The sequence below is a fragment of the Trichoderma evansii genome (assembly GCF_050947405.1).
Source record: "Trichoderma evansii strain SZMC 28006 chromosome Unknown GGI43scaffold_16, whole genome shotgun sequence".
In the NCBI taxonomy this organism is placed as follows: Eukaryota; Fungi; Ascomycota; class Sordariomycetes; order Hypocreales; family Hypocreaceae; genus Trichoderma; species Trichoderma evansii.
The window spans coordinates 1-60,498 of record NW_028145190.1 but is presented as its reverse complement, the minus strand read 5'-3'; the positions used below and the strand labels follow the sequence as shown (position 1 = coordinate 60,498).

The 60,498-nt window shown below is 49.5% G+C and overlaps 17 protein-coding genes across 17 annotated transcripts; 8 read left to right on the top strand and 9 right to left on the bottom strand.

Annotated features, from left to right (window-relative positions):
- Positions 1–3,225: 3,225 nt before the first annotated feature.
- GGI43DRAFT_101586 (uncharacterized protein) lies at positions 3,226–8,262 on the top strand. Its single transcript, XM_083198800.1, has 3 exons — positions 3,226–3,963; positions 4,050–7,240; positions 7,297–8,262. Exons 1-3 carry the CDS (start codon positions 3,457–3,459, stop codon positions 8,216–8,218), a joined length of 4,620 nt encoding a protein of 1,539 aa, XP_083058473.1. The 5' UTR covers positions 3,226–3,456; the 3' UTR covers positions 8,219–8,262.
- A 1,219-nt stretch (positions 8,263–9,481) lies between these two features.
- Positions 9,482–11,821, top strand: GGI43DRAFT_409824 (meiotic recombination directing protein). Its single transcript, XM_083206562.1, has 2 exons — positions 9,482–9,718; positions 9,787–11,821. Exons 1-2 carry the CDS (start codon positions 9,645–9,647, stop codon positions 11,555–11,557), a joined length of 1,845 nt encoding a protein of 614 aa, XP_083058472.1. The 5' UTR covers positions 9,482–9,644; the 3' UTR covers positions 11,558–11,821.
- Positions 11,822–11,830: 9 nt separating this feature from the next.
- Positions 11,831–14,608, bottom strand: GGI43DRAFT_101579 (P-loop containing nucleoside triphosphate hydrolase protein). The gene is made up of 6 exons (XM_083198799.1): positions 14,511–14,608; positions 13,844–14,144; positions 13,603–13,796; positions 13,108–13,545; positions 12,546–13,037; positions 11,831–12,469 (listed from the first exon to the last, which is right to left on the bottom strand). The coding sequence occupies exons 2-6, from the start codon at positions 14,098–14,100 to the stop codon at positions 12,027–12,029; spliced, it is 1,824 nt and encodes a 607-aa protein (XP_083058471.1). The 5' UTR covers positions 14,101–14,144; positions 14,511–14,608; the 3' UTR covers positions 11,831–12,026.
- A 1,136-nt stretch (positions 14,609–15,744) lies between these two features.
- Positions 15,745–17,254, bottom strand: GGI43DRAFT_101388 (Rix1 complex component). The gene is made up of 3 exons (XM_083198798.1): positions 16,945–17,254; positions 16,815–16,887; positions 15,745–16,757 (listed from the first exon to the last, which is right to left on the bottom strand). The coding sequence occupies exons 1-3, from the start codon at positions 16,990–16,992 to the stop codon at positions 15,850–15,852; spliced, it is 1,029 nt and encodes a 342-aa protein (XP_083058470.1). The 5' UTR covers positions 16,993–17,254; the 3' UTR covers positions 15,745–15,849.
- Positions 17,255–17,361: 107 nt separating this feature from the next.
- GGI43DRAFT_385599 (roadblock/LC7 domain-containing protein) lies at positions 17,362–17,937 on the top strand (the record flags this gene model as incomplete). Its single annotated transcript, XM_083203672.1, has 3 exons — positions 17,362–17,379; positions 17,449–17,736; positions 17,833–17,937. The coding sequence occupies 3 exons, from the start codon at positions 17,362–17,364 to the stop codon at positions 17,935–17,937; spliced, it is 411 nt and encodes a 136-aa protein (XP_083058469.1).
- Positions 17,938–20,286: 2,349 nt separating this feature from the next.
- Positions 20,287–23,729, top strand: GGI43DRAFT_101368 (uncharacterized protein). The gene is made up of 3 exons (XM_083198797.1): positions 20,287–22,274; positions 22,331–22,831; positions 22,891–23,729. Exons 1-3 carry the CDS (start codon positions 20,504–20,506, stop codon positions 23,310–23,312), a joined length of 2,694 nt encoding a protein of 897 aa, XP_083058468.1. The 5' UTR covers positions 20,287–20,503; the 3' UTR covers positions 23,313–23,729.
- Positions 23,730–23,865: 136 nt separating this feature from the next.
- GGI43DRAFT_409811 (uncharacterized protein) lies at positions 23,866–24,930 on the top strand. The gene is made up of 4 exons (XM_083206561.1): positions 23,866–23,987; positions 24,154–24,265; positions 24,364–24,461; positions 24,533–24,930. Exons 1-4 carry the CDS (start codon positions 23,948–23,950, stop codon positions 24,619–24,621), a joined length of 339 nt encoding a protein of 112 aa, XP_083058467.1. The 5' UTR covers positions 23,866–23,947; the 3' UTR covers positions 24,622–24,930.
- A 477-nt stretch (positions 24,931–25,407) lies between these two features.
- On the top strand, positions 25,408–25,676 carry GGI43DRAFT_385596 (uncharacterized protein; the record flags this gene model as incomplete). The annotated part of the gene is made up of 2 exons (XM_083203671.1): positions 25,408–25,556; positions 25,661–25,676. 2 exons carry the CDS (start codon positions 25,408–25,410, stop codon positions 25,674–25,676), a joined length of 165 nt encoding a protein of 54 aa, XP_083058466.1.
- A 1,272-nt stretch (positions 25,677–26,948) lies between these two features.
- On the bottom strand, positions 26,949–28,590 carry GGI43DRAFT_385595 (uncharacterized protein; the record flags this gene model as incomplete). The annotated part of the gene is made up of 2 exons (XM_083203670.1): positions 26,949–28,221; positions 28,277–28,590. 2 exons carry the CDS (start codon positions 28,588–28,590, stop codon positions 26,949–26,951), a joined length of 1,587 nt encoding a protein of 528 aa, XP_083058465.1.
- Positions 28,591–29,880: 1,290 nt separating this feature from the next.
- GGI43DRAFT_409806 (uncharacterized protein) lies at positions 29,881–30,419 on the bottom strand. Its single transcript, XM_083206560.1, has one exon. The coding sequence runs from the start codon at positions 30,249–30,251 to the stop codon at positions 30,027–30,029; it is 225 nt and encodes a 74-aa protein (XP_083058464.1). The 5' UTR covers positions 30,252–30,419; the 3' UTR covers positions 29,881–30,026.
- Positions 30,420–31,804: 1,385 nt separating this feature from the next.
- GGI43DRAFT_409804 (phospholipase C/P1 nuclease domain-containing protein) lies at positions 31,805–33,897 on the bottom strand. Its single transcript, XM_083206559.1, has 3 exons — positions 33,448–33,897; positions 32,717–33,376; positions 31,805–32,655 (listed from the first exon to the last, which is right to left on the bottom strand). The coding sequence occupies exons 1-3, from the start codon at positions 33,509–33,511 to the stop codon at positions 32,414–32,416; spliced, it is 966 nt and encodes a 321-aa protein (XP_083058463.1). The 5' UTR covers positions 33,512–33,897; the 3' UTR covers positions 31,805–32,413.
- An 831-nt stretch (positions 33,898–34,728) lies between these two features.
- GGI43DRAFT_101283 (PQ loop repeat-domain-containing protein) lies at positions 34,729–36,446 on the top strand. Its single transcript, XM_083198796.1, has 5 exons — positions 34,729–35,131; positions 35,200–35,299; positions 35,414–35,858; positions 35,921–35,970; positions 36,028–36,446. The coding sequence occupies exons 1-5, from the start codon at positions 35,018–35,020 to the stop codon at positions 36,228–36,230; spliced, it is 912 nt and encodes a 303-aa protein (XP_083058462.1). The 5' UTR covers positions 34,729–35,017; the 3' UTR covers positions 36,231–36,446.
- A 329-nt stretch (positions 36,447–36,775) lies between these two features.
- Positions 36,776–38,122, bottom strand: GGI43DRAFT_385592 (aspartate-semialdehyde dehydrogenase; the record flags this gene model as incomplete). Its single annotated transcript, XM_083203669.1, has 4 exons — positions 36,776–36,843; positions 36,964–37,698; positions 37,769–38,023; positions 38,092–38,122. The coding sequence occupies 4 exons, from the start codon at positions 38,120–38,122 to the stop codon at positions 36,776–36,778; spliced, it is 1,089 nt and encodes a 362-aa protein (XP_083058461.1).
- Positions 38,123–39,422: 1,300 nt separating this feature from the next.
- Positions 39,423–42,553, bottom strand: GGI43DRAFT_101238 (uncharacterized protein). Its single transcript, XM_083198794.1, has 2 exons — positions 39,967–42,553; positions 39,423–39,915 (listed from the first exon to the last, which is right to left on the bottom strand). Exons 1-2 carry the CDS (start codon positions 42,090–42,092, stop codon positions 39,582–39,584), a joined length of 2,460 nt encoding a protein of 819 aa, XP_083058460.1. The 5' UTR covers positions 42,093–42,553; the 3' UTR covers positions 39,423–39,581.
- Positions 42,554–44,063: 1,510 nt separating this feature from the next.
- GGI43DRAFT_385590 (uncharacterized protein) lies at positions 44,064–45,271 on the bottom strand (the record flags this gene model as incomplete). The annotated part of the gene is made up of 2 exons (XM_083203668.1): positions 44,064–45,102; positions 45,153–45,271. 2 exons carry the CDS (start codon positions 45,269–45,271, stop codon positions 44,064–44,066), a joined length of 1,158 nt encoding a protein of 385 aa, XP_083058459.1.
- Positions 45,206–46,678, top strand: GGI43DRAFT_101242 (uncharacterized protein). The gene has a single exon (XM_083198795.1). It carries the CDS (start codon positions 45,597–45,599, stop codon positions 46,443–46,445), a length of 849 nt encoding a protein of 282 aa, XP_083058458.1. The 5' UTR covers positions 45,206–45,596; the 3' UTR covers positions 46,446–46,678.
- Positions 46,679–55,901: 9,223 nt separating this feature from the next.
- GGI43DRAFT_409790 (uncharacterized protein) lies at positions 55,902–58,215 on the bottom strand. The gene is made up of 3 exons (XM_083206558.1): positions 57,463–58,215; positions 57,313–57,410; positions 55,902–57,254 (listed from the first exon to the last, which is right to left on the bottom strand). Exons 1-3 carry the CDS (start codon positions 57,694–57,696, stop codon positions 56,501–56,503), a joined length of 1,086 nt encoding a protein of 361 aa, XP_083058457.1. The 5' UTR covers positions 57,697–58,215; the 3' UTR covers positions 55,902–56,500.
- Positions 58,216–60,498: the final 2,283 nt, after the last annotated feature.

Below are 60,498 nucleotides of genomic sequence, written 5' to 3'. Positions count from 1 at the left end.
CCCGAAATTGACAACTCCAACGGCGGTTGCAAGTGCATCCAGTTTATTAGCATGAGCAGGCTTGGCTCAAGGCCAAGCATTAATACTAGAAGTAGTACGGAGCACTAGCACCGCTACATACCAGGCTGCTATGCAGTTCAACCGCTGGATCCTTTGCAGAGGAGTGACTTGCATTGCTCAAACCCCTGGTTAAAGCAATGACTTTCCGTGGAACTCACCCCTGAAAGGACCCTCTTGGCGCCATCGCCAAATTTCCCTTCCGTACAAATCAGGTCGGCACGAAGCGGACGAGCCAGGTTCAGTCTGGCGTGGAAAAGAGGGCTCTCGAAGGAGCGGAGCGAAAAGGCTTGGCCCTCGTTCCTGGGAGGCTGATGCTATTCACGATGCATGTGAGTCGAGCCAGTAAGGAGCTTTGGATGCAGAGCGGCCGCAGCTCTCCAATAGGGGGTTCTTGCGGCATGGCCACCAATAGTTTCTGAGGCCTCGTTCGGGTCAGATCCCATGTTACGATTTTTATGTGCTAATGCAGAACTTGCTGCCAACCTGCATTCGCGAGGGCACTTTATTGAGACTCCAGAGCTGCAGGTGGACAATGTCCTAACCTGGCAATAGCCGATGGAGAATACGGTGCTTGGCATAATACAAACGAGCATTCCGTGGGACGAAAAAAGCGTGGCATTAGCTTGGTGAGAATGTTTGGAATCGGCGTCAAATACAAATGCCCACGTGTCCGCAGCATTGTTTGATGCTTCAATTGGTCTCTATTAGTGGTATATCAAAGCCTCCAGCGGGGAGCATGTCGTGCACGCGACGAGTAACAGCTGCAGTAGCACTATTCACGAAGCTCTGAGAGTGGTCGTAGCCCCTCCAAAAATAAACAAGGGTCCTCTATTACGCGCGGACTATTGCGAGCCCATCTCACAACGGCACTCGTTCGTATCGTATCGTGATGGACCAGGGCCACGACAGGCAATTTGCTGGTGCAGGTGTGAATTGTCGCCCTGGCCAGTAGCAGCACTGCAAGTAAAGGTACTTGGCGCTGGACGAGCACCGCAGAGCACACCCCCACCCGTAATCCCCTGGGAGGAATCCGCTGTCTCAGCAGTGGACGAGCCCCCTATTCCACACGAATTGCTGCAGGCGCTTGAAGATTGTTCGCGGTGGCCAGCGACGCAAAGACACGTACCTGCGCGGGTACTCGTACATGCATTTGCGTGGCGATGGCCTCAAAGCGTAGCGCCAGCCTCTGCCGAAAACTCTGTCAGGCGCCTCTCGGCATCGACTCAGTGACAGCGCAGACAAAAAAGTATATGGAATCAGCTAGTGCCGCTTATTTGACGATAACTAAGTGCGCCCGTCAGTCAAATGCTGCCACAAAGCGCTGACACATCCACGTTGCGGCAGCTTGTGTAAGCAAAGCCACACTGGCAGCCTCGATGACGGAGCCTCGTATTTACGGCACTTTGCGTCCCTCCTAGCCTTGATTTTACCCGCTGCTTCGCTGCTTCAGAGGCCCCGATGGTGGTGCAGACACTGCCTCTTCCGCCGGGCTCTTAATTAGGCTGTGCGGAGCGCCTCATGACAAGTTGGGCTTATCGTACACTCCGTAGTCGATCAGGAGGCGTCGACGCCACAGTTTAAAAAACATGGAGGCCCGACAATGACAAACACATCAATGAGGCTAAAATGGAAAAAAAAAAAAAAAAAAAAAGAAAATTTTAAAAATTTCTTTAATGTCTAAATTTGCTAGCGCAAGTCTGTCTTGCACTCCGCGGACAGGCTTACCAAACAGAGCAGCCCGCCTTTGAGCGTTGCAGATGGATGCATCTCGTGTTGCGTGCATGTAACGAATAGTTGTAATAGGAACGTGGCAGTACCTGTAGCGGAGGCTGAGGACATCCCTGTCAGTGGCTGGTTCGGTACCTCTAGCCCGTTGGCCATCCGGTGCTTCAGGCAAGTCAAGAGCCAGAAACCAGGGGCTCAAGTCCGTATTCCGCGCAGCTTGTCCATACGGCCCTGGAAGTACCTCGCTGGGCGCTATACTTTTCAGCGCGCTGCCGGACATAAAGCGCTGCTGTATACTCCGTGCACAGTGGGCGCCTTATTCCGGGGAGGGGCCCGCACTCCACCGCCCGACAAAGCAATGCTACAAGCAGCGGTTTGCGTGAACAGTACACGCAGCGATTGGCGAAAGAATTGAGGCCCTGCATTACTCGTGGGACAAGGGCCAGGAACAGTGGTTATTAGGTGGTACAAATATAGGCACGCTTCAAGGGGTCAGGGCGATCTAGCCTCTGGATCGCTGTCTTAGCAATCGCCCGTGCTCCGTGCCGTTGACGTAGAGTCGCAATGCCCGCGGAAGGACAAGGCCGTGGCCGAGGTAGAGGAGCAATTGAAGGAAAAGAAGATGCATATAGAAGGAAAACCAAAAAGGCCACGGGGCCAGATCTGCTGCTACTGCACACTGACGTACGTTTGCTCGTTCAGAGCGAGATATTGCCTACAGTAGAGTAGTGTGAGCAGAGGCTGCTGCTACAACCGGGGCACGGCATTAGGCGCGATGACGACGTTGCGCTGATGCACCGATTTAGAAGGCCCAGCAGCATGGATTACACACAGCACACACAGCCGGCCGTCACTTGTGCAAGTACTGGCCACTAGGAAATACCTTGGGGAACGGTGCGGACTCATCGGCGAGCAAGTCCCCATGCTGACCAATTTCGAGTCCATGCACATTCTCGCAGCTCCAGGTATGGACTGCAGTGCAGAGGCAGAGACACGGCCAGAGACAGAAGAAGCGCCAACCCCCCCCAGCATGCGCTAAACCCGCTGCACCCTCTTCCTCTCCTTCGCATTCCCCTTCTGATACTCTTCTTCGCTTTTTTACGACATCCTCGCGTGTGGGGTTCGAAATATCGTCGTGTTTGCGCCATCGGATTCGGTCGGTCGGATGGTCCGGGAACTAAGCCAGTCCAGCGCCGTAACCTCCGCTAAAGGCTACATGTACTTTTTTTTCCCGTCACCCAGCCCACGTTACAGGCGATAGTAGATCCATCTAGGTATACCCTTTCACTCTTCCTTCCTGCTCCTACACTGTTCTCCGCCTCCCTCAACCTTCAACTTCATTGTCGCCCGCGACGACACGTGCATCATCGACGTTCTTTGTCGAGCCCCCGGTGCGCTTCAGCCTCTGCACCTCAAAGGGTCCCTTCTCCTGTCTCGCGACTTTCCTCTCCCGCAAACACTCGCTCGCTGCTCGCCACGAAGCGTGCCCTCGACCCTGGGCCGTGTCTGTTCCCCCCCGACCGTGTTCGTAGAACCTCCTAATATCGATTACCTCGAAGCGACTATTCCATCGTTGAGTCCGTCACTCGTTTTGACGCCGAATCCTCCAATCCCCGACCTGGCTGGCCATTCACGGCTGAACGGGCGATTGCCCGCGACATCGCAGCCACAATGAGCGACTCAGTACCGCCGCCGCCCCCCCCTCCAGCGGAAGGCAGCAGCAGCCCCAAATCGAAGCTGGCCAAGACGCAGAGGGCCAGATGGGCTACCCGCAAGATGACGGTCAAGAGCAGCGCCACGAAACGCAAGTCGCTGCTCGACCGCATGCACAACAGGACGACTTCCAGCGCCAGTGAGAAGCGCCGCAGCGTACGAGGCGGTGCTCCAGAGCAGAACCCTGGCGGTGATGATGGTCGAGACGACCAGGACATCAAGCCCACTGGAGATGCCACCGCCCAATCCGACGACGGCTCTGAGGACGACAAGGATAATCGCCAACTGTACTTCAACTTGCCGCTCCCCAATGACATGCTGGAAGAGGGCCACCCCATTACCGAGTACCCTCGAAACAAGATCCGAACTGCCAAGTATACTCCTCTCTCGTTCGTTCCAAAGAACTTGTGGTTTCAATTTCACAACATTGCCAACATCTTCTTCTTGTTCTTGATTATCTTAGGTGTAAGTACATCTGTCAAACCTTTAATTCGCCCTAGTTTCGCCCTCGCCCCTATCTACTTTAAACCTTGTGTTAAACTCTTATATAGGCCTTCTCTATTTTCGGTACTGTTAACCCAGGATTGAACGCTGTTCCCCTTATTGTCATCGTCGCCCTTACCTCCATCAAGGATGCCGTCGAAGATTACCGAAGAACGGTGCTCGACAACGAGCTGAACAATGCCCCTGTTCATCGTCTTCATAACTGGACCAACGTCAATGTCGAAGAGGACAATGTTTCCACCTGGAGAAGATTTAAGAAAGCTAATTCGAGATTTTTTGGGCGCATGTGGCGTGCTGTTCAGAGCACATGGTCCAAGAAGGCTCGCGCTGAGCGCCAGAAACGCAAAATGCCCGTCATCGAAGACGAACCCCGAGCCTCGATTGAATCTGTCCGCACTAGAGCTCACCGTGAATCCATGGCATCGCCGTTCGAACGCCGTGAGTCCTACGTCTCTAACCCGGATGACATTCAGATGACGCCTGTTTCTTCGCCTACTCCCAACGCCCTCCAGTTTGAAGAACACGAGGAAGAGGACGTGAAACGAGCCTCGGCCCTTGCTATCATGAAGTCGGATCTGATCAACTACGATATCGAACCCAAGGGTGCCCGCTTTGGAAAGGATACCTGGAAAAACTTGACGGTTGGAGATTTCGTGCGTATTTACAAGGACGATGAGATCCCTGCTGATGTCATCATCCTATCCACCTCCGACCCCGACGGTGCTTGCTACGTTGAAACGAAAAACCTAGACGGCGAAACCAACCTCAAGGTTCGACAGGCTCTCCGCTGCGGCCGTGGCATCAAACATGCCCGTGACTGCGAGCGTGCCCAGTTCCGCATCGAGAGCGAGGCTCCCCAGCCCAATTTGTACAAGTACAACGGCGCTATCAGATGGCAGCAAAAGATCCCCGGATATCTGGACGAAGAGCCCGAAGAGATGACCGAGGCCATTACCATTGACAACCTGATGCTGCGTGGCTGCAACCTGCGAAACACTGAATGGATCTTGGGCGTCGTCGTCTTCACCGGACATGACACCAAAATTATGATGAACGCTGGCATCACACCAAGCAAGCGACCGCGCATTGCTCGTGACATGAACTGGAACGTTATTGTCAACTTTGTCATCCTCTCCATCATGTGCTTGATTGCCGCTATTATCAACGGTGTGGCCTGGGCCAGGACAGATTCTTCTGCATTTTTCTTTGACTTTGGCTCCATTGGCGGAAGTTCTAGTGTCACTGGTTTCGTCACCTTTTGGGCAGCCATCATCGTCTTCCAGAACTTGATCCCCATTTCTCTGTATATTACACTGGAAATTGTTCGAACCTTGCAGGCAGTCTTTATCTACAGCGACGTGCAAATGTATTACGAGCCGATCGACCAACCCTGTGTCCCCAAAACTTGGAACATCTCCGATGATGTTGGTCAGATTGAGTACATCTTCTCGGACAAGACGGGAACTCTTACCCAAAACGTCATGGAGTTCAAGAAAGCTACAATCAACGGACAGCCATACGGTGAAGCTTGGACCGAAGCCCAAGCCGGTATGCAGAAGCGCCTTGGTGTCGATATCGAAAAGGAATCTGAGAGGATTCTTGGCGAGATCGCTGAAGCTAAAGTGCAAGCGCTCATTGGCCTCCGCAAAATCCATGACAACCCTTACCTTCACGACGAAGCTGTTACCTTTATTGCCCCCGACTTTGTTGCCGATTTAGCTGGTCACCACGGATCCGAACAGCAGCAGGCCAATGAAAACTTCATGCTTGCTTTGGCTCTTTGCCACACTGTTATGGCTGAACGCACTCCTGGTGATCCACCAACCATGGCCTTCAAGGCGCAATCTCCCGATGAAGAAGCTTTGGTTGCCACTGCTCGCGATATGGGTTTCACTGTACTGGGTAACAATTCGGATGGCATAAATCTCAATGTTATGGGCGAGGAACGTCACTACCCGCTTCTCAACACCATCGAGTTTAACTCCACCAGAAAGCGAATGAGTACCATTATCCGTATGCCTGACGGTCGAATTATTCTGTTCTGCAAGGGTGCCGACTCCGTCATCTACGCTCGGCTCAAGAGGGGCGAGCAAAAGGAACTGCGACAGGTCACTGCCGAACACTTGGAAATGTTTGCTCGCGAGGGTCTGCGTACCTTGTGTATCGCCCAAAAGGAGCTCACCGAACAGGAATACCGTGCATGGAAAAAGGAACACGATATCGCTGCCGCCGCTCTTGAAGACCGTGAGGAGAAGCTTGAAGAGGTTGCCGAGCTTATTGAGCAGGATCTTATGCTTCTTGGTGGTACTGCTATTGAAGATCGTCTCCAAGATGGCGTTCCCGACGCTATTCAGCTGCTGGGCGAGGCTGGTATCAAGCTCTGGGTTTTGACTGGCGACAAGGTTGAGACTGCTATCAACATTGGTTTCTCCTGTAACTTGCTTAACAACGACATGGAACTGCTTCACATCAAGGTCGAAGAGGACGCTGCTGAAGGCGAAGGTGCGGAAGAGGTCTTCATTGGTCTCATCGAAAAGGTTCTGGATGAGCATCTGCGAACATTTGGATTGACTGGTAGCGATGAAGACCTTGCTGCTGCTATGAAGAACCACGAGCCTCCGCCTCCCACGCATGGATTGGTCATTGATGGTTTCACCCTTAGATGGGCCTTGAATGAGCGCCTCATGCAAAAGTTCCTTCTTGTCTGCAAGCAGTGCCGCTCTGTTCTGTGCTGCCGTGTTAGTCCCGCGCAAAAAGCCGCTGTCGTCTCCATGGTCAAGAACGGTCTGGACGTCATGACCCTATCCATCGGTGACGGCGCCAACGATGTCGCCATGATTCAAGAGGCTGATGTCGGTGTCGGTATTGCTGGTGTCGAAGGTCGACAGGCTGCCATGTCTTCTGATTATGCTATTGCGCAGTTCCGGTTCTTGCAGCGCCTGGTACTTGTTCATGGACGTTGGTCGTACCGTCGTTTGGGAGAGTCTATTCCTAACTTCTTCTACAAGAACATGGTCTGGACTTTCGGTATCTTCTGGTTCTCCATCTACACCAACTTTGATATGACGTACCTCTTTGACTACACCTATATTCTGATGTTTAACCTGTTCTTTACTTCGATACCAGTTGCCGTCATGGGTATTCTCGACCAGGACGTCTCGGATTCCGTCTCGTTGGCCGTGCCGCAATTGTATCGCCGTGGTATTGAACGCTTGGAATGGACACAGAAGAAGTTTTGGTTAGTTTTTTCATCCTCCTCAATGCACAAGGTATTTTTTACTGACAACTCAATAGGCTATACATGCTTGACGGTATTTATCAGTCCATCATGGTTTTCTTCATCCCGTACTTGCTATTCATGCCTGCACGACCTGTGACCGAAAACGGATTGGTTATTGATGACAGATTCCGCCTTGGTGTTTACATCGCGCACCCCGCCGTTCTAACGATCAACGCTTACATCTTATTGAACACCTATCGATGGGATTGGCTCATGTTGCTCATTGTTTTCCTCAGTGACATCTTCATCTTCTTCTGGACAGGCATTTACACATCATTTACTTCATCTGACCAGTTTTACGGAGCGGCCAAGGAAATTTATGGAGAGGCCACTTTCTGGGCCGTCTTTGTGCTTGTCCCTGTCATCTGCCTCTTCCCTCGATTTGCCATCAAGTCTCTACAGAAGGTCTTCTTCCCTTACGACGTCGACATTATTCGAGAGCAGGAGAGGATGGGCGCCTTTGCTCATCTGGACACAGAGATCAAATCGATTGATGCAGTCAGCGACGAAAAGAGCCAGAAGTCGTCTGGCAGCTCACGGGGAAATCACAATCAATATGCTAGCGTCGATGAGGATCTGCGCCCGATTTACCCCCCATCAACAGTGACGCGAACGACCACGCAAATCGGCCACAGCCAGACTGGTAGCGATAGCACAAATTACACTGGCAACCGCTACTCTATGGAAGTGCCACCCACTACTACTCGCTACTCTCTTGACGTGCCAGCCGCTACGCGGCCAAGCATGGATCGGGCAAGACCATCATATGATCGTGTGCGACAGTCTATGGACCGCATACGATATAGCTACGAGGCCAGCAACGACTTTACCTCTGCTGCAAGGCTTTCTCGTATCGAATCAAGCCATTCACATGCAGCCGCAGGTCTGGGTGCAAGATTGCGTGGACTGTCATTAACCAAGAGCGCCAATGTATAGACACGGAACTGGAGTGCTTCAGGAAAATCCCCTTCGTTGTATATTTGCATTACGACCAGTCTCCTTATCCCCTGCTTCTCCGTTTGTTCTATATTGTTTTTAAGATGTTCCCGCTGCCCGGTCCTTGACATTCAAGTATCTGCATTGAGGCATTCATGCTTTTGATGATTTGCATGAGCGATCTATGAATTGCACCCCTATTACCACCTCTGTTAATGACACTCTGCGTTTTCAGGCGCGCATTGAGACGCCCAGTTGCTTTTCTATCGCGATGCATCTCAATGCTGCAACGCCTGCAAACAATTATGAAGCCTGCCCATGGTGGTAGGAGGAGAAGAAAGAAAGATGAAAAGATGAAAAGAAAGGAGAAAGGGGAGCTGAAAGAGATGTGGTTGCCTGGACCTTCTTTATAAAGAGAGGAGGCTTGATATTGCATGGCGTTTGAAAAGGAAACGGGAGATTATGGGACTGTTTTACCTCTTTTTTTTTTTTTTTTTTTTTTTGCTTTCTGCCCTTTCTTTTTTTGGTTGAAAGATGCATTATATTTCTTTTTCATTCTGCTTTCACTGCTTTTTCTTCATTCTATCTTCCTTCGATCCTGAATTTCCAAACTGTTTTTCGCTTCCTTCATTTCTGGTTTTTTTCTGCATTCTAGAGATGAGTAGCGACGCAAACCCTCCCATTCCCTCAAAGAGTATATTTCCCCCCTTTATCATTACTATTATAACAACATATTGTGCTTTCGATTGCTCAGACGGAGTAAGAGACGGGAAAGAGCGAAGAGGTTGAAGAGAGACAGTCCCTTTATTTATTCTTTTTTTTGGTTGTTGTTTTTTTCTTGAATGTTTTGAAAGTGTTTAAAGAAGAGCAAATGCACACAAAGCTGCTTTTGCTTTGGAAGGGGGGCTTGGCGTTGGGAAAGGTGGCCCGAGAGAAAGATTGGCCCCGAATAAAGCCTGGATATGATGTTGTGCGTGGTGGTTGCGGCATGGATTTTAGTTATAAGTAACAAGTAGTAGCTTTTGTTTCCTTTGCGAGGTGGAAATTGAAGAAGCTTTTTATATATACACAATATGCATTTCATGATGGCTTTGCATTATTATCTTTCTCCGTTTTGAATTTTGTATTATATTTGACACTGTTGCCTTGACCTTGAAAATGCATTTGATTGAGACTCGTCGTACTAGGTAGCAAAAATACACAGTTGAAGCACTGCAGTCTTATTGGACAATGCCTCTTGACAGGGTGCCTGACTAAACTAAAAACCCCACCTTTTTACAGCTCAATTCAGACGACTTTCCAGCAGCGAATCGTCCGATTCTCCTTTAGACCACCTCATCCGCTCTCTTCTGTCTCGCCCTTTCCTCTCCTCTTCTTCCGTATCTATTTCCCATCTGTAGGAGGTGGTTTATACGGATGCGAGGCAATGGAGCGTCTCGTGGAGCAGTTGGCTTCGCTTGTAGGGCCAAATAGCAGCCTGGGCTCTCAGCTTGATATTTCGTGCGTATCTCTCTTATACAACCATTGACTGAGGAAAACAAAAACTAACTTGTCTTTTTTCTCCCCAGATCTGTTTCCTTCCAAGCCTCCTTCGCCGTCCTTGCTACACTCATCTGCGGTCTCATCGTCCGAGCTGGCGTCTCCTTCGCTCATGCGTCCTTGGATTTCGGTCCTCGATGGATCCGCGCATTTCCCCCAACGCTGCCCGAGAAGAAAACGATTGTCAAACAGACCAGCATAAGGATCCCCGGAAGTTCAGCCATCCAATGCTACGCGCCCGCTACGGGACAGTTCCTCGGCACCGTCGAACCCACCACCGAAGAAGGCATCGACGAGGCAATTGCCGAAGCAGCACAATGGCAAAAGAAATGGGCCAATACAACCTTTGACCAGCGCAAAGCAGTCCTGCGGTCGCTCATGAAGTACATTCTGGACAATGCTGAGCAGATTTGCAAGATTGCCTGCCTAGACAGCGGCAAGACCATGGTGGACGCCCAGCTGGGCGAGATCCTCGTCACCGTCGAGAAGATCAAGTGGACGCTCGCACACGGCGAGAAGGCCCTTCAGCCGTCGCGCAGACCAACGAACCTTCTCATGGCATATAAACGCAACACGGTGCACTACGAGCCTCTCGGCGTGGTGGCCGCGCTGGTTAGCTGGAACTATCCCTTCCACAACCTGATGGGCCCCATCATCAGCGCTATATTCAGCGGCAACGGCATTGTGGTCAAGGTGTCAGAGCAGACCGCCTGGTCGAGCAAGTACTTCCTCGACATCGCGCGCGGCGCCCTCGCCGCCCATGGCTATCATCCGGATCTTGTTCAGATGGTGGCCTGCTGGCCGGAGACTGCTGGCCACTTGACGTCCCACCCGGGCATCAGCCACATCACCTTCATCGGTTCTCAGTCCGTCGCCCACCATGTTGCCGCCAGCGCTGCCAAGAGTCTCACGCCCGTCGTCGCTGAACTGGGAGGCAAGGATCCCTTCATCGTACTCGAATCTGCCGGCGGCCGGAAAGATGGTGATCTCCCTCGTATCCGCGACATTATCCTCAGAGGCACCTTTCAAGCCGCCGGCCAGAATTGCATCGGTATCGAACGTGTCATCTCCTCAGGCGCCGCCTACGATCGTCTCATCGAAATGCTGGAGCCTCGCGTCAAGGCCATCCGCCTCGGCCCAGACGCAGACATGGGCGCCATGATCTCCGACGCCTCCTTCTCCCGCCTTGAAGAGCTCATCGCAGAAGCCGTCTCCCAGGGTGCTCGTCTCCTCGCCGGCGGCAAACGCTACGCCCACCCAGACCACCCCAAGGGCCACTACTTCCAGCCCACGCTCCTCGTCGATGTTACCCCCTCCATGCGCATCGCCCAGAACGAGTGCTTCGCCCCTGTCCTTACCATGCTGCGTGCAAAGTCCTCCTCCGCAGAGGACATCCTCGCCGTCGCCAACGCCCCCAACTTCGGCCTCGGTGCCTCCGTCCACGGCTCTGAGCGCGACCCCGCCTTGCAGCCCATCGTCCGCGGTCTCAAGGCCGGCATGGTCGCCGTCAATGATTTTGCCGCCTACTACGCCGTCCAGCTTCCCTTTGGCGGCGTCGCCGGCTCTGGCTACGGCCGCTTCGCAGGCGAGGAAGGTCTCCGCGGCCTATGCAACACCAAGGCTGTCTGCGAGGACCGCTTCGGCTGGCTGGGTGTCAAGACTGCCATTCCTCCCCCTGTACAGTACCCTATCGCGAGCCAGGATCGTTCTTGGCGATTCACTCAGGGTGTGGTGGAGGTGGGATACGGGTCGTCGGTGAGAAAAGTCGCTGGTGTGACCAAAATCTTGAAGAATATGTAAGCGTATCGTATAATAGGATAGATATCTGACTTGCCTGGCTTGATTGGAAGAATAAATGGTGCGATTTCAGCGAGATATGTGAAATGGCGGCTATTTATGTATATTTATCAACCAATGTTAATTGTAATCATAATGGACGAATTCACCACCTAAGAAGCACCTTGTTATGTTAGAGCAAACGTTAGTTGCTATCGCAGCCCTCTACTAGTTGTTGACCTCATTGCCTCAAGTCACATCGTTGGTAGCTCTTGCAGTCAATAATAGCAATTTCAGGCTGAATTACCATAGCTAATCTACCTATTCTTGATATAGGTTCAAGATGCTCTGTTGATTCAGCTATGATTCCCTGTTAACCCTGTGAAAAATCCTTATCCCTTATTGTGTCCGTTTGCCCTAGTTATAACCCTCAAATTGTTCATAAAGAAAAGACTGCCGTAGCAGATTGGTAGTTACCATGCAAGATATGCGCTCACCACGCAGCCGTAGCAGCTGGTTGAGCAGCTTCGGCTCCCCAAGTGCCTCCAGAAGCATTGGCATCAGAAGCTCCCTGGTTCCAGCCACCGCCAGAGTTGACAGCCTCGCCATCAGCAGCTCCATCAGCAGCTCCGGAGCCACCCCAGCCGCCGCCAGAATCGCCATGGCCGTTGTCATCTCCATTCCAGCCTCCAGCCTCAGCACCACCGGCCTCGCAGCCGCCGGCTCCTGCAACATCATTGGGATCGAAGTCAGACTCGGTTTCAAACTTCACCTTGGATCCGCTGGACCAATTTTCCGGGACATATGCCTGGAGGAAGTCGGGTATATCCTGATTGGTTTCCAAAAGAGTCCTAGTAAGGACGCTGGCGAGAGGTTCATCACGCTCAGTGAAGAAGGAGGTCGCGACACCTCGGTGACCAATACGACCGGTACGACCTGGCTAGAGGTTAGTTACTGCCATATAAATATTTGATTGGGGACTGGGGAGTAATATCAGGAAGCCAAATCATACCAATTCGATGAGTATACTCTTCAATACCACCATATTCCATGGATGGCAGATCATAGTTGATGACGTGCATGACGTTGCGCACATCAATGCCGCGCGCTGTCACTCCAGTCGCGACGAGGATGGGAGCCTGGCCGGATCTGAAAGCTCGCATAGCGGCTTCTCGTTCAACCTGTGTGCGGTCACTATGGATAGAAGTGACAGGCAGCTTCATATTGAACAAAAAGTCATCAAGCGTGTCGGCAGCTTGACGACTATTGACAAAGATGATGGTGCGAACGCCATTCATCTCTTCGAGAAGGGTCAGCAGAGTTTCATTCTTCATTTCTCGGCTCACTTCGACTATCATCTGCTTGATATTCTCTGTCGTGCTGCCAGCACGACCAACTCGGAAGCGTACATGTGAATCACACAAGTACTTCTTCGCAAGGTCTCGCGCAGCCTTTGGAAAGGTGGCAGAGAAAAGGCCATAGTAGATATTGCCCACATCTTGTTCTGTATGATGAATCATTTATTAGTGACCAGTGGGCTATAGAGACTAGCAACTCAAAAAAAGAAGACTTACCTGCACCAGAGAGAATGGCTTGGAGTTCAGTCTCCCAGTCATCGTTGAGCATTTCGTCAGCCTCGTCGATGATCATGTATTTCAAGCGACGTAGAGACAAGACTCCAGGACGTCCGATGAAATCCTTGAGGCGACCAGGTGTTCCGATCAAGATATCGCAACCTCGAGAAAGGAGGCCGCCTTGTTCGCGGACAGGAACTCCCCCGTAGACAACGCAAGGTCGAAGCATGGATCGGTAGCAGAGCTTCCGAGCCTCGTTGAAGATCTGCACCGCCAATTCACGAGTAGGAACCACCACAACCACAAGTGGCTCAGCGACCACATTATCGATTCCCTCTTGGAATCTGGCGGGGTTGGGTCTGGGAGCTCCAAGCTTCTTGGCTTTGCCCATGAGCTTGCTAAGAATTGGAATGAGATATGCAGCTGTCTTTCCAGAACCTTGAGACACGTTAGATGATGAAGTTGAATAGATAGAAGTAGTATGTAGGGACTCACCGGTTTGAGCGACGGCAATGACATCGTAGCCCTGGAGGATGGCTGGGATTGTAAATTTCTGGATGGGGGTTGGGACCTCGTATCCACATAGGTCAATGTTTGTGAGCATGACGGGATGGATTCCCGCATCGGCGAAAGTCTTGATGTATTCGATTCGCTGAGGTCCTTCTTGAATTACCTCGATTTGCTCGATCCTTGTTTGATTAGCAACCTTCCTATGAGCAAGGGACTGGGGACAAACTTGGAGAAGTCAAGACCTGTCTGGCGATCACGGCGGGACTCGGGATCTCCAAACAATTCAACCTCTAGTTCTTCGAAAGCAGGACCGACATCTCCATATTCGTCCTTCCACTGGTAAACTCTGGCATTGCCGTCCCAAGTTGCAGCTGTTTCAGCCTCAGCCATAGCAGTGTAGTCGAAGGCTGTGCGCTCGACCCAGCCAGCAGGAGCAGACTGGTCTCCAGTCTCCGCGACCGATCCATCTTCTGGAACTGCCATCTTGAAATCAAGATAATACCGAGTTGATCAAGAAGTCGGAGGCACTAGTATGTTGTTAGAATGGTGGTTCAATCTGGAGATGAAGCTCTGGGAAGAGAAGTGATCGAGAACGTGAATTTTGTGTGAGGAAGGCCGTGAGAGAGTATTGAATGCTGACTCAAGAAAAAGTGAGATGTCACTTGAAAGGATACTCCTAGGAGATGAACTGCCTTGATGACGATTGCCAACGACTTCAGGAATCCAGAATGCGTGGGGTAGAGTATTTGCAACGAGAACTGGTAAATGAAAGGCAGCTTGGAGGGAGGATGGTGCAGTGATGAGTCTGTAGAGCGATCCTAAGAGACAAGAAATCTCAACTCGAAAGATGTTGGAAAGATTGGAAGAAAAGACTGGGAAATGAAAATACCTGCCTTGACGAGATGATATCCCAAAAGTCAAAGCACTGATGCAGCAGTGCCTCTCCACTTGAAGGACAAGAAGTGTTGGCAAAAGATGAACCTGTTTGACAACGTGCGGCGTTGAAGAAAAGAAGAGAGAGGAGAGAGGGAGGGAAAGAAGAGGAGGGAGGTGGGAGGTGTTCAAATAGTTGAGAGCAGGCGGCTGCACGTGCACCGGGGAGCTTCCTCAGGATCAAAACAAACCTCTATAAGTTCAGCAACCCTCAGTGAGCTATATGCACTGGGCAGTGTGCTTTGGAGCGAGCAAAAGGCCTGTACATAAAAAGAAGAGGAAAGAATAGGGGAGGAGAGCGCCTAAATGAGAAAGATAATCCGCTATAAGCCCTTGATAAGGAATTCCATCTGTCACGCAGCTGCACAAATGGAAATCGAGCAGCCGTAGTGATATTTCTTGTTGGAAATTCTAATGAGTAAGAATACATAGTGCAAATCTCAATACAGAGCACTTCGAGCACCATACCGCATCCTTGCATTAGGAGGCTGTATTGGCGGGAAGCTGCACAATCTCGCAGGATACAAATAGCCAGTGAGGATACACTGAAGTATTAAGTCGACAAAATTACCGTACTCTACCTATCTTTTTAGTCAGATTAACTTGTGCTGTTGCCCAGGAATAGCTGCAGTCAAAGGAGAGGCAGCTGAGCTCCTCGATCATAGAGATGCCAAAACTACATTTACTTCCCGAATTTCCTACGATCGTGAAAAATAAAAATAAGACATAAGACATAAAATTATGGAGCCAGGAACAGTTTATTCTCACTTGCTACTTTTCTACACAATTGCTGCAGATTGTAGAGTGTCTTGGCTGCGATAATGCTTCGCTTGCTTCCTCCAATGTCAGGGATGTGCCAACTTAGAGAAAAAGTAAGAAGCCAAATGCTCTTTTCATTGTAGCTTACCCATGTTCTTCCTGGCTCCATAGTGTTATCATGCCCATTACGTCAATAATAAAACAGGCCTTGCTATAATTGAGAATTATTATTCGGCACCCCAGTTTCGTTATCCAGCGCCCTGGCCGTGGTCGTAGCCTAACGAGGCAGTTAGTCTATATATTAAACATTTACTTCCTATACAACACTTGAAGCAATAGAAGCAGTAGAAGCAGTAGAAGAAGGTTAAAATAACTGAATTTCGAGACATTAGCCACAGCTGGGGTGCTGTATAACGAAACTAAGGTGCTGGGCAATATTCCTATATAATACGCCGTGTTCCCATGTGCGTGCGCACAAGGCTAAGAAAAAGAGAAAAGAAGAAGCATTGCTCTATTACAAAGGGTATCAGCCAACATTCTTTACCACAGATCCAACAAATCTTGTTCAGTCATCCCTGCCGAAGCTGTATAGTCTTCCATCCCATCCTTCAACACTCGGTCGAGTTCAGTGGCTGCTCTGCCTGCCGATCCGCCCTCCTTCTTCATTTTCTCGATCCCCTTTGTGACGGGATCCAAAAACCTTCGGAAAAAGACTCCCTGTCTTGCTTCTCGACTGGGGTACATCTCGTTCTCTTCGTCTCGCCTTTCTCCAAACAGGTTCAGGTACTCAAAGGCATGCGGATCGCGAGGTATGCTGTAAAGGTTGTCCCAGTAGTCTTGGGGACTGGGGATAACGGGGGTTTCCGGCTTGAGCCCTGCCTGAAGGAATCTACTTAATATTGACATCTGGCGCGCAATCGTCTGGGCGTCCTTTGCTTTAAGTCCGGTCCTTGGAGCCGACGTCCATCCTTTCGCCGATGATGACATGGACCAGCCCATGATAACACAAAATGTGTTCAAGGTTTTGACCCATCCACCAGGGATTGCGACAAGATCGTCGGCAGCCATGTCGAGAAGCCACTCCATAATTCCGAGTGAATCGTTGCTGATATCGGCTGAGAGATGGGTCATGCCAGCACGAATGAATATGATGGCTTCCCTGACACTCTGCTTTGCTTCATTTTTTGGAAGTGCTTGAAGAAGCTTTAGCAGCTGGCTTCGAACTGGTGTTGATCTATCTGAGATGAGAGGAAGAACTTTTGTGAGGACGTTGTTTGTTCCGACGGGGTTGACTGGAGGTTGCGAGGAGAGTTGGCTGGTGAGATAAGCCAAGGCATCGCGGCGCTGTTTATCATTCTTTGAAGATGAAGCTAGAGAAAGATTGTGTTTGAATTGCTGAACAACATCTGGAGCGACAGTCGATAATGACTGCTGGTTCATAACAATTGCTAGGGTCATTGATATTAGGCTCTGGCATCATGAAAGATATTGACAAGCTGTCATACCTCTGGATTTAAAGCTGGTATCTGTAAAGTTTGAAGCCTTGGGAGCAGCTTTGCCCACTTTATACTTGGGTTTCTATCCATCTGTGAGTAAAATGGCATTCGGACGGATAGAGTATATAAGAAGCCATACCTGAAAATCCTTCTTCTTCTCCTTCTTCTTTTTGGCGCTGGAACCCATCTTGACGGCGGTTTATTGGAGCGATACTATGTTGAAATAAATTGAGAGGAATCACAAAGCTGTAAATTATACTTGAATTGTCTTCAATATTGTCCAATGAGATCTCATGCACTTTCTTAATGATTAAGTTTTTCGATGCGCCGTAGATTCCAGATGCCGCTGGTGGGTCTACAAATTTTGGCGGTGGCGCATGGCAGAATTGTAATGTGCCGCGACCAGAGCTACGTCAATGAGCCGCTCGCATAGTGGCACCCTGAGGAGAGCTACTAGATATGAACGTCTTGGTCGCATTTATCGACATCTGCAGTTCTTAAAAAATTACTGTTTTTTTAATCTTCAAAGCGTAGCGCAAGCGCAATTAGAAACGAAATGTCAGAAAACCCTACGGTACGAGAAGCTCCAATTTACGTTATATATTCCCTCGATTTGCGACTCTAGCTAACGGTTGTCCGCCAGACAAACGGGCACGATGCCCTCGAAGAGAAGCTTGGTCGTCTGGCTAGGAAACCCGGCGTCAAGGCAAGCATGGTCTTGGACAGAGCAAGCGGCGCAATCCTAAAGACAAGCGGCCAGGTTGACGCGCTCCAGACAGCGAAAGCGCGGAACGCGTCGACGGCCGCCTCCTTTTCCAACGATGCGCCCGCAGCGGAGGAGGGCGAGTTGCAAGGCATCGAGGAGTTTGCGGAGATGATCTGGAACTTCGTGAACAGCTCCGGACAGCTGGTACAAGATGTGGACGGAGAGGTACGCACGACCCTTGTTGCGACGCTTTCCCCCTCAGCCCCCTTTTTGGGATCGCCTACATTCGCGCGATCATAAGGAGACTAACTTGGGTTATAGGACGAATTAAAGCTGCTCCGGCTGCGAACAAAACGGCAGGAGATTGTCATAGTGCCCGACCAAAAGTACCTGCTCATAGTTATCCACGATACTCAACCGGCTTGAAGCGTTCCATCTTCTTTCTTGATATACGGCGGGATACAAAAGGGGCTACATTATAATATAATACAGAGGCGAACAACGATATAGAAGGCAAGGGAAGAGCGCTTGCCAAAGAGGCACTCGGGCTTCAGCATATGCGGAGTTGGAATTACGAAAGAAACGCAGAGACGGCCGCTTAACTCCGCATTACACGAGTAACCACCAGGGGAAAGGGAGATTTGGCATGGTCCTTATTTTTTTTTAATGAAGCATAGCTACACGGCGCACAGGATGGCGAAATGATACCCCCAGGAAAACGTTAATGCCTATCGAAACACGTGCGTAAATGATATTACAACAGGTACCGAGCTGCTGCCTGGCGTGACAAGATATTCCTGCGGACCATCCGCTTTTCTCGCATCGTGCGGCATCCTTTTTTTTTCTTGGCGTCTCTCCTACGAATGTGTGTGTCTATGGCGTTGGTTGAATGAATCAAGAAATAACAAGCGCCGTCTACTCTACTCCGTGTTATCTACTGCTAGTACCACCACTACTATGATTGATGCCTTACTTTTGTGTGCAAAAAAATGCTGCCCAGCCCGCCTACATATCAGAGGATGAGAAACACGCAGGGCTTGGCACTCGGCTGCGATTCAGAGTAATTTCAATTTCACGCCGCGCGGCCTCGGTGACCTGGAGAAACGGCCAGAGCCAGAAAATAGGATAGAGTTATCAATCTAAGCATCTTTGATAACCCTTTTTTCGCCTCCCTTGAGTTCTTGGCTTTGTGATCTTCGGGGTAGGCGCAAGAGGTTTTTGGTGTCGTTTATGTGAGGGACCGCCTTCTGCAGCACTATGCCAAGAACCAGAATACCTACCAGCGTACTACATGCAGCCGCCAGTCTCAGATATGATTCTAAACAGATCAATGCTAAAAAGGTTTGCCGTACATGTACATTCAAAACACATGCAACCACTACAGTAGATTCAATTTTCTTTTACGCAAGCCTCGCAGCAAATGCTACCGCTTCGCTGCAGTACGACCACAGTCATACTACGGGCCAGCAAAATGCGCCCATTTTCGGCGCCATCCATCCCCTAAAGTCTCTCTATGTCGCCTCTGGTACCACCGCAAAGACGGGTGACTGGTGATCTATCATACGAGAGCAGACTCCCGCCCAGGGGCTAGCGACAGGCCAGGCCGGCCAATCAGCTACAGGCTACTGTACAGTAGGTGGCTTGGAGTGACAAACAGCCAGTCCAGCGCAGATCGAGGCAAGAGAGAATGCTGATTGCCGACCCCAGCACCCAGATGGGCTCAGATTGACCAGGAGCGAAAAGCCCCATTAATTACGGCGTTAGGGAGCTCGAATATTCTATGCCGCATTGCGTGCCGCTGAAGCTGACTGCTGAAGCGCTCTGATGGCGCAGTGCAGGCAGCTCAGGGGACAGATCCTTGTCCGCCGAGAAGGCCGCTGGACGGCCCCATTCCACGGGTGCGCTGAGGTGCCGTAACGCGAGTGCATGCCTGTACGGCACCGGCTAGTGCAGCTGCTAGGCGTTTTGGGGGTCCATTTTCTGTTTCTGCCAATTGTCCAGTAACTGTACAGGCAGCTGCTTGAGAGGCAATGGTTTGGGGTGGGTGGCATTCGCTTGGAGATTGATATTCAGGCAGTACAGTGCCTGTAACTTTGTACGCACAAGTACCGGTACGAGAAGGACTTGCGCCGGCTGCTATTTACAGTTACGCCTGCCTATTTGTAAAATGCGGGGGAATCTAGGGACCTGCCGATAGACCGGTGACTTCAATATGACAGAGACAATAACATGAGGGTGGCGAGCAATGACACGGCACGCGACCCTGCTTTGATTTCGTGCAGTTCTTGACAAAGGCCAGGCGGCGAATTGCAAACAGCTGCATCTGCAAGCCGTACGAATTGTTTTCATCACGGACACCGCGGCGAGCCATTCAGCACCCCTGGTAGCAGGCCCCCACGCCCCCAACCTCGGCTGCTTAACAAGCAAACCAAAACAAAACAGCGAGAGGGAGAGGCAAAAGCAGCGCAAAAAGGCAGCAATCATCACGGACTGCCGCTGTGCTAATTGTCCGTAGCTGTAACAGTAAACCTCCGTCAGCTACAGTAATACCCCCCTGAACGCCGGGACATTGCAGTGCAAGTAAGCTTCAAATGTCTCATTACAGTGCCCTTGTTTTGCTGCTAACAAGCCACCTGACCATTTCCGAGAATAGCGCTGTCTCTCCTGGCTGGAGCAGTCCCTTTGGCTGGTCCCTTGTCTCTGTTTGAAGCTGTGGTTGGTGGTGCCCCGCTGCTGATGGCCAACTCTCCGCAGCTAAATTGGGCCTGCTAACTGAACCCGGAGATCCGGCGAGATCGAACCATCTTCAGTGCCATTTTTGCTCTGCTGTCGACTTGTCTCTCTTAATTTTTTCTTGTCAAAATTTCTTTCGCCGAGGGTCCAGCGAGCTTTCACCGAAAAATAAATAACATCTCAAAAGTGCTTTGTTGCTACCGGCTAATGCATCCTCCATCGAACCTAACTAGGTAACGCCCACCAATCCATAGAAGAGATGCAAGCAGCGGCCTCGACCCAATTCCTGAGTGACGATGACGTTGAGAAACTCTTTTCTGGAGCTCCCCAGTACTTCGCCCGCAGCGAGAGTCACTTCCCCGGCGCGCCTCATCCCAGCGTAGCCTTTCCCTTTGACGAGGAATTGGAGATCCGGGATTTGACTGACCATGTCCAAATCGAAGCCAAGGCCTGGCGGGGCGTCACTGTGTGGCCTCACTTGACGAGGGACGTCAACCATGACCCCGAGGCCAAGCAAGAGGTCGAAGATACACGCAAGGCTCATTTTCATGTGCGCTGCTGTGAGCGACCCAACATGCTGAGCATGCAGGGTCTGGAGAAGGGCACCATGGGCTACCAGGCTGCTCTTGAACTCGCTGTTAGCGACTCACTCGAAGAGGAGCAGTTTGGCTTTGAAAGTCTCGGCACCAAGGCCCGTGCCGTCGTTGAGGCTCGTGAGCGCATGCTGTCTCATGATGGCTGGCTACACCGTCTTCCTCAAGGAGAGCTGCTGGATCGGCTCAGGCGCAATGGCGAAATCTACCGCAACAATGATTTCGGCAAGAAGCCAGCGACGGAAACTTACAATGACCTGTTCCACGTCTTAATGAGACCAAATAAGATCCCCCCCGTTGATAAAAAAGACTCCCACAGCCTTCCCAACCAGATCAGCGCCATCCTCAAGTGTATGGGAGCCCCCAATGTCTGGATTGACCTGTCGCATGTCGAATGGCGAGTTCGACTCGGCCAGATTCTTTGGGGCAAGCCGCATGGCGACGAGTTGGACGACAGCACCGCAATTGTTGATGCAGAGAGTTCCGCCGAGAGAGCAGAAGAGAAGTATTGGCTACTACTGCAGATTTTGGTTTCGTCCGAGTTGCTCATCCGCCTAGACGCAATTACTGACGGTGAAGAGTATGGAGCGGCCCATTTCAGAGCCATTGACGTTGTTCAGTTTGAAAGGGCCGCAAATGCTTCTGTGAAGTGGTCCCTGCTTTTAGCTCGTAGCTGGCTGAACAATATCGAAATCCTGCGAGAGGACCACGGGTCTTTAGCAGCTCGACCGGAACCTCGTCGTGGAAGCAGCGGCGCTGCTCCCGGCTGGCTGGCGTCTCTGGCCAGCAAGATTTCTCTCCACGATCAACACAAGCACGGAAACCGACCCCCGTCGCCGCCTCACTTTTACACCATCCGAGGAAGATACGGCCAACGCCAGGTCGAAGGCCTAACTCACTTTGCACGAAAACTCATGTGGCCAGGTATCGACGCCTACGAGAGACGCATTTCGGAAAAAGTACAGAGGTTGGCTGCGCCATCGTCCCTGCTACAGCCCCCGACGCCGACTCCCTACAAGAAAGAGCCCGAGCAGGATTCGTATTTTGGCGCCTGGGATGTTACATGCCAGCGCGGACATCATAAGGAGCGAGCCCAGGCTAGGCGACGTCGAATGGCGGCAGCGCTCCACGAGTCTGGCTGGCTTTCCAAGTCCTATGTCTTTGGGCTCATGATGCCTGGGGATGCCGTGAGCCACTTTTTGATGGCAACCTTGCTTGAGAACGATAGCGAGGCCCTTTCCCGGATAGGGTCGTTTGCCAATTTGAGCAGCGGTTTCGTTTACCACGACAAGAGTTTCTGGAGCACATCTTGCATTGTCGGTAGAGTTCTGGCCGCAGGTCAAGGATCTGCTGAATGTATGGGATGGATTTCGACAGACATCATTCCTGAGGGAGTGACCGAGGGGTGGATCAGTATTGATGTTCATGATGTTGCCTGTAAGTTTTTACTCCCATCGCCGAGGCCTGCCTACCCTTTTACTGACTTTAGCCAGCCGATCTGTCGCAGCTTGGAAAGAAAGCTAGAATTTGGGGCAAGAAACGAGTCGAGCGCGAGTCTTATATCCTTGGTAACGGCAATGAAGAATCGATTTCTCCCGCAGACTTTATAATCCCTCACGAGAACAACTACGCACCCTCTCCGCCAGGCGTGTCTGTCGAACTGCAGTCGCTGGAACTCGATACGCCAGTGGCAGAGTGTGTTCATCCGACACCTCTCGCGGAGATTGTAGTAACCCCCATTCACGAGCACCACAGAGCTCCAGATCTGCTGTCGTATCCCGCCAAGATCAACTTTTATGTGTCAATCGATGGAGAGAAGACTGAGACGGTTACCTTTTCGCTGCTGTACGACATTAACTTTGTCACCGCACACCCGTGCTCCCCGTCCTCACGGGTCAGGGTCCTCAAGTCTCCTTCCAGCCCGACGCTGCAGCAGATTGACTTTACCGGCACCAATGCGTTGGGCGCCGGGTCTCGGTCGATGTATCGAGCAGGTAAGCATTTTGTTACACTGGATAATTCTGATAAATTCGGTATGCTAATAAACCGATAGGCCACCCACTGCACAAATATTATAATTACACAGTTATCCACATATCCGAGCTTTTGCGAAGACGAGATGCCGAGCTATCGGACCTCCTTACGCCCCCTGGCAGGCAAGCCGCTCAGAATCAAGTGCTGGTAATCGATTGCATTACCAACTTTTCGTCGGCGCCGCAGTCACCGGTTGCCGACCGCTCGGATTCGCCTGGCTCTTCGCCTATTGATCGTAAGGGAAGCTTCTCAGCAGCGGCGAAGATGCATTTTGAATCCCGAAAGCGGCAATTTGGCTCCGACATGGAGATCCTCATCAGGGCTCTGTGCTCTCAGAGAGGATGGAATGCCATCATTAGCAGGAGGAAGCGAGGATGCCTAGCCTGCGCAATCCGCGAGGCGGGTGCTCTGGGTTGGAAACTCATTATCAGAGTACCATAAGATGGAAATTTGGCGTTTTGAAAAAAAGGCATCAGGAAAAGCCTTTGGGAGAACAAAAAAGGAGATCCCAACTCATAATGGAACAAAAAAACCAAAATACCCTTACTTATTTCACGGAGTTAACTTGGCAATGGCGGGAGTTTTCGAAATTCGGAGTGTTTTGCAGGTCTGTTTTGGAAGAGTTTTTTTTAATGTTGAGCGAGCGAGCGGAATTTTGTTGTATGATAGTTAGCATCTTTGTAATTGTTGGGTTATTAACCAAGAGTCGCTGGAGCGATTCTTGCAAAGATGAGAGAGCCTCGAGACCGATTGGGAGAGTCTTTTTTTGCAGCTCGACTCGGCCATAAGCATATGAATGGAACCGATATAATTTTGTCTTAATAATTGCTTAATTCTCGTGAAATTCCGGAGCAAAAAGTGCTGATAAAGCTGGGTCCAGAGCCTGATGTCGAAAAGGCTGCGGAGCGGCTCACCCACAATACGCTAAGCCTAGCTGGGAGCGTCTATTGAAAGCTAAGCTACTCCGTGAATTCCTCCGCATTGCCTCGTGGCCACACATTGGCGCATCATCACCAGCCTCGCAACCGCATCTGTCGCCTTGATCCTCTCCAGAAAACTCGTCCATTACTACAATCATGGCGCCCAACACCAAAGACATGCGACGACCGGACCTGAGTACGTTGTGCCTTTGCGAATGCGTCTTCCCTGCTCTCTTCTCCCCGCGCAGCCCGCAGCGTGGCGATCTCTATTCTTTGGATCTGCTGCTTGCGCCGTCTACATGCCATTGTGTTCATAGCTGTTTGGAATAGTTATAACTGACTATTTTTGGTGAAACTTTTAGTCGTCCCGTATCAGGAGCCGAGCGTCAAGGGCGATGTTACGGATTTCTCGTCTACCCTTTCGTCGACGCTGCCTATGGCGGCCATGTTTATGCGAAACAAGTTTGTTGGATGGTACGAGATATACCTTGCGATATATACACATACTGGAGGACGAATACTCGAGACGAAAGAGAAAGGAGAATTATATGCTGACGTATTACGTATTTTAGGATTGCGGTCGTGTTTTCTATCCAGACCTGGTTGGGAGAGAGCGAGGATAGCCAGAAGAGCGGTGGTACTCCCGGTTACTTTTCCGTTGGCATGTCACGTATGTTACCCCCTCCCCTGATCATTGGAGTCTGGAGATCCAACGGTTACTAACGATGTGGGAAATTGTAGTCATGGCTTTGGCGGTGACATATCTGCCTTTATTCATTCCTCCTCCCGGTGCGAAGACGACTCCCCCTCCTCCGGTACCGTTGCAGTAAAGGATTTTTGGACGTTGAGTTGGAGCGAGAGGAGAAATTTGTGGTGGTAATGAGAGATTGAATGATAATGGGATGCTGGCGGAGATTGATGAAAATACCTTGGTTTTGCCCAAATTGGAGGGGTCCTTGCGGTAAAAAGAATAAAGGATTGGAGAGATGTGATCAGCTGCGAGGCTTGTTTAATAATGTGCCGTCTACGTTGAAGTATATACAAATAATCTATACCATAATAAGGCAAATCATATCTTACGACATTGACGGTGACTTAGGTGTTCGCGGGCTGGCTGCAGAGGACTAGGAGGACTGGATCCTGACTCCTTTCAATATATAATACACTTGACAAGACTGCACCAGCTCACGAACATCTTTTTCAATGACGCATAATTGACGATTGAATCTCAGCCTCGCGTAATGCATTGTTTTAGCCTTGCAAACATCCCCCAATGGCTGCTAATAATCTGCAGCGCTTACCAAGGCCGGCACCTCGCCTGGCACGCGATTGGCCCCAACGCTACGGGGTAACGGACTAGGACCCTGAAACTGCACTTGACACGAGAAACGTCGGGGGGGGGGCATCGACTCCTAAAATCGCCTTTTTTCTCTCTCGTCGCTTCATTCTTCTTCTTTCATTCTCTTTGCTTTAGTCAATTACATACATTTTCTCTTGGATTCTGCTTTGCTGTCTGCGTCTACGTCTCTTACTTTGCTGCTTTAAACTGCTTGATTTCACATCTCGCACTAATACGACCGGCCATCAACGAGAAATTACACCTCACCAACGTCAAAATGAAGACCGCTTTCATCATCGCCCTGCTTTCAACAGCAGTCTCCTTTGCTGCTGCTGATATCGTCATTCAACCGGTATTCGCGGACCAGATTGTAGCGAAGCAGCCTGGTGATTGCTTCTTCGGCGTTGTAACGCCTCAGGGATGCGCGTATGTTTCTTCTCATGTCTTTCTTGACTGCGTTCACACTGCCTACAATTTACATGGCATATATCCTTTATGAAAGATTTTAGAAGGCTAACTTCAGTTTGTAGACCACAACGATTTTAGGCTGCAATGCCACGCTTTTCGCAGAAACACACACATGCAAACATACAACACAGCTATGAAGCATTCTCACTCATGCATCAATATATAACCGCGATGACATGGGCACGATTTAATCCCGACGCACTTCATTCATAGGAAATTTTTTGCCTCGCTGTGCGAAGCTAAAAGTTACCTTTTGAGAGGGCGGATAATTACTACTACGGCGTTTTATTGGCGGAAAAGAGAGGGCATCACAATAGCGAGTTTCGTTGATCGCCTACATTGGAGTTTTTTTGTTTTTCTTATTATACCGTGATATATACATACCGAATCAATTACACTATACCAAAGATTAAAGAGTATAGAAGGATCTTGTGGAAGTTTGATCCAGATACCCAATTACAAACCTAGATTTCCTCACCTATCTCCGTCGTAGCTGTAACTACTTCTACATAGTGACATGGTGCTATTGAAACATCTTGCCTTGCTTGTACATTTGAAACGTAACTGGCCAATTATAAAGATAAATCAATTCAAAGTGTATTGTCTCAAAATTTCAAGACATCTTTAACTTAGCATATATGGCAGAGTGTCATCTCTAGCGTACAACAAGGCACCACCAAAAAAGACGCCACCATTTTCAACGGTACTTCTTTCATACCATATACAAACCCACCAAAAAATGATACAAAAATTAAACAATGACCAAAAAAGAGCATAAGAGGCACTTCTCATCGAAACTTCTCATTTCGCACCCCTGACCTTGTTCAGCGCCAACAGTAACAGAAAAAAAGAGCCCCTTGCCCACTGTTCCCACCTCGTAGCGTCCGACACTGGTGCAGCCCCTTAAGTGCTGGGCTCTGAAACCACCCGGTTAGAGACCAGTTTCGCGGTAGATTATCCCTTGCCCGCAAAATCTTTCCCCATGTCTTTGACTGGTTAGTAGTTACATCATTTGCAGGCAGCGTTAGTATATTCTTTCTGTGTCTATTGTAATTATCAATGTCACACTGAGTTGGCTGCAAATGTACTGGTTAGTAGTGCATCATCTTCACATTGCAAGATAGACAAAGAAATGTTTTTACATGGTATAAATTCGATCCACTGTATACAAGTATACTCACAATTCCCAACAATCCAATAAGCTACATATCATGTCGCAGACAAATAAAATAAAAGAAAAAATCTCCTTCCTCCCTGATCTTCCCGCGATTGGGACTGTAGATAGGCTTAGTCGAACACCGACTTACAGCCCAATAATAGTTTTTATCTCCGTACATATCTCATAACATCTCATGATGATGCTGAAAGTTCAGCAACGCAAGTAGAGATCTGGCCGTTGCAGTCACCGACTGTAACACCGCTGATTGACTTGCTGTTCACGGCATCAGCGCACTGGTTGTTCTGAATGTCACAGGCTCTCTGGGCGGCAGCGGCCTTGGTTGTGAAAGTGTTGCCATCAACTCCAAAGGGTCTGTCGGCGTTGCCAGTCTGAGAGACGGGGGGAGCAGCAATGCCTCCCAGAGCGTTGGCAGAAGTGGCACCACCGGCTCCAGAGGAAGCGTTGTTAACAGCAGGGGCAGAGGTAGCGGCAGCACCTGCAGCAGCGACGCTAGTAGCAGCCTGAGCATTTTCCTTGCCACCCTTTCCGCCCTTGCGTCCACCTCGGCCACGGCCCTTACCAGCCTGTCCGCTCTGGCCGTTCTGTCCAGACTGACCGTTGTTCTGACCCTGACCGTTGTTCTGTCCAGACTGGCCGTTGTTCTGGCCCTGACCGTTCTGTCCAGTAGCAGCAGCGGTACCGTTGTTGTTGCCCTGTCCATTTTCAACGCTGCCAGTGCCGGCGTTGTTGGTGCTTGAGCCAGAGTTGTTACCGTTGTTACCGTTGTTACCGTTGTTGCCAGCGTTGCCCTTGTTGCCGTTGTTGCCAGTGCCGGCGTTGTTGGTGGAAGAGCCAGCGTTGTTGCCGTTGTTACCGTTGTTGCCGTTGTTGCCGTTTCCGTTGCCGTTGTTGCCTCCGGCAGAAACAGTGAAGCGGACACAGTCATCCTGAGCACCACGCTGAGCCACAGGCATCAGTACAGGCTGGTGGTTGGCAGCAGCAGACATGGAGCAGACACGGTAGTTACCGGCGGGCAGGCCACCGGTAACATTTGCGGTAAGCAGACCCTGGCCGTTACCAGCATCGTTGATACCCTTGAAGAAGACGAACTTCTGGGGGTCAAGGGGCTGGGTAGGGTTCTGAGAGTCGCCAGTGGTCTGGACGGTAACGTGAGTGTGACCGATAATGTTACCAGCGCTGTTAACATCCTGAGGAGCCGAGTAGTATGTGCTGGTGGCGTTGGTAAAAGTACCAGGGGCAAAGTTGAGCATTTGCACCTGGATGTTAAAGTCCTGGTTGGCGGCAATGTTGTCACCGTTCTGAGGGTTCACGAAAACAGATGAAACCATGTTGTTGACGGAAGGAATGTTACCCATAGGGATACCGTTGCAAGAGCCAGTCTTGACTTGCGCACCGTTGGTAAGAGTCTTGCCCTGACAGAAGTTGATGAAGTTGGCGTTGTCACTATGCATTGATCAGCCATTATCCAATAATAGATTACATTTAGTGATATACTCACGTAGCTGAAGCTGCCTGACCCTCACCACCAGGGTTGTTACCATCCTGCTCGGAGCCAGTCTGGAGAAGGTTCGAGTCCAGCGTCAAGCTACCGCTGCCGGCGTTGTTTGTGTTACCGCCCTGGTTGTTGTTGCCAGTGTTGCCGGTGTTACCAGTGTTGCCACCGTTGCCACCGTTGTTGCCCTGATTACCACCCTTGTTTCCGCCACGGCGTCGTTCCAAAGATCGGCCAAAAGGAGATCGTCGCTCGATGGAAGCAGCGTCAGCCAAAACAGCCAGGCCGACAAGGCCAGTGAGAACAGTCTTAAGTTGCATATTGAAAGATGTAAAGAGAAATAGTTAAAAAATAGAGGAGAAGATAAAAAAGCTTGGGATTTGAAAATTTAGGGATTGGTACCAGACCAGAGTGAGAAAAGAGAGAAAAAGAAGTGTCACAGACACGACGAAAGAAGAGAACGAATGAAAGAGAAGGCGAACGACCAGGTCGCTTATAGGATTAAGGAAAAGGAATGGTTGGAGGATGAAGAGAAGAGAAAGAGAAACAACAGAGGGGGGAGCGAGGCCATTATAGCTTCGAGACGCCAAGGCCTTTGGCGTCAATGCAAACCGCAGATACGGAGTCGAAACAAGACATCGGGAAGCCGGCACGACTAGGGATTTGGAATAGTGGCGCCTCAGTTCCAGAAACAGAACGGGGAAGCCATCCACTTTCATGAACGGGTGTGATTCCATGAGCCTCAGACGGTTCACCACAGATCCGAGAGACAAGACCAGGGCCAGAGACCGGGGGTCTTTTGGCTTACAGGCTACCCTGGACCGGGGTTAGGCTTTTGGAGCGAATAGGACGGCGACCTAAAATGGCAATTCAAGGATCCAATTCCCATATTGACGGCGCGGTGCAACCAAGTGCGACGGCATTAGCGCTGTCTGAAGAGTTGGGGCTCGAAACAGCCTCCGAGAAGGTCTAGCCGCCTGCCCACGCAGGTACCAAGAGATCTGCTAGGGCACAGAAAGCCAGGGGTTTTGTGGTTGATGGAGCTTGCCCAATCCATTGTTTCTACTTGTACTTTGGCCTCCGTACTAGATCCTAGGTCTTGTGCTAGGGCAGTACGGGGTACCTGGTAGATTTAGCTATGAGCAGGCTGATGGAGAAGAGCAGGAATAGAGGTGGAAATCAAAGTCCCATCATAACGTTGTACTTTGTACTACAGGCGAAAGACAGAGCAGTGCCTTTGTGCAGACGACAGCCATATCACAATGGCTTCCGCAGTGCTCGCGTGGCCCGGAATTAGAGTTATTTCTCCAGGGTCTTCAGGCGCCGTGGCAGCTCAGCAGCCGGAAGGTCAAGGCCGTAGCTGAGGTGAACAGACCCCGGCGCTGTCGCAGATTAAAGTACGGATGCCACTGATGCGGCTTCAGGCGTCTCGGGTGCGGGTGCGGCCAATCAGGAGGCCAGATCGGCGGACTCCATGTGGCGCTTCGCGTTTCGGTTGTAGGCGACACGGAGAGCACCCAGTCCCTAGTTGTTTGAGGGGCTGTGCTCTGCTTTGCTGAATTCGAGGGTAATACAGAAGCAGCAAGAGTAGCGATGTTGAAGAAGTACTGAGAGTAATACGTTGGTTGGGGAATGGCTGAACAATTGATCCGAATCAACAGCACGTGGCTACTGTAGCCGGCCGGCAGGTCTATGCGAGGAGACGTTACAGCACATTTACAGCGGACATGTCATTGCAGAAGCATAGGTAGGTAGCTTACATACCTGGGTCTGCTATGATGTATTCAACAATAAACAGACACCGGCAGTTCTCTTCCAAATAGGCCTGATAGATATATATTTTCTGCAAGGGTGTGCTATCAATATAGATGTAGTATATGGTAAAAAGAGTATCCAATACCTGCTCGCCAAGGCCGCCTTGGAGCAGCGAGATCGATATCCACATCCACATTCGTCCCGCCCTGCGGCTCCCAGCTGTCATCACTTACCTAAGGGAGCTATAATGAGAGCCAGGCATGTTGACACAGCTACTACTGCCTCCAAGCGGCATCCCGCATGTGGTAATCCAGGTATTTGCGCAGAAATGCACACCTACGAAACATCTACAAGTGGGACTCTGGCGGTTGGTTTAGCCTTGCCTGCTCGGAAAAACAAAGCCAAGCATTGTCGGCTTGGCATTTCTGGAGCTCTCTATTGCTTGCATACACTAACCCCCATTATGTAACCCTCTCCCGTCTTTTGTTTGGCGCCCTGTATTGTAAGAAATGGGTGGTCTCGTAGCCAGTAAATTGCAGATGGGCGCCGCAATGCATCGGTAAAGGGTGGCCCAGATCCAGGGCCGCATTGATGTGGAGGCCATTGTGATTAGCAGTCATTTCCAAGGCGTTGCGCTTGGCTTTGATAATCAAACTACAAGATTACAGCGGCCGCCTAGCATTCAAGCAGTCGCCCTACGCGAGGCACAATCAGGGGCCGTCGCGAACAAGATTGGCCTCGAAATCCGTCCATCTCAAGTCGATGAATCCCGCCTCAGCTGAATGCCGCCTATTAGCTGGGCTGGCTACACCACTCCGTATGACAGACATCTCAAAGATGGGGTAAGGAGCATGTTTCATTCTCAAAATCTGTCAGAATCGCAGGCGTGGCGGTAGACCAAGGACGTCCAACTCGGTAAATCGGAACAATAACCCCAGCTCTCTCAACTCCTTTCAGGGTTGTTAATCTCCTCTGCACGGTCACTCTGGCGTTGCTTATATCCGGCAAAGTGCCAAGGCACAGCTCCGCTCGGCACGTTTGTGACAAGTCCCTTTCGTTTCTTCGTATCGAAGGAAGAGGAACAACGTCCTTGAAACTTCAGGGGGGCTGTGCATAGGCGCAAAGGACAGAGGAGGAATAGGTGAAGAAGGAAGATATATTCAAGAGGCCCACAGTGCCGTTTGCCGGTCGTGAAACACCTCCTTGGCGCTCGTTAAACGCCATCTGAAACAGGCTCTGCGGCCCAAAACAGCGCGCGCCGTGTGTGACTGACAGCTTCGAGGAATAAATGTTCCCGGTCTCATCTTCTTGGCAAAGGACGTCATCGGACGCAAGAAGCGTGTTCGAATTGGTAATTTTTGAGCCTAAACGTTGCCGTCTTCCGTGTACGGGGGTCGAGGCTTTGGTGATGGCGGCCTTGCGTACCCTGGAACGAAACAAGAAGGGGGAAAAGGGAAAAGTACGAAGTCAGTGCAATTAATCCACGAAACATTTTGTCTTGGCAATTCCAAATCCAGGCACTAGATGGGATTAAGTTCCTTTTTCGGGTTTTGAATGCTGTGTGGTGAAGCTGCTTAATGCGGCGGCTCTCTAGAGTGAATATCAAAGACTGTGAAGATTATGAGTAAATGTAGCCTTGCGGGACCCAAGAACAATTATAACGACCAACAGTTCAAATCTTTGATTCAAAGGTTATGGAAAGTCAAAAAAGTATTAGAAATCAACCCATAAGTAAAGATATCTTTAATTTTTTAGTAGTCGTCGTTTTATCACGAGTTGCGAGATTCCCAATGCCCCCCTGGGTATACCCACGACTCAGCGCGGCATATATCAACATGTCAAATTCTGATCATCAAACTAACAATGTCTTTATTTCACTTGGATCAATCAATGTAGATAGATACTGACCATAGCATGATGAATCTCAAGAGATAGGATCTGCAGCTGATCGAAGATCCACGATGACAGCCCCTGATGGGCAATGGGCGATGTGCAGCATCGGCATCGTGATATATCATGCTTTGAACGAGCAGAGAATACAGTTATGAAATATCCGAACAACCTGATAGGCCAAAAAATATCGAATCTTGGTGACAGAAGGAGCCCTGAATCTCGTGTTGGCTGAGACATTACCCGAAATTGGCACAAGGCTTTGGGTAAGTTGTGATTAAATATTGCCAGTACGAGTTAGCTCCCCTCTTTATGGGCATTTTGGCTTGGCTATTGCGTGAACCATGCCGAGACAGATATCCTGTAATGCTCTATTGACCAAGAATTGCTAACCCAAAATTATGACGGTGAATCCAAAGGCACTATACTCGCCTGCTACCCTACATGGAATTAACTGTAAATAAAAAAGCCAAGATACCTCTTCCTATATGTATTCTATTATAGCTCTCCAATCGGCTCCTCCATAAATTCATCCAAAGGCTCCTCCATGTAGTCTTCTGTGGGCAGCTCTCCAGTGTAGCTTGCCTCCAATTTCAGGTATTGGTCGACAACCTTGTCCAACCAAGCTGCCATTCGGTATCCGGCACGGGCGACTTGCTTCTCGAGCACAGGAGCCGCCTTTTCGTAGTACTCGCCGCTCAGCTCTTGGCCGGCAATGGCCTTGGGACCCTCGGGGAAGACTGCATATTCATAAGATTAGTGACAAAGCTATAGTCTGGCGCAGATTTGGGCTTGACCTACCATACTGGCACACAAGTTTGTTACATTCTCGTGACCAAGCTAATGCCGTCTCTTCGGGGTTGCTAAAGTCCAAGTCTTTCAGCCACTCGTCCTTCTCGTCTGCGTATATGCCGCTGTTGATCTTCTGTGTGAGATCTTTGGACCACTTCTCTGCCCAGCTATATGGTTTTCTACCACGCATGCCAAGCCATTTCTCTGTAATGGAGCTATCCCAGACGTGATGCAAGTTGAATTCTTTTCCATTCCACAGCACATGAATACCGTTTCCACCTCTTGCAACATCTTCGTTATGTAGCGGCTGGTGTAGATCGCCGACAAAGTGAATGACAAATTTTGCTGCCTGCGCTCGGCGCCATGCCGGTAGGGACGGGTCGACGGACTGTTGCGTGTAGTTGGCTAGAGCCGTGATGACGCAGCCGGTCTCTTTGCAGTCGCGCTCAAAGTCGACGTTGCAGTCCTCGGGAGGACTGTCGTGCGCATCAATGAAATGGAACGTGCTTGTGAATCTACCCCATTTTGTGTATCTGATCGAGTCCGCCCAGGAGGCTACCTTGGCTATGTAATCGGCATCTTGGCTACCAAGGAGCTGCTTCAAGTAGGCCTCTGTCGTATTGGCGACGAAGTTGCTTGCAACGAAGGCTGTCGTTACGTGTCCCAGACCTGATTCGAAGAGAGTTAATGTTAGAAGACTAGTGATAATGATGGCGCATCACGAGGGAGTCAATACACACCTCCCCAAGCCATGGCCCCTGGCAGGGAGACGAGGCTGACGGCCACAGCATTCGAGAGCTTCATGGTGCGGCAAAGGTAGAGCAGATGCTGGTGAGATGATTCTAGCGATGAAAACAAATTCTATCCGATCCTTCTAGATGAAACTGAATGATGAAAAACACGGAATAAGGGATGACTGTTGTTGGACAAAGGTTGGTATGAGAGAGAGTTTGGATGGGAGCTACAAAGGGAGTGACGGCTGAAGCTACCCCGGAAGATTGACGCTCTAGCGCTCCGCAGCTACGCACGGCACTTCCAGGAGACGCCCGAGCCCCCCGGCCGGCTACCAATCAGAGGCGGCTCAGCCGGTGCGTGCGGGAGCGATGCTGCCTACCCGTGTCCATATTTTGCCTGCTTAGCACATGTGCACAAGCGGCCGTCTAGCAGGATCACACGCGCTGTGGTTGCGCATCAGCTGCGCTCGCTCAGCCATGTGCCGGCCCAAAAGGGAAGTGGGAGCTTAGAAGGCTGGGGCCGCTGGGGCGAATCGCTGCGGGCCAGTGTTGTCACTGCACTCCGGCCTCGGCAGCGGTGACAAAATAGGCGGGACCGCAAAAAAAGATGGCTATTTCGTAGTTATATACCCATCTTAGGAAGAGGATACTGGCAAGCATATAGATCTTAGGCAAGACAATAACAGTAGTAGTTAGAGAACGGTATAGAGATAAAGGAGATGCATACATACGTCGATACGTACCCTGTAACGACAACTGGTATCTACGGATCCTGTCTTAGATATTACCGGCACAGCCCATATTACTCCAAATGCTTGCTCATGTCTTACCGCTCCGCTTATTTTGTCCATCCCTTGCTTGCTCGGCACCGCCGCAATTGAGTTTGGAATTTTATGTACGCAGCTGGAGCCATACAGTTCTCGTCGAAATGCGCATTGTGCACTCTCTAGATAAGACACGAGACATCTTTGTTCTCTTTGATGCAGTGAAACAGTGACACGAGGCTCACCGACTGAGTCTGTCAAAGGCGCATATATAAATACTACCACTGCCCTATCTCGTACCACCTAAACCCACTGCGAATCCCTTCGCGCCGCAAAGTGTTTGCAGAATGACGCATCTAGAGGTAGCGCACGCACCCCGCCGCTAACGCCTGCAAATGGAGACCCTGATCTCTGCGGCATGCGTCCCAGCCATGTCGTGTGCAAGATTTGGTTTCCTTAGTCCCGTCCTGCCGAAACCGCAGCCAGCCAATGGGGGCCCGCGGCTCTATCGCTGACCACTGCGATAAGGAGCCCGCGATAAGGAAGACGGCTGTGATGGATCCCTTCCGACTTTAGAGGTCGCCCTCAGCTACTTATGACTAGGACCGATGATCTCGTGAGGCACCCCGACCGGCCGATGCCTTGAATTCCCACATAATCTCGCCCTCTCCTCCTCCTAGGCATTCTCCCTCTGCACTCGACTACCTCTTTATCGCTCGATTCTGCGAAGAAAACGAAAGAAAAAGGCCTGTTCTTTGTCTTTTTGTGCCTGCGCGCCGAGGTGCCGAGACACTTCTAGTCACTCTGCAATCATGGCGTCTCTCGCGATGACTCTGGTGGACGAGGCAGCGAAGAAGCTGCCTCTTCACCAAGCTATATCGGGCATCTTTGGGAGCATCAGCATGGCAGCATGGATCTGTGTCATTGTACGTATCGCATTCACTGCTTTTTTTGCAACTTAAAGAGCACTCTATTCTAACAGTCATCCTTGTAGCTGCCTCAGATGATTGTCAATTACCGAGCGAAGAGCGCCGACGGGCTGAGCATAACATTCCTGGCTGTGTGGATGATTGGCGATGTCACAAATTTGATAGGTTCGTGCAGAGAACTTGCGAATTCCCAATATCTGCGAGGAGCGAAAAAATTCCTTTGCTGCCACCCCCGCGGAAATGGCCGTGTGCGGAGCTGAGCTAACTCGCGACAATTAGGCGGACTCTTGACAAACCTGGCGCCAACGGCGGTGGCATTGGCCATGTACTTTTGCGTCGCCGACTTCCTCCTCATCTCGCAATGCATATATTACAACACCATCAATGCCCGCCAAGCTGCTCTGGCGGCAGAAGTGAACGAAGAGGCGCCCCTTCTTGGCGAGCGACACACGACGGCGCATCGCCACTCGGTATCGAGCGAGGATGGCGGCAAGATTGGGCCTGCTGGTGACGAGCTGCTGGAGCGCTCTTCATGGATGTCAAACACAGCTAGCCTGATCGGCGTGTATGTTGCTGGCTTCATTGGGTGGTACCTCTCTTATAAGGCTGGAGCATACAAGCAGACGGATCCTGTTGTTTTCAACGCCGCTATGCAGGCATCACCCGATTTGCTGGAGAAGATTGGTATTATCCTGGGATATTTTAGCGCAGTTTGCTACCTCTGGTATGTTTTTGCACACTCCAATATGCAGCCAAACTACGCATCAGGCTAACTCTCTCTTTTAGTGCTCGAGTTCCCCAAATTATCAAAAACTACCGAGAAAAGTCTTGCGAAGGTAAGAGGATACATTTCAAGTTAGCACCGAAGTTATTATGCTAATCCGATATTCCAGGCCTCTCCATCCTATTTTTCATGCTCTCCCTTACTGGAAACTTGACATACGCGATCAGCATCGTGGCTTACTCCCAAGAAAAGAAATACATCATCAACACGATCCCTTGGCTCATTGGATCGCTGGGCACTGTTGTCGAGGACGGTACCATCTTTGTGCAGTTCCGATTATACGCCAACAACAGGCGAAGCGTACAGGCATAAACTCGAAAACTCAGATAATTGAGGGTTGAACTTGAACTCGGGCGAACAGGGAGATGGATCGCCCGATTTGGCATATTTTGGCATCTGCTTGTTTGGGTTGTACGGACTGAGGCGTCACCGTATATTCACTTGGGCGTTCTGGCACGTTAAATGGACAGATTCTCCGTGAATCTTGTCTGTATCTGTTTGGGTCTAGGGAGCATTCGCATCCGGTGTGAAAAGAGGCCTCCTCACCACGAGGGAGTTTCTCTTGGATAGACTTTTCTTCAGAGAGCAATCGTATTGGTTTCTTTACTCTATACCAGTTTGAAAATTACAGTTATTTTATATACTACTCCTGAACCAGGTTAGTAGCCACATATGTAGATTCGGCCCTGAGTAGATCCACGAGTATCTTCTATCTGCTACCTAGTATATCAGCTTGCGATGTACTACGCGCACTGGCTAACATCTGCTTAGAAGATTTCATCTATTCAAACAGGATAACTTTTTCATATATGTACAGGTCTTTATAAAAAAAAAGCAAAATTGGAAAAAAGGTATAATTAGATATAGCCCTTGAGGATGGCAGCCTCAGCATTTAGGATCGATGAGCCAGCCGCTCCAATAACCGCTAAGAATGAAGAAGTCAGCACAGTCACCCTGAAATAATAATACTTGAAGCAGTAGAAGCAGTAGAGGTAGTAGAGGTAGTAGAGGTATATGAATAATATGAGAAGAAAAAAGAACTTACTGTTGTGGCTCAACGCAACAAACTTCAAGTCAAAGATACCACTCTCGTCAGCACGCACTCTTCCCACGCTAACAGTGTATCCTCTGCCCAGGTCGCGATCCAGTCTCGGCTGCGGCCGGTCCTCCTCCTCGAAGACCTTGATAGGAGGGTTAGGCGCAGAGGGGCATCCCAGCTTCTGAGCCTCAGAGACATACGCCCGCAGAGCAGCCTTGCACTCTTCAGGTGAAGGAGGAGGCTGGCGCTCGAACTTGAGGCTCACGCAGGCAGTGTGACCATCCATAACGGCAACACGGTTGCACGACGCCGAGACACGAAGGCCAGTCTGCTCGACAAAGGCAGTGCGGCCATCATCGATGGAACCGAGGATCTTCCTGGCTTCAGTCTCGAGCTTATCCTCCTCGCCCTGAATAAAGGGCACAACGTTGTCCATGATGTCCATGCTGGACACGCCTGGGTATCCCGCGCCTGAGACGGCCTGCATGGTGACGATGCTGACAGTGGAGATGGGGCCAAAGGCGGCCTGGAGGGCGGCGAAGGGGATGACGAGCCCGATGACGGCGCAGTTGGAGTTGCAGACGAGGAAGCCCTTGGACAGGTTGTGGACGGATCGCTGGTGGGGGATGAGGTCGAGGTGAGGCAGGTTGACGGTGGGCACGACGAGAGGGACGAGGGGATCGCGGCGGTAGTTTTTGGCGTTGGAGAAGACGGGGATTTCGGCCTTGAGGAAAGCCATCTCTGTTTTGAATTGTCAGTTGACATTCTGAGTGTTGATTGAAGACGAAGATGTTGTAGAATTTTCACTCACCAACATCGCCCGCGACATCGGAATCGAGTCCGCTGAATACCACGTCGCAGTCCTTGAACTCCTCAGGGCGGCACTCCCTCACGACCATGTCGGCGACATCGCCAATAGGCGAGGCCTGCTTCCATCGCACGGCGTCCTTGTACTTCTTGCCGGCGGAGCGAGAAGATGCGCCGATGGCGTAGAGTTCGAGCGTCGGGTGGCCCTGGAGGAGGAGGATGAAGCGCTGGCCGACGGAACCAGTGCAGCCGAGAACACCTGGAGAAGAGTTCAATTAGTTGGTTGTTTGAGAGAGAAATTGAATTGGGGGAGTTCGCTTGACGTACCGCACTTCTTGCGAGGAGATTGCGCTGACATGGTGATGCTGTTGTGCGATGGTATGATTGTATGTATGTATTAGACAAGGCCGGTTCGGAGCCTGAAGCAATTGTCACGTTACAGCTTAAGAAGGGTTGAAGACGGTGTTGGAAGGGCTGTATATGGTTGGATATAACTGAATACTAGTTAAAGATTCAGATTCTGATAGGTGACAAAATGTCCAAGTAAACAAAATATTGTAAAGGTAAGAAATGTCTAATTTGACTTTTACTGGTTGTTGGCTTTGACTCGGAAGCTAAAGCTGGGACGAGACCCCACCATGACTTTTTGTCAATCGCTGGATCCCCCGCCATCGGAGCGTCGCTGTAAGTCAGAGTGGGCTGCCCGTTTTTTACTAAATTGCATCACTTGATAGTTATATGTAAATAACCCCCTTATCTATAGCCGTCAAAAGAATAAAATTGCACGCCGAGACCGCTTTGGCTAGTTGGATAGGGTCTCCATTTGTTCTCGAATAGACGTTGGTAGTAGCTTAGAATCGCTTCATCGTGCAAAAATAGAATTGCTATTCGGGCGGTATATTTTTTGCTATTCGGATAGTATATTTTTTGCTTATCCGGTAGTGTATTTTGCGATTCGGGCAGTATATTTTTGACACTTGGGCAATATCTAACTTAATTTAGGCGATAGAGTAAAGTTCTTGGGAAACCAGGAATAATACCATCTTTTTTAAATTAAAAATATAAATAATATTATAAAAAAATTCTAAATAGCATTGTTTTATTGTTTAAATGTTAATTCACTATTTAGCAGTCTTTATACATTTATTTTACTTTATGAGCATTGCCCTTCTGGCGCTCGATTTTGCCATTCGAGAGGAAAAGAGAAGAGACAACAGTATGGGGACGAGTCATTACTTGCCTTAGAGCACTTATTTCCTCAAGGAGTTTTGCAACACGATCTAGTTCCAATAGCAAGTGAAAGGAGATTCAGGCCCGTCATCAATGACCGGCATCCATTATCGCGCTACCGTACATAAAATACCAAATATTCATACGAGCCACCATCAACAACAAGGGTATATAACTAAGCAATCTCCTATTCGAGCACCCCAGCAGGCATTCCATCCATGAAATAAGCCTCTTCCCTCTTGTATCCTCTCTCTTCCCCTTGACCATCATTCGGCAGATGGGTCAATGAAAAATAACAACAAATCTCTCAAAAAAGCACTGCTGTTTAAAAAGAACCTGTAAGGCCATGATTCCCACGTTGCCTGCTTATTCCCGAAAAACAAACGAAACTCCTATTCCTCCTATTACCCGCTACGCCAAAACAAACAGTAGTCCTTGCTCCTAGTAACAAAACTATACCGTCGAGATATTTTCAAGCCGAGATATGCCCCTGTAAAACTTCGATCCTACGTGCCAGCTCTTGGCACAATATTAGTGAATAGAGGCTGGCCCAGAAAGCTCGACATTAAAAAGAGCACATTATATCATTAATGGGATCTCGCCTGGCGATCCTCTGGAGACGGAGATGGGGATCGTACTCTGCGGTTGTATCCAGAAACACCAGGTATGATGCCAAAGAAATTGTGTTGCCAATTCGATCGGCGTGTCTCAGAGGGTTCCACCTCCGCTACGCCTTGTTCAACATCCTCATCGCCGCTGGATGATCCTGAAGTTTCAACCACTTGCTCGTCGTCATCATCGTCGCCATCGTCGTGGTACGGTTCATATCTAGGGTTGGCCCACGAGCTGCGACCCATAGAACGCACAACATCTCCTTTGCAAATTGGACATGTTCGTCGACGAGTAGTCAACCACGGAGTGCTTTACCCAGTTAGTCTGATATTCTCCAGAGGAAGAAAGAAGAAAACTCACATGCAATCGGCGTGGAACTCATGGCCGCAAGGAAGCCTCATTACCCTACTCACGCCATCGATATATTCCTCCAGGCAGACGACGCACTCTACCTGTCTTCCCATATACTTCCTCCACTCCCCTGAAATGGCTCCTCTTTCATGGCCCGAACGGCCAGCGCGAGGGTTCGTCTGTAGCACAGGCAAGCTGCTGGAAGCTGGGGTGTGGAAATTTGCGCTTTCCAAGGCCCCACTGGCGGTCCTGGAACGAGGTCGTGGCCTGCTGGGTCTGGGGTTGGACTGTAGTAGCGGCGTGGTTGCTGTTGCGCCCGAGGGAGAAGGGACCCTGGGTGACAGGCTGGGGGAGCGTGCAACGGTGTGGTAGGTTCTGACGGGCAGTCGCTCGACCACAGACTTGGGCGCTCGCCATCGTCTCCTTCGAATTCTCGCACGCAAGACCAGGAGAGCATACACAATAGAAAGTGTCACCAGGGGGCTGATTACAAGAACAAGGAGGGTATCGAAGAACGGGCTGGCGCTACTAGTCGGCGTGATGGTGACCCAGAGGCCCTCATGACGCACAGGGTCCTCGTCTTCTTCTGGTATGTCGTCTTCATAGTCATCATCAAACTCGAAAGCCTCATCTATTTCGTCATCATCATCGCCAAAGATTCTGGAGATGAGGCCTTTGCTCTTGCCGGATGGGGCGACTCCTCTGAGCTCAAAGGCCGAAGTAGACTCGTTTTCATCGTCCGATGTTTTACGGAGCTTATACTCGCCGCTGCTTGGAGTAATGCTTCCACCCTTGGGCTCATGGGGGCTCGGCGCCTTGTCAGAGACGTCGCCTTTCAAATTAGTAGCAGAAGAGGCCGGCGCCTTGGTATTGCTTAAAACATCTGGGTCCCGCCAGTCTTGAACTCCGATAATAAAGTCGTCACCTCCTGTCTTTGCATGCTTTGGTTGCTTCTTTTGTTTGGTTATGCTGGGTCTTGTAACGCTGTCTTTCTCATCAACCCTATCCTCGACTACCACCCAGTCTATCTGCCCACTGCTGGGTGGCCGGCTTTCACTGTGGACGCTACGAGAAGATGTGCCCCATTTGAAAAAGCGCGAAAACCAACTCGGCTTATCTTCAGCTTCTTTTCTCTTTGTACTCCGTTTTTCCTTGACCGATCTCTTTGTCTTCTTCGACTGAGCTTTCTTCGAACGCGAGCTCTTGCTCTTTTTTGCCCTGGATCCCTGCTGGACTTTCAGGACAGGGTTGCCGTTGTCATCAAGAGTGTCTTCGATAAAACTGCCAGGCTGGGTCAATGAAGATAGCAGTTGTGCGGTCGTCCGAGCCGTGAAGACTGACGGAATGGTCACGTTATCGACATCGTCGCCATGGGCAAACATTTGAATCAGTGGTCCTCCCTTGACGTTGTCACCCACGATAACGCCGATAGCGCCTCTGCGCTGCGCCCACATCACCTTTTCAAGGAAGCCACATCCCCCGCGCATCAATAGAACAATCTTTCCCTTGATCTCAGCTCCTTCTTGGATCGATTGGATATCGGCGTGAGAGGTGTCTTGCCGAGGGAGGGCGCTGCTAAATCTGACATGAAGGTGGTTGTCGGTGCCATCGTCAGCAGGAATCTTCAACTTGAGGCCTGCTTCCGCATCTGCTTCTGGTTTGTCTCGACTGATAAGGTCGTCATTTGCCCGCGAATGGCGTGTAGATTTGAAGGCGTCAGCGTGTAATGTAGCTGCGTGAACGCTTTGCTTCAGCGCATGTTTCGCATCTGCACCGTCCCAGCCAGGAAGGTCACTGCAGCCGAGCTCCCCGTTGGCGTCGAAGCTGTCTTCAGTGAAGCCGCTCCCAACCCACAGCTGCCCGCTCAGACCACTCGGCGACAAACTGGGCCCAAACGCTGCAGGTCGAGCTGCAAAAGATGTGCTATTGTCGTCGGTCAAGCTGATGGCCGCGTTGGGCGGAAACAGAGAGAACGGCGTGTTGTAGAAGATGAGTCCCCATATCGATCTGTTAGGTCGGCTCTCAGTGGGGTACCGGGAGGATGCGGCGTGTCTGGACGCTGTCGCTGAGCGGAAGAGGAGGAAGAGAGACGAGGAGATGCAGAAAACAAGGATCACGATCCGTGGAGTGCGCATCGTGAGGTGTGCAGCAGTGGACCAGCCGCAGATATATGGGTTTGTTTGCTTTGTTGTTAAAATTTGTTTCGCCGAAGGTGAGGTTGTTATGCCTCAGCTCAGGGAGAGGCTGACGTCGTCCGGCTGAGACAACCGCATGGGCGCAATGCCGGGCGAGAGGATGAGAAGGAAAAAATGGTATCGGATACGCGGGAAACAACGAGAACAAGAACAAACAGAGGAATCACTTTCTAAGGGACGATATAAACGACGTAGGACGACGCGCACAAGAGAAACGGTGGGAAAAGGAAAAATAGGAAAAAGAGTTTGATGTCCAAAGGATAAAAGCAGCGGTACTGGTATTGAGGAGTAAATAGGGCGGGGCGGGCAAACGATGCGCGATGGCCCTGCTGCTCTTAAACCAATACGAAGCTTATAGCGAGCGGGCGGCAGTGGCGGAGGAGGCTCAGGCCGCTAATTGCGCCAAGGCAGTCGCCTATAAATTCAACTGAGGCGCTATAAATGCTTGAAACATCCGTTTCCGCCGCCCAGAACGAACATCACGCATTTGCAGCGGCAATGTGACTTTCCACTGCAGCCCAATTGCTTTTTTACCATGTCACAACACGTGCGAATCTGAGGTTGTGAAGATTCCCATCGCACGACGGCCACCTCCCGGCATTTCCCTGATCTGACAGACGGGGCATCGCGGGTTCTATGATCGAGGCACGCGTTTAGTACGGCCCTTGCTGTGGGACGATGGGCTGAGAGCTGCTAGCTGGTGGAGCCATGGACCGCTGCGCTGGGCTGCCTCGCAAGCTGGACGAGCTCAGCTCCCTTGAATATGTTTACTTCGTATGCAGTTCTGCTACACTGGCCCAAAGCAGGGAGATTTTTTGAAATGAGACAGCGTCACCGTTTTTGCTGCTAAACACGCACAGAGCCTAATGTGACACCGCCGGATATGTAGAGACGTTGGTACTACCTACCTGAATCAGCCGACAGCAGCAGAATAGCAGCACTGAGCTACATGCTTGGGCGTTGGACAAAATAAGCGGGACTGCATGTGTCCGCTGGCCTAATGGGGAATTGTCTGGAGAAGACGTGAATGTCCATAACATCACAGTACATGATCTCTGTCTCTCCTCGTCTCTGCACCCTGTTCATATCACATCTGCTACAACATGGCAATATGCTACCGTATGGATCTCTTACATCTTACACGAACTATCCAAACGCAGCTCAGCCTAGCACAAGGGGAGCCGTTGAAAACCAGAATTAGGTTCTGATAGACATCAAAGCTAGGGGGCCACTGTACCCACTAACCCACTAAGAACCCACTGCTCTTTAGGTACTGAGGAGAGCTGCATGACGCAACTGCTCGTGACGACATCAGGTGGAGATGGCATGACTTGCTTGCAGCGTTCCATTCCCGGCACTTGTGACCGCATCGTCCGGAGGGCATTTGAAATCCAGATTTCGCGAGTGAGACAGCGGATGAGCAAATATGTCTTCTGTGCATTCTCTTTTCATGTCGTGACGAAGATGGAGTAATTAGTTTTTAGATAGCGCACGTGCTCTTAGGCTACAAACGAATACGAAGGGGTTCAATGCTGCGCCGCCAATCCGCCAATCCCAGCACATCTTCCTGTCGTATCGTCTTGGCCAGGGGTAGCTTTTGCATAGTCTGCATATGATTTGCATGTGCTTTCCACTTTTCGTGGTCTATGCTTTTGCACATCTACGCAGTCACACGAGTGATGGCATCTCCAAATATTTGATTGCTTTTAAAAGAAAAATATTAAAAATAGTATTTTTTGCTGCTTCATAATTCATAACTCATAGATGGACTCGGTAATTCTCCAAGCAATAGACAACTGGAAACCCAAAGCCAGCACCTCAAACAGTATCATCGGCTATAACCAGCCAGCCATGGAATACTACTTAATGCTCCCATCCTAATGCTACCCCTGATATAACTTGTTATATACCTTAAAACTCTTCTGATGAGATGCCGCGCATAATAATATCGTCCCCGTCATGTTCGCCATTCTTCCCTTTCCCGCGATCCCATTCCCTCTTTTCGCCGGCCTTGGACCATACCACATCTTCCTCCGTTTTTTCTCGCTGGCTATTGTCAATCTTTTGAATTTGTTTGTCCGCGATCCCGGCTGCTCTCATATGCTCTTGTTGGATCAGTCGCAGCTTCTGGCGATCCCGGAGGGCTTCCACTGCACCATCAAAGTTGGCCTCCTCATCATCTGGTAATACGTCTTTACTAGGATCGTACGACTCAGAAAACCGCCGATCCAGGCCAGAAGCTCCCCCAACGGTCCCCCGTCCACGGTATCTGGGAGGCGGAACAGGCCCGATAAATTCTTCCAAGGAATCTGACTCGTCGTCATCATGTCTGTTACGAGCATCTCTCGAAGACTGCTTTTCGGAAGCCAAGGGAGAACGGCTCCGATGTTTACTTCTCTTTGTTTGAGGTGATCGAGAACGATGCCGGCGACGAGGCGACCTGGATCGATCTCTTTCGCGATCGCGAGAATGTCGACGTTTGTGCTCCGGGGAGTGGTCACGGTGCCTTCTTCGGGAGCTCCGTGACTTATCTTCGTGGTGAATCCTTCGCTCGTCGCCCTGGGGGCTTCGTGATAGTCGGCCGTAGTCTTTCTTCGATTTGCGACGATCGGGGCTTGTATCTCTTTCTCGACGCGACGATCGATGCGAATGGCGATCGCCATCACTCCTATTTTTAGACCTTTCTTCGCTGGCAGCTGGCTTTGTATCGTCGCCGCGTTTGTGTCTTGATCCGCCTAGAATGGACTGAATGCTCCCAAGCTGTCGTCTCCGTATATCCCTGGGCGTTGGATCTGTCTTTAGTCGTTTGACCTCCTCGGCACGCTCCAGGTCCTTCAGCCTCGCCCTTGATTCGGCTGCTTCCTTGGCCAGCAACGCTTTGTTGTGGGAATCCGTCTCATTGATGATGTTTCTCAGAAATCTCGTATTCGGTTTCAGCGCGTTGGACGGCCTTTCACTCCGTCAGAATAATCCTCCATACGCAGAATGGCGCTCTATTACTTATTTTTCGTGTTGAAAGCTTCCATACCCATTGCTGAGTATTTTATCGAGCAGTCGCTGGCCTCTTTGGCCAAAAGGCCAGCGACATACTCGTCTGTGAGAAACTCGTCGTTTGGCATGAGAAAAGCAGAATAGCGCAGTTAATAAAGCATAAGAGAAGCTGTAGTTTCCGTGAAATAGCAGTAGCAAGCAAATATGAATTGTTGGAGACAGGGTTTAGCAACCGAGTTCGCAAGATGACTCAGCGCATGAGATCCTTGCCGATAAGATAAGTACTAATAGCATGTAAATCTCATGCAGTGCTACGCTAAGCTGTATCGGGCCCTATGTCAACACGCTGCATCAACTCTCCTTGAAAGACGCTGAATATACTCGACCTCGGAAGAGAGAAAAAGACTCTCATTGTATCAAATTGCTCTGTGAGGCGCTTTAGATTAGTATAAGATGAGCGCGAAAACACCAGAAAAGGTGCTCGAGACTTTGCGCCGTCTGCAGGAGAAAAATGAGCTTTCCATCATCAAACTGAGCGAGCCAATCTCAAATTCTACGCCAAACGATGCCCGCCAGCGCATCTCCGACGCGTCCAACACGTCAATGGACGGCCCTTCTCCAACCAGCCTGGAAGCAGATCTCATTCATTACAAAGAGCTCTTTTCTAAACTACGATTTTCGTATGTCGAGCAAGTGACCAAGGAGAAGTTCATCCGCGCAATCGTAGGCGACCCGCCTCTCATTGTATCGCTTCAGGAGAACCTGGATCTTGAGCGAGAAAATGCAGAGGCTAAAGCGCAACTCAAAAATCTCAAGTTGGAGGTGGCAGACATGGTTTCCGATCTAGAAGCCAGGGGGCGAGACCTGAGCAAGCGATACGAAAAGATTCAGCTGGAGACTGTACGGTTGGAAGAGCTGCCTGCCAAGACTACCGAACTGGAGAATCGCGTCAGAGAGCTCAAGGATCAGAATGAGGCGTCAGATGCAGACCCAAAACTCCAGCTGCCCCTCACAAAGACGCTCGGCCTTGTCTCGAAGCGAAAAGCCGAGCAGCAAGAGCTTGCGCGTGAGCTTGAGGCACTGCAATCCAAGGTTCCCAGGAAGAGAAAGGAAGTGGAGAGACTGCAAACTGAGTTGCAACCGTTGGAAGCAAAACGGCACAATAGTACTACAGCTGCGCGTGAAGCTCAGAGAAGGAAAGAAGCCGCTCTTGGCGGAGTTGCGGATGATCTCGAGCAGAGAGCTCGATGGTGGAGAGCCAGCGAGAGCATGTTGAAGCAGGTCCTTGACATCAAGCCATGAGCCAAATGAGCAAGGATTAACGGTATTATGCGAGTATGATTATAGAGGTTAAATGGGTTTGTTTGGCGTTTACGGGGATGCTCGGACACTGCAATGCTTGGATTAAACAGGCGTTGGAAGGGCTTTTTGATGGCCTTGGATGGAAAGTGCCTTGGAAAATAATTTCTATATATATCATAAGAAAGGCTTAAATTTAAGAACAAGACTCCAATACATTGAATCAGCTACTCATGCGTATTGACATTCAATCACAGATCAGTTTGAGCTACATTGCGCCTTTGTTCTAGGGTCATGCCAACTTCGGAAACAAGAGATACATTCTTGACTCTACGATTTCATTCTTTAATCATTATAAGCAAAGAATGCAACAACTGACATTTTTGACTGTCAACATGAAGAATAGAAATTTATCCAAGCAGTGTCATGGCATCTGTTGGAACCAAGTGTGACGGAATATACTCCAAATTCAGCGCGCAAAAGCCGTAACACATGTCGATGATTTATCGGAACACGAGCTCAGATTAAGGCTAAATCGTGAGAATAAATAGATATATGAACTCTCTGAGACTCTATAATTATGCGTCCCAACAAGATCACTATCGGTAAAACATGCCGCTCGTGATACCGAGTTTTATTGAACATTATATTCATATAATATCATCTTCACAGTTGAAACCTCTGAAAATGTCTTATTGACAGCTTTTAACACTGATATAAAATAATTGCCGACCCTAGATATTCTAATATTGATGACAAATATATACAATTAAGGCGAATTAGTCTTTCGTATCTGTAGAAAGGAGCGGTTTCAGTTCCAAGGAATACATAAACAAATGGCATTTTTAGCACAAAAATTGCGGACAATAATTGAACTATTTAGCTATATTGATCAAAGTATTCTGCAGATGGATCGTCCTATGATTTCTTATTGGATAAATGGGTATATGTATAGAGAAATTTTACCATGCTATAATAGATATGCGCACCATTACAGATAGTCTGATGAATCAAAACGTTAAGTAGAAATAGAATTTGGGTATTATTCTACTATGAACTATACATGAAAAAAGCATTCTTTGTAAGACTGTTTCACCAAGAATAATTCCCTTCATAAGTCTTCGTAGCTTTCTCAGGGAGATTAAGAAAATGCATCAATCTGACATTGATGATGCTACTTGAAGAGAAATCCAACATATGACTGAATTGATTGACTCCAGTTTATCATTTTACTTGCTTTCATAACCAAAGAATATTTCATTATGGCCGATAGTCAACAGCACAAGTCCCCATATCACAACGCATAGTTCCCCCTTTCCTACCCGCTTTTTGACCTTCTTCGAATTCTTTACTTACAATTCAATCTCTCCAAAACGAAACAATAGCCATTCCGTCATTTTATGCCAATATCTGTTCTTCTATACTAGCAACGAGCTGACTTGCATACTAGCAACGATTGGCATAGCTCCTTTAACACAAATCTCAGCTTCATCCTTCGAAACTATTCACAAACGAGATACACGCTTAGCAAACCTAAACGCAGTAACAACGTGCGTCATTCTATGCCCCTAGGCAAACGTTCTCTTCAGCCAAAGAGCAATAAACTGGCCAAAAGAAGCTACTTAAGCAAACACTATAGAAAGCCGCAAAAAAAAGAGAGAGAGGAGGGGGCGAGCAGCCCAGCTGAAAAGGAGGCTTGTCCCGGCCTCCTGGTTATCGGTCTACCCCGCAAAGTCTGATTCCTAATAGCGCCCAGCCTCACCGGTGAGAGGCCAATCGAGGATCCGGATCGCCATCTTTGGCGGTACGGCTGACCCGTTAGACGAAAGCCGCTGTGGCCGCCTCTGAGTCGCCTCCAGCAATCAGAGCGAGCTGGTGTCGACTTTGGCACACGTGCCTCTTGAGAAGCACGTTTTCCTCTCGTGCCAAAAAAGCCCGTTCATTCTTTTGGGAACCAATAGGCCTTAAGGCGAAAGGTGTTTTGAGGGAGAGGAGGAGGACCCCTCGATTTGCATGTCATAGTTGTTGTCCGAGATCGACCGGTAATACGGCACGAAATATGGACTTGAGGATCCTCCTTGGTAATATGCTTACTTTACGGACGGGACGTATTACATGGAAATAAAAGTATCTTCTTGTCAGCATAACTCTAATGCCGGCATTTGGGATTGTACCTCGTTTAAGCTCGTCATCGGAGATCGCCGACCGGCAAACATCGAAATGCCAGAGGAATGGTATTAGCCCCTGGCTCCAGAACTGTGATGTCAGGGCCGCAAGTTCAACTTATTTTCTATTAAAGAATGAAGCCCCCAGAAGCGTTCTTCGACGCCCGGATTAGAGTCGAGAAGACGCCTTTGTAGCGAGAGAACCAATAGTGAAGATTGAGAAAGTGCCTGGGCGTTGAAGAGAAGAGGGGGGAAATCGATTCGAAGGGAGGGGTGTGAGTCAAACAGAAAAAAGAAAAAAAAGATGAATTAATAATTAAATGAATTAAATAAAGTTGGATAAAATAAAAAAAGAATCTAGCAGTGATTAAACAAGCAATGGCAATGGCAAACGAGTTTCCATCTAGTGGTGTCGGCGATCCAAGTTACCGGGCACAAACTTCAACTACCCGAGTTAAGGGTTCGGCAAAGAAAGGCTATGGCTCTCGCTGCATCAATTGGACATAATAGGGCTGAGTGAGGGTGGGGAGGAGCTTCACTTGTTTTAGAGCTATCTTGCAGGTCCCAATGTTTGTCCTTGCTTTTTCAATTTGTTGGCGCTGAGTAGAGCTCTGTGAGGCTTAAGCCACCGCCAGCTGATTGGAACTGAGTGGAATGGAGGTTACCCCGAATCTTCATGGTGATTGGACGAAAAGCACGAAAAAGAATGTATTTTATCTGGTATTTTTATCAAGGTTTGGTTAGTGCTTGAACAGCACATCCTCTGGATGATCTTCAGCCCGCTCTTCCTGACTCATGTGTAAGTTGGAGGAGTAGGTCTTGCATGTCAAAGGTCAAGAATGTGTGAGGGCTTGTCCAGTAGCTTAGCATTTTGGACCCTTCTGGACTATTTTCATTGACAGGTGAAGATCTTGTGACAATCATGGCTGCTTGTAGCAAGCTGGTTTTTAGAGCTATGATCCCAGCTGTTGGCGATCTTATACATCTCAATTTAACGACATCATGATTTTTTTTAGAACCCGTTTTACGGCAAATGTCAGCATCATTACGCCCTGACAGTATGTAAATGCATATAGCTAGTTTATCAGTCATCGACGATGATAAATAATATCTAATCAATGTCTCTCTGTCAGGGCAAACAACAGTCATAACACGACCTCACTGTTTGCAGCTAGTTCACAGTCATCAAGGAACAAGCACGACCTCACTGTATGTAGCTACTTCTGAGAGTCATCAAGAATGATAGCCGTCAAAAGGCACACGGTCGTTGACTCGCGTTTTAGCCTGGTGCCGAGCTCTCGGCATCGGCATTATCTCCCTCACACCCTCAAGCCATTCGGAATAAACTTAACTCTATGCACCACCACTATTAGTCGAAATACTTCACCCAAGTATCGCTGGCAAGGCTGAAGAATTAATACAGCTCTCGACACGGTCAGGCCAGTAGGTGCCACAACGGCCACCGTTTAGTCATGAGGGATCAGCACCAGCAAATAGAAAAAGTTGGAAGCTTATAAGAGGGGTAAGACAGGCTGTAGCACAAAAATAAGGAAGGGAATTTATGCGAACAGGCCAGTAAGAGAGAGGCAGAAGGAAATCGCTGCGTCAAAGGAAGAAACATTGAGCTACGACGGATTCATCACAAATTCGGCCCAAGCGAAGGATCATTTCGTCCGTCAAAAGCCACGTTTTGCGCAGGACAGCTGTTATAAGAGCTGCAGAGCTCGGCAAAAGGATTCCGATGTCAACCTATCACCGCAAGGAACGCGCGCCATTCCGCTAATCTTGAATCCTGATCCAGATAAAGGAAGTGCTCTAGACTTTAGAGCTTCCTGGGAGCTCTGCCAGCACCAGCGACATGCACAGTAGAAAAACGAAGCAGCCAAGCAGCTTGCAGTGCCAGGATGAGCTAGGAAGGGAAACTTTGGGCACAACTGCCGCACCTGGTAAAGGCCGGTTTTGATTTTATTTTATTGTGCTGTCGGTTTATTCCTTGGTCGGACGCCACCGATGTTTTAGATTTGTGCCCGGCTGGCTGGTGCTGCCGTGGAAATGCTAAATGGTGAATTTTAAATCGATGCTGGCGAGCTAGACGGTGTGAAGGAGGGGGCGTGTAAGAGCTAGACCCAAGCCTCTTCTGTGTCAGCGCGGAGAGACTCTCTTTCAGCCCCTGGTGTTTAGTCATTTGTTATTATTGCCTTTGATTTGAATTTTGATGTTTTGATTGCAGTGTGCAGAATAAGCGAAGCTCATGCTGGGCGAAAATTAAAGAGAGTTTTTGCTAGATGTGAGGTGCTCATCGTATATGTCGTATATGAATCGTCAATAGCAGAGTACATACATGTAGTACATGCATATAGGCTATCGACCCGCTCCCCACGCTTTTATTGATATCTGTCACTGGCTCTCACCATATCAATTCCACTTGGTGATACGCGTATCCACAATTTGAGCCCTGGAGCTACATGCTACTGTAAGTCCATGCTATGGTGTCTTACTTGGAGCAGGGTGCTGTGCTGATAGGGATCGAGATGCCAGCAGCAAACGCTTTAATCAGGCAACACCTGCGAGAGTTACGCATCCATTTTTGTGTATTTCGTACCATTCTAGAGGGCAGGATTCGTTCTAAAAGGATAAACGACTCTAATTCCTTCGCTGCCAAATGCCAAAGACGGACAGAGTACATGGCTCGTGGTATTGACGGAGTTAACACTACACTCCCAAGCTCCCAAACTCCGCTGAGTCAATGGGCGTATCCACGTGCCAATCATGGCTGAAAAGCAGGGGTCCCGTCCGGTAAGCTTTAGAGCTTGTCATTCATTGAGAGGACGCCGACTCGAGACGCCACATTGAAAGAGTTTACTTGAAACAGCGATGAAGGGGACACACTGGGTGACACACGGGCCGCCGTTTATTTGCAAGCTGATTTCTAACCTATGACAAAGTACGAGAGCGAGGTGCCAAACCGCAGATGCTAGCAGCAGCATTGAATTTTTCAGGGTTCTTGTTGTCTTAGCTCGTTCTCGTTCGTTCGACTATGCGGCTAACACGCCTAGCAAGCCCCCGGATACTTACCATACCCATATACCCATAGCACCTCCCTAACCAATAAGCAGGGGACTTTTTTCCTTGCGGGCACTGTAATACCTACTGGTTCCAGACATGGCTTTTTGACTAAGTGCAGATATGGATATTTGATTTGTTAAGCCGCGGGCAGGGCTGACAAAACCAGTGGCTTTGGGGCTGAAGACATATTAAGCCAGCGCGCGCTAAAGGGCAATGTGTAAAGCGCCGTACGGCGATCAAGTGGGAGCGTGAAGCAGGCTTTTGGGATACGCTGCTGGAGGATGATGGAGAGAGTTGGGCACACGCATGTGAGTAGGGACAAGTAATGCCGTTTTCTTGGCATAGATGCGCAGCAAAATGGATGCTGTGGTGCGTATTCATGTACTCCGTCGATACTCCGCATAAAAAAGCATAGGTTGATAGTACAAACAAACGGTATGCTACAACACGCCGAGCTAGCGGGCAGCCAAAGTCCGCTGATTAAACGCAAAAGAATTAAGCTATTAATTTTTTTTTTCTTTTTTTCCTTTTTTTTTTCTTAACTTTTATTCTTTATTATACACCTATGTACAAGGGGTATCCATGGCAAAGATGGGGACATGCACAGACGCACTCTTGTTTGATTTAAAAGGATGACAAAACGATGATCGAGAATTCGGCCTTGCAGCTGAACAACTCCCTGAACACCCTGATAGGCATGGAATCGGGAAAGAATAGCTGACCGACGGGGAGGGGAGACGCAGGGCGTCGGCGGGAACACGCCGTCCTCCGCGCGGCTTTCGTGGCTCCCTTGATCCCAATCATGATCCTGATCCATGGAGCTGGGTCTGGTCTGTGAGCAAGTACTTCGGATACACGACCTTGATTAGAAGTGCGAATGCGAGCGAGGACGAGAAGCCCTTTACGTGTATTACACGCCACGCAGGAATAGGCTATCTATGGCACAACTGCAGCCCTGGAACTGGACCCCTCCATCCCAAGAATCGTATCTTGCGCAAGCCACAAAGAGTGGGCAGCGCTGTCTTGTCGCCCGCAGGTACCAACGGGCTTATTAGTAAAGCAAGCCCGTTACCCACCCGTGGGGCCTAATGTGGGTTAAATCGCAAACTTATTTTATTTAATTTGTATTTTAGTGGCCTTGCCCGTAAGTTGCTATGGGTGTGCGCCTTCTGAGGCTTCTTCTCAAGCTTTCTGTATCGAGTATAACCGCTGCATCTATCCGCCCAGCACGCGCGGAATGGAGATTCTCTGAGAAGCTGCCGTAGCATCACTACTACTAGTATAGCAGTTATTGTAATACGCATTTACCTAGTACTTTCAGGTATTCATCTATCCTTGGGCTGCTTTGATCCCCTTTCAAAAACGTGTACACCCCGCAAAGTAAAGTTATATACAGCCCCAAGCCCGCTATAGTACAAAGACCACTTCGCACACACCCTTCTTAGAAAGCCATTCGAAAGAAGAAAAAAAAAAAGAGGTTCCAGGCCCCATTTCTTGCCTGACCCGGCGGCGTTCGGAGTCTTGCGAAGGTCCGGGCCCGGGAACCTGACGCCGGATTGCCTGTTGCCGCTTTGGGGGGTAGCTCGAGAAGGCCCAACCCCGACTGGCTATAGAAAACGTCTACAGCAATATACATGCAATTCAAGCGGTAGAGACATGTACATGCTGGATGCTTGCTGTCAAAGTCGCAGTGCATGTGTGAGGTCGGTCACGCTTCTGGCTCGATTGGGCGATTGAACCTCGGCCGGAGTTGAGAACGTGCCCGTCTACAAGGTCTACAAGGTCTACAAGGGGGCAGCCGACACGATACGTACCGCCTTGTATACAATTCTCTCGTCCCGTGCATGCAAACATCATACTATATACGCACAAATATAGATATATTGGAAATTAATAGCAGCTGCAATCATAAACGCAGGGGAAAGGGGTGGGGGGGAGAGAACAAAGTCCACGGAAAACTTGCCGCTTCTAAGGCTGTTAGCTGCGGACATATGATCGCCGATGACCTCTTGACTCCGTTGCATATCTTTTTTTCAATATTAGTTTCTCAAACAGCTTGTCAACTCCGTGGACTTGTATCGCCGTTATTTTGCAGAATCTTCGCAAAAGACCGCAACTATTGCGGGCTTGCGGGGTCCTGAGGACTGAAGGAAGCCGACACGCAGGACGACAGGTCGGATATCTGACCTAAACTTGCATGCTGTGCGTACATTTACATGAGTAACCCGGCCAATTGGTCATACACGTATCCACGCGGATCAGATCACCATGCTTGATTTTTAAGCTAATTTCTTGCTTTTGAATTTTTTTGTCTTGTGAAATCCGCGAGCTCGACAAAGTTGCCCATTTTCCGATATGCGTGTATGCGGAAATCACCATCCAGTTTCCTTGAGCAATAGATAGTAGCCGCAAAATCGCCGTCGTCCGGCGACTCTGTGGCAGCAGAACTGCCGAGCCGGCGAGATTTTTGCCCAAAAGGCGATCACAAATCCTGAATCCAGCATTTGCCATTTTGGTTCAGACGCTGGTTTGATCGCAAGAACTGCCGAAGTAAAAGGTACCACGTCGAGCAGCTATTTAGTGGCCGATGCCATGTGTACTGTAAACTGCTGAAAAGCACACAAACCCCGCTGAAGAGCGCTGCAGCTGCTACTGCTAGTGAATGGATTAGTACTACTACCTACATGTACCTTACCGTACTAAGCTTGTGCTGCTTGCTGATGAATATTTCCGAACTGGGAGCTTGTAAAATTATTTCCTTACTCCGTGATGTTTTGTCAGCGGCGGAAACATTTTACCACCGGGGGCCAGTTTTTTTTTTTTTTTTTTTTTTTTTTTTTTGATCTATTCTCTGTGCCTTTAGTTTCCATCTCGTCTTCCATTGGCTATTTCAAGTTTCTATAGCTAGTAGTTTTCTTGAAATTTTGGTCCTTTTTATCTCCGATGGGTCACATCGTGGATTCGTGGATCCGTGGATACCTCCGTGGGTACCTCCGGACGCTCATCTGGGTATAACACACGGGGATAATGTGTCAAAGCGAAGGGCAAGAGAAGAAGAAGAAAAAAAAAGAGGACAAACTCCATAGCACTGCTACCTTACCTACAGGCTCCATCGCCTGTTCTCTCTTACACGTAATTTTACCAAAAGTGTGCCTCATTTTGCCATGTGCCGGCCTCCCAGGGCGTGTGCCGCCGATTTTGATAACTGGAAAGCCTCCGAACGTACATGTAGAGAATGTACTGTATGTACAGTCGTAGCGGGGGAACAGGGCCAGATGAGATGAGAAGGAGGAGGGGGTGGAATAATGCCACAGAAGGAATGGGTACATTCGATTCCCTGCGTGGTCTTGTCTTTTGGCATCTCGGCAATCCGTGAAAAGTGGATGACAAACCATGCTGTGTTTGTTGACAAACTCCGATACCATTGCCCGAAAGTGGATGATGCGCTGCGCTGGGACGCAGAAGCCCCGAGCAGAGATTCTAGAGCGAAATCTGTATTAACAAGCATTTTCGACAGAAGGATAGGCAAGCAAATCAGATTTAGGAAAAAATGAGCCTTTCCGGGCAAACAAGTACAGTAAATATCCCCCCAGCCTAATGCAATGTACACACGCACGAGGGTACCAATGCCCATTTTTTATTGCGTGTTTCCAAAACAAACCCCCCATGTCAATCCCGTCAATCCCCTACCACGACTAGCAGCTATACGATTTCCCCAAGACCAATATAACTTAGGCTATCTTGGCTATGTAGACAAATAAGCTTGACGAACGCACATGTGGCTGGGGGGCTTGGCCTTTCCAAATCTCGGTGACAGGTCCCCCTTTGAAATGAGGGAGTACAGTAGCCTTTTTTGAGCTGAGGGGTGCTGCTATTGCTCCATGACGTGTCCAGGGCGAATTGGGTAGAATTGTCGATGGAAGAAAGGATTCGCGGATGGATTTGCATTGAACAGGCCTAGCTTGTATAAGTCGGATGGTTAGCTGGTTTTGTCGAATGTCGTAAAAAGAAAGCCCCCATCTTCAGCGCCCAGAGAAGCTGGCTAGTTGAGGCTGCTGCAGCGAAAATGTAAGCCCTACGCCTGCGCTGCATATATACCAAGTGTCAATAATAGTAATAACCCCAAGCTAAGGAAACCGATATTGTAATCCAACATACCTAGTTTTGCCTGATGCGGTTCTAAGAAGCTTGGACTAAGAAAAGAGATTAAAAAAAAGAACACGCCAATGACAGATTATTGTGTATAGTGTATGAATATTTTTTTCAATTTATTTTTGGTTTGAATTACTTCAAGTGTGGCGACCGTAGTGCCATCGTTCTATGGTTGTGAAAAGCTCTGTTTGCTTAAGTGGTCATCCCATAAATGCTCCCATATAGTCAAATAGATCCGGCCGTTGCCTCCCCGCCTTATTCACACTCCCCCCTCCTTCTTCCCTAAAGACACATAAATAGAAAAAATAAATGTTAAAGAAATGACGTTCTATATCCCAAAATCCTTTGTTGTCCGAAACTCCATAAAATCCCATAAAATTATGCGGGGAAGAGAAGAAGAAGATGTGCACATGAAGAAAAAGTAAAAAAAAGTGATCGTTAAGAATCGAAGTGTCGGATATCCAAAGGCCACACTATGCATAGATAATGAGTGTGGGCTTTCCATGAAATGAATAAGTCGTAACATTAAGACGTTAACGTCCCGTTGCCTCCCAATTACACCATGTTATTACACATTGGTACAACTGAATGAATGCTTTGCCTCCCAAACCCAAAAAAAAAAGAAAAGTCGCTAGTTAATTTTTTTTTGTGTGGCTTTTTTGTTTTTTTCTTTATTTATAGTCGCATAGACTCATCATCGTAGCCACTATAGATCATGGGATCGCCCATGCCCATCATGACACTGGGATTGGACACCGCAGACAGAACGTGGGGCTTGATGGTTCCAAAGTCGTTTCCAGTAAGGCCAGGGCCCATCATGCTCATGCCCTGGAACATGCCAGTCTGTTGAAAGTACTGCATAGTCATCTCAGGGGGAACGGCGGCCTTGATCGTCCAGTCCGGGAACGTTGAGAGGCTCGGTGACTGAGTGGCGAACAGGGCAGTGGTGTCGAGATCGGGGGGTGCAGATCGGCTGAACTCGAAATCGGCGCTGCCAGCGTAGCTCTGAGGAGACATGGTCATCGGGTTGTGGCTGCCAAAGGCTGCTCGTCGGTAGTCGAGCTCGATGTCGGAGTGGTCCAGTTCTGAGGATGAGGCTCGGTCGGTGCGGTTGTACATGGGTGAGTCAGTCTCCTTGGTGTCCTTTTGCTGAACTTCGGAGTCGTGGTGCTGCTGCTCTTCAAGCTGTCGAGCCAGCTCAGCCATGCCGGCCTCATCTTCGGGAAAGACTGAGTGCACGGGAAGATCGATGTCGCTATTCGGTCGGATGCATCCCAGCTTCTGTGCAATGTTGTGGATCACGGGCTGGCCACGGTCGTTGAGCTCGGGCTCACCAAGGTCCCAGGTCTGGTTATTTCTAAGCATAGAGTACAGCTTGTGGACGGTAGCAATGAGAGCGAATTGGGTGTTTTCGAGAACCTCTGCGTATCTGTTTGTATTCATGTTAGTTATGAGCATGAAAACAAGGTTATCTTGGCTCCACTTACCCTCGAGGCAGCTGCTTGTACTCCATCTTCTTCCGAACACCGGCGGTGCAGACGAGGCCGTCGTCCTTACATCTCTTACAAGGGAATTCACCATCGCACTAAAACAGGTCAATAAGAGAAACTCGTCTCAATGAGAATGAAGCTGCATACCTTGGTCTTCTTCATTCTACACCTCTCACAGGCCTTCCAAACACGCTTATGTCGTCCATCCATACCAGAGTGTGTGACTTGTTCGTGGTGGTGCACAGCAGCGGCGCCAGAGCCGGCACGCTTTGATGTTCGGTGGGCGGGCTTAACGGACTTTGTACTTGAGCCGGTTCCCTTTCTTGATAATGTGGTGGGCTTCTCCTCCGCGGGAGGCGAAGGCAGACTATGAGTTACCATTTTGGATTGTTGTTGTTTTTATATGAACTGGAAGTGTGTAATTTGGATTATACACAAGGAACTACTTCCTTGGTAGTTGTCGATGTTGATGAGAAGAAGGATACAAATGAGATATCCCACAATGCAAATGTCTTTTAACCAAAGTCCTTATGGACAAGCACAGGCAAGAAGCAAGAGCAAGGTTAAGTAGATTGATGTTGATATAATAGGTAAGAGGTAGTGGGCAAAAGGGTGAGAAGTGAGAAGAGAGAAGAAGTGAAGGGATCTCTATAACCCAAAGCACGGGACTGATGAGACTATATAAAAGCTCTTAGTGTTCCCTAACGTCGTGCTGAATAATGGAGCAGACGAGATAGTCGTTGTGTGCAAGGTAGAGAGAGATAAGTCAGAAATGTCTAGGTGAGCTGACAGAGCTGGTCCAGTGGTATTTAATAATGACCGTGCATTTGTGATGGCACTGCTCTGGCTATTGGGTTCCTTATGGGATTTGGCGTAAAGTCACTTTGTATTTCCGGTTACGGGAAAGATGCCAACTAGAAAACGCAGATGGAGTCCAGGGGAGGGAGGCGTGCCTGTAGTGTACTGGGTCGGCAGCGGCATTATGTCCGAGGACGCGACAGAGGCTAGCAGCCCGGGCCTAAGCCTGTAGGGGCAGCACTCTGGCCCGCCTGGGGCTAGCGGGCCAGCGCCCTGGGCTGACCGTCTGGGCTGCTCAGAGGCGTGGGCTTACAGGGCACTGACGGAGCGCTAAGGGTGCTAGTGTTGCGAGCGCTACAGCGAGTGGATAATAGCGCCAGTCGTCAGTAATGCGCAGTACTGTACACCTCAACTACGTAGGTCGCGGTAGCTGATAGCGGGCAGCCGTGGCCTAGCGCCAGAGGGAGTAGAGCCCGGGTGCATATGTACAAGCCTGCACGCGCATGGCCGGGCGTCCAGCCATGTATCGCGCACCACACGAGTTACCTCACTCAGTCGGTGCCGGCATGATGGCATACGTAGGTAGTTTCCTGTCATCAGCCCTTTTGCCGCGGCCTTTGCCATTTTCCTTTGGTCCAGCACAGAGTTGCGGCTAAGGCGCACGACTTCATTCCCTATGGGCCCCAGAGAAAGAGGGCATAATGACGAAATGGAACGGTAGTAACCGCGGCAAAGCAGAGCAGAGCAGAGAAGAGAGAGAGAGAGACGACAAAGATTTCAACATGCCAGGGGAGTCACTGCAAATTCTCTACTGTACACATCCATCCACCGTATATCCTGTCATTACTACACTGGAGTCGTAGTGGGATGGGAATACGGCGTATCGAATCGAATCCCTTAAATCTTGGCGGGCCCAAGGCGTTTGTGCGTCCTTGGTCCAGATAGTATTCTACGCTAAGCGTGTGCCCAGATTCTACTACTGAGCACGTATATTTATACGAAATAGCCAGGGTCATCCCGTTTTGAGAGTCGCAGAGCCCAGCTTCGCCCAGAAAAGTCCGCGCCGAGCGGACGGACTTGAGGCTGGGCCAAATTCCCGGTGGGTTGTTGCGTATTACTGCGGAACACCGCAGGACATCGGGAGCCACGTTGTTCCCATTCATAGAATAGGTAGTATAGTAGATTAGATTGATACTATGCAGAGTATTGCTCGAATGCCGAGTATGGCTTGCTCCATGCATGCAAGTGTAGTCCATCATTCAGTATGAGTAATAGTAGGGATGGGTGGGTATAGCGTCACGCCGTCGAATGAATGAATGCCCTTGCCGAGCTTGTTGATCATAAATCTATTCCGGCTCTCACATTACTCTATCGAGCAATATCACAAATTACATCTTTGCCAGGGCCTTGATACTCGAAGCAGAATGCGAACGAGCGGCAGAACCCCTTCGGCTCATTGCCGAGCTGCACGCGAAAATTATACTTCGCAATTGTTTTCCCAATCTGGGCAGGATTACGGAGTACGAAGAGGATTGAGTAAAATGATGGTGGGCTGCTCGTAAGCAGGGATGAATCAATACCCATAGAGTACGAAACGAAGAAGCTGTTGCGATTGATACAATTAATTCATCGCTCGCTCCGTTGACAAGCAATGGCCTTACGTCAATGCTTCTCAGAAGGTCTGGTGTCTATTTCCAATTGCTTGCTAAATATTCCTAAACATTGTTACTCATTGGGAGTCCCCGCTTGGCGGAATAAACGCTGGGCAACTGAGCTGAACAGGCGCGCCTTGCCTCATCCGGGGCATTTTCGCGTGCACTTCGGGCGATAATGCCCTGAAGAGAAGTAAGAGGGCGAGAGCTGGCGGAATGAAGCCGCTGATTAATGGCGTGGGCTATGAGTTGAGCTACTGCTCCAAACTGCTATTGCTACTATTACTACTGACGTCTCATCTCCTCGCAAAAGATGATCAACTCGGCAAGATGCCATTAGCGCTTCACTTTTTACCGTTTTGGTGCAAGGGACGCCCAGATTCCGCTCGCTGCGACCCGTGATTGGCCACAGCAGGCTAATTTGGCAGCAACTCTTGCGGTTCTGGGCAGTGGCATTTGCTGGATTGATTCTAAGTCCTCTAAGCCCTATGATTGACGGCACCTTTTTGCGTTTTCCTTCATGTTGTTTTTCTCGTGGGTTCTCGCCCGGGGTAATTTTGCTCAGCTAAGCATGATGAGCAAATGCTCTTCTCCATGACGATCGAAGCATTGACGTTGTTTAATTTATTTGTTTATTAATTTATTATTATTATTATTATTATTATTATTATTATTATTATTATTATTATTATTATTATTATTATTATTATTATTATTATTATTATTATTATTA

Excerpts from the sequence above, each read along its gene's own strand:
- GGI43DRAFT_101586 (XM_083198800.1), top strand. The coding sequence starts at position 3,457 with ATGAGCGACTCAGTACCGCCGCCGCCCCCCCCTCCAGCGGAAGGCAGC. Across the intron at positions 3,964-4,049 it reads TGTTCTTGATTATCTTAGGT|GCCTTCTCTATTTTCGGTAC; the intron begins GTAAGTACATCT and ends ACTCTTATATAG. Across the intron at positions 7,241-7,296 it reads TGGACACAGAAGAAGTTTTG|GCTATACATGCTTGACGGTA; the intron begins GTTAGTTTTTTC and ends ACAACTCAATAG.
- GGI43DRAFT_409824 (XM_083206562.1), top strand. The coding sequence starts at position 9,645 with ATGGAGCGTCTCGTGGAGCAGTTGGCTTCGCTTGTAGGGCCAAATAGC. Across the intron at positions 9,719-9,786 it reads GGCTCTCAGCTTGATATTTC|ATCTGTTTCCTTCCAAGCCT; the intron begins GTGCGTATCTCT and ends TTTTCTCCCCAG.
- GGI43DRAFT_101579 (XM_083198799.1), bottom strand. The coding sequence starts at position 14,100 with ATGGCAGTTCCAGAAGATGGATCGGTCGCGGAGACTGGAGACCAGTCT. Across the intron at positions 13,038-13,107 it reads AGCCATTCTCTCTGGTGCAG|AACAAGATGTGGGCAATATC; the intron begins GTAAGTCTTCTT and ends TTCATCATACAG. Across the intron at positions 12,470-12,545 it reads AGAGTATACTCATCGAATTG|GTCGTACCGGTCGTATTGGT; the intron begins GTATGATTTGGC and ends ACCTCTAGCCAG.
- GGI43DRAFT_101388 (XM_083198798.1), bottom strand. The coding sequence starts at position 16,992 with ATGGGTTCCAGCGCCAAAAAGAAGAAGGAGAAGAAGAAGGATTTTCAG. Across the intron at positions 16,888-16,944 it reads AGAAGAAGAAGGATTTTCAG|AAACCCAAGTATAAAGTGGG; the intron begins GTATGGCTTCTT and ends ACAGATGGATAG. Across the intron at positions 16,758-16,814 it reads TACCAGCTTTAAATCCAGAG|CAATTGTTATGAACCAGCAG; the intron begins GTATGACAGCTT and ends CAATGACCCTAG.
- GGI43DRAFT_101368 (XM_083198797.1), top strand. The coding sequence starts at position 20,504 with ATGCAAGCAGCGGCCTCGACCCAATTCCTGAGTGACGATGACGTTGAG. Across the intron at positions 22,275-22,330 it reads TGATGTTCATGATGTTGCCT|CCGATCTGTCGCAGCTTGGA; the intron begins GTAAGTTTTTAC and ends GACTTTAGCCAG. Across the intron at positions 22,832-22,890 it reads TCGGTCGATGTATCGAGCAG|GCCACCCACTGCACAAATAT; the intron begins GTAAGCATTTTG and ends ATAAACCGATAG.
- GGI43DRAFT_409811 (XM_083206561.1), top strand. The coding sequence starts at position 23,948 with ATGGCGCCCAACACCAAAGACATGCGACGACCGGACCTGA. Across the intron at positions 23,988-24,153 it reads CATGCGACGACCGGACCTGA|TCGTCCCGTATCAGGAGCCG; the intron begins GTACGTTGTGCC and ends TGAAACTTTTAG. Across the intron at positions 24,462-24,532 it reads CTTTTCCGTTGGCATGTCAC|TCATGGCTTTGGCGGTGACA; the intron begins GTATGTTACCCC and ends GGGAAATTGTAG.
- GGI43DRAFT_409806 (XM_083206560.1), bottom strand. The coding sequence starts at position 30,251 with ATGACAGCTGGGAGCCGCAGGGCGGGACGAATGTGGATGTGGATATCG.
- GGI43DRAFT_409804 (XM_083206559.1), bottom strand. The coding sequence starts at position 33,511 with ATGAAGCTCTCGAATGCTGTGGCCGTCAGCCTCGTCTCCCTGCCAGGG. Across the intron at positions 33,377-33,447 it reads AGGGGCCATGGCTTGGGGAG|GTCTGGGACACGTAACGACA; the intron begins GTGTGTATTGAC and ends TCTTCGAATCAG. Across the intron at positions 32,656-32,716 it reads CAAACTTGTGTGCCAGTATG|TCTTCCCCGAGGGTCCCAAG; the intron begins GTAGGTCAAGCC and ends ATGAATATGCAG.
- GGI43DRAFT_101283 (XM_083198796.1), top strand. The coding sequence starts at position 35,018 with ATGGCGTCTCTCGCGATGACTCTGGTGGACGAGGCAGCGAAGAAGCTG. Across the intron at positions 35,300-35,413 it reads CGATGTCACAAATTTGATAG|GCGGACTCTTGACAAACCTG; the intron begins GTTCGTGCAGAG and ends CGCGACAATTAG. Across the intron at positions 35,971-36,027 it reads CCGAGAAAAGTCTTGCGAAG|GCCTCTCCATCCTATTTTTC; the intron begins GTAAGAGGATAC and ends CCGATATTCCAG.
- GGI43DRAFT_101238 (XM_083198794.1), bottom strand. The coding sequence starts at position 42,092 with ATGCGCACTCCACGGATCGTGATCCTTGTTTTCTGCATCTCCTCGTCT. Across the intron at positions 39,916-39,966 it reads GAGTTCCACGCCGATTGCAT|CACTCCGTGGTTGACTACTC; the intron begins GTGAGTTTTCTT and ends AACTGGGTAAAG.
- GGI43DRAFT_101242 (XM_083198795.1), top strand. The coding sequence starts at position 45,597 with ATGAGCGCGAAAACACCAGAAAAGGTGCTCGAGACTTTGCGCCGTCTG.
- GGI43DRAFT_409790 (XM_083206558.1), bottom strand. The coding sequence starts at position 57,696 with ATGGTAACTCATAGTCTGCCTTCGCCTCCCGCGGAGGAGAAGCCCACC. Across the intron at positions 57,411-57,462 it reads GTAGAATGAAGAAGACCAAG|TGCGATGGTGAATTCCCTTG; the intron begins GTATGCAGCTTC and ends GACCTGTTTTAG. Across the intron at positions 57,255-57,312 it reads TACAAGCAGCTGCCTCGAGG|ATACGCAGAGGTTCTCGAAA; the intron begins GTAAGTGGAGCC and ends GAATACAAACAG.